Source organism: Rutidosis leptorrhynchoides, chromosome 2 (genome assembly GCF_046630445.1).
Source record: "Rutidosis leptorrhynchoides isolate AG116_Rl617_1_P2 chromosome 2, CSIRO_AGI_Rlap_v1, whole genome shotgun sequence".
NCBI classification, from domain to species: Eukaryota; Viridiplantae; Streptophyta; class Magnoliopsida; order Asterales; family Asteraceae; genus Rutidosis; species Rutidosis leptorrhynchoides.
In genome coordinates, this window is record NC_092334.1 from 56,540,821 (window position 1) to 56,612,909 (window position 72,089).

Consider the following 72,089-nt stretch of genomic DNA (forward strand, 5'->3'; position numbering starts at 1 on the left):
AATAAATTAACACAACCTAATATTTCTTTCATCATCACAACCCTTAGCTCTCAATAAGCTATGCCTCTAAATAAAGTTCAATGAAAACATAGGGAATTCTTATAACAAATGACATAAAGCAAGTAAATAACACAATGACGATTAGAACACACATAAAGTTTGAATTTGCTTTTAGAATATTCAATGAATATTTACCGATTATAATCACCCGTCCAATATTGTCACAATCTCCATTAATCATTTCACCTATATGATAGAGACCTACAACACAAATTATAGGAAAGAACAATATAAACATATACGATTTACAAAATAACATAAAACCGGTTATTGGAATGAGAAGTAAAACCTATAAATAAAGAGACCCAATTATAAAACATATTGAACACAATATAGTGATAATTCATATTGGAGTTAAATTGGGCACTACGCTTTTGCAATGAAAAAAATAAAACATGTGAAATCAAACATAAAACTATAATTATGATCATACCGTTCTCGAACTCTATCCATGTTCACATTACCAAGACATTCAACTTTCTACCACTTCTAATATCCCCACACACATTAAAGAAATCTCCTTTGAATTAAAAAAACGGTTCTCGGATTGTTTATATAAATTTTGGTTTGCAATGTTTGTTTATATAGTAATTAAGAAAATGCCTTCACAATTGAAATAATTTGTTAATCATATATGAAGTCGTTTAATTTGCTTATGAGTTTAATAGAGTTCATGTAAATGGTTATTTAATGCAATGATAATTGATATTAACATTTAAATTCACATTATTATCACGCTTAAAACTCATTTGCTTTAATATTGTAATTGAAAGGTAATAATGACTGTAAATCTCAAATCAGGTTATTATCTCACAATCATGAGAGTTTTCAATGTAAGATGGCTTGAACTTATATTTGCTATAAGTATCATTGAATGAATTTTAGATTTTTAACATAATGCCTATTTTTTTACCATTATTTACTATTTACCATCATTTAATATTGTGAAGCAAAACCTAATTAATGGTCTAGGAGTCAACTTTTAGATATAGTTAGAAGATTATTATTATTATTATTATTATTATTATTATTATTATTATTATTATTATTATTATTATTATTGTTATAATAATAAATATAATAATAAACTTAAAAGTATTAAAACTTACAAAAAATTAGTGGGAAGCCTAGAGACAATCTGGGCCCCCACACCTCTAGCAATAGCAAAACCTATCCTAGTAAAAATATGAGCAGCAGCACCGGCACCAATATCTTGCGCCATCGAACTCTTCTGAACCCGCTTTAGCAAAGAAACAGCATCCTTTTCTAATTCCCCAAGGGAAGAAAATGAGAAAGGAATGAAACCATAACCAATCGCCTGACAGCTAGATTTGTACTTGACCCGCTTCCGACGAGCCGCATCAACCACAGCACGTCCAGGGACATAGTCAGAAAGCCCAGACTGTGTCAAAGGAGAAGACCCTGTCAAGTCAACACAAACATCGCGACCACAATCCCAGGAATAAAGTAACACATCTGCAGGTCTGAGGGCCCTGTCGTTCCCTCCAGACAACCCAATGTCAACCTCCTTTCTCGCTGAAATCCCAGATCGATAACAAACATCAACAAGGGAATCCCGAACAACATTATTTCGATGCTTAATACCCACCATACCAGCACAAGACACCGCGTGATCCTCGAAAATATCCCCAGTAAAAACCCTTGAACAGGCCGAGCATGCCGTCGAGATAGAGAACAATGGAACACCCAACCGGTAGCACAACACACATCGGTAAGTCTTTGCGTTCATCGTCTGACCCAACCCCAAAATAGGGACTGCCCTTAGCCAAGCAGAGGTGTGATCACCCTGCTGCGATTTCCATAAGGCCGATTGTCGGGGAGATAATGAAAAAGTGGATACTGCAGAAGCGGTAACCTTTGTGAAATAAACATCTGCCAATTTCTTCATGAGTATGGGGGCAGCGACCTCACTCTGATTACCTAAAATATCAAACCCAACCGTTTTATTAAACAGACCCAATGCATCTTCAAAAGCACGACCAAGACCAACAATACCCACATGACGTAGGAGCTTGGTCTGCAACCCAGCAAACTGTAATCGAGAAGCCAGAAAAGCATAATGACGAACATCTCCCACAGAATAAACACCAAGCCCTCCAAATGCAAATGTCAAGGTGGCAAGCCGCCACTGCCAATCACCAAACCCAGGCCTTGAAGCAGTAACAATACGCTCCAAGGAAGATCGAAGGGCTCCATCGAAAGCGCGTTGAGCCACCTCAAATATACTAGGAGGACAAGTACGCAAGGTAAAGTAGAGTTTAGAAACTCCCGTACATGCCCTAAGCAACAACAACTCACACTGAGGATCATCAAGCTTAGAAACCTTATCCATAAGCGCAATGGACTTGGTCACCCTTTGCATCACCAGTTCACTACTAAAATCAAGATCGGAACTTGCGGGGGCCCCAAGCAACTTAACACCATTTAAAGGTCGAGCAATATTAGGAGGAAAGACACCTACTTGCCTGCTGCGAGGGTCCTCCGTAGGCCAGAAAATTTCTGTTTTTTCAACGTTGAGATGTAGCCCAAAACGAGGCCCATCCCCCATAATTAAATGCAAAACCTTCCCCACCACCAAAGTGTCCCCAATAATAGTGCCATCATCCAAATACCACGCCTGAAGACAAACCTCAAAATTATCTCTGATTTTAGAAACCAAGGGTTGTAAGACCAAAGCAAAAAGCAGCGGATCAAGGGGATCACCCTGTTGCACCCCCTTAGAAGACCATAAGGTGTGGTTCCCATAATACAATCTTGCTGGATTAGAGTAGCAAAATTCAACCCACTGAGAAATGCTCGGACAAAGGCGGCGAACTTCACGTAACATGAACGTACGATCAACAAGATTGAATGCATTTTGAAAATCAACTAATAACATAGAGAGGCCAACATCAGAGCCACGATCCTCAATCAACCGATTCACAGCATGAAGAATAGCCTCACCACCTGAAGAAACACCAACACCAAATTGAAGACCATCGAAGTAACTTCCCAAAGACTGGCCAACCATAGCAGCGCCAACCTTCGAAACAAGACGTCGCCAAACAGTACCCACAGCTATAGGACGAATACCACCGCCGGGCTTGACAAGCGGTGTGAGGGGAGCACTAGCTATATACTCTCCTAATTCCATAGGGCACCTTCCAGCTAGAAAGAGATTAACGACCCCGGTAATAGAGCCAACCAACTCATCCGAGACTGCCACAGCAGCACCACTCAAGCAATCCATAAGGTGTTGTGCACGTAAACCATCCCTACCACATGATGTGCCCCGAGAAAAACTTTTAATCTGGCCCAAAACAACAGCAGAAGTCGTAACGAGGTGTAGGTGATCAACCGGCATATCAGGCAAGGATGGAGCTATAGAAGAAGGATGCTTAGACAGCAAGTCCACCAGCGTGGCGTCATTATAAGGAGCAACGCCTGATGAAGAAAGAACACGAGCTGCAGCGGTGTAATGGCCATCACAAATCTTCCTACGACACTGCTTAAAAGGTATTATCATTAAAAATTATTATTTTTATTATTATTACTATCGTTATTATCGTTAAAGTTATAATTAGTCTTATCACTATTATTATCATTAAAATAGTTATTAGTATTATCATTAATATTATCATAATATTTATTATTATTAGTATTATTATAATTAAAACTAATATTAGTAACACCTAATTATTTTGATTACTATTATTATCATTAATATGAACGTGATATAAAAGATGATTAAAAGCTATTAACAAATTGATTAGGAAATAATGAGTATGAGTATCATGATAAAATAAAAATATGGTAAGATATAGATTTAGATAAAAATATCATTTTCATTATTTTTATCATCATTATTATTAAAAGTATTATTAATATTAAAACTATCATTTTTACAAAAATTATTATTTATAGGAATATCAATGTTAATATAAAATATCAATATCATTTTAGTATTATTATTAATAAAAAATTATCATTTTATCATAATATCATTTTTAGTAAAAATAAATATTGTTGTTATTACTAGTAGAATAATAATAATTATTATTACAAAATAATATAACTTTTACTTACTATTATTATAGATATTATCTTATCAAATAAATATATGATACAAACATATTTTACTACGTGTAATATAATTACATTAATAATATCTATCATATTATTTTTATGATATTAAATGAACTTTATAAATTTTATTACTTAAGATATATAAGAGTATATTTTAATATAAAATTTTAATTTATAAAAAAATGAATTATATTATTTACTCTAATAAACCTTTTAAAAAATATTTAAAAATATAAAACGACGATATTTAAACTATATAATAATCATGAATAAATTTTGGAAATCATTATTGAGTCAAATTGACTTTTGTTGACTTTTGCATATTAGTCTCGAGCATTAGGATTGTGGTACACTATGACTTGATCTAATTTGATAGACAAATATTGACCAACATATAAATATATATAATTAATTTAGGTTTGTGAATCTGGGGCCAACCTTGCACTTGTTCAATGACGTTACATGTATTTTTACTACGAAATACAGTATGGTGAGTTTCATTTGCTCCCTTTTTAAATGCTTTTGCAATATATTTTTGGAACTGAGAATACATGCGCTGCTTTTATAAATGTCTTACGAAATAGACACAAGTAATCGAAACTACATTCTATGATTGGATTATCAAATCGAATATGCCCCTTTTTAGCTTAGTAGCCTAAGAATTAGGTAACGGAAATGGCCCCTAATTGACGCGAATCCTAAAGATAGATCTATCGGGCCCAACGAGCCCCATCCAAAGTACCGGATGCTTTAGTACTTCGAATTTATCATGTCCGAAGGATGTCCCGGAATGATGGGGATATTCTATATGCATCTTGTTAAGGTCGGTTACCAGGTGTTCAATCCATATGAATGATTTTTATCTCTATGTATGGGATGTTTATTTATGAGAAATGAAAATGAAAATCTTGTGGTCTATAAAAATGATGAAAATGAATATTGATGATAAACTAATGAACTCACCAACCTTTTGATTGACACTTTTAAGCATGTTTATTCTCAGGTATTAAAGAAATCTTCCGCTGTGCATTTGCTCATTTTAAAGATAATACTTGGAGTCATTCATGACATATTTCAAAAGACATTGCATTCAAGTCGTTGAGTTCAATAGAGATTATTATTAAGTAAATGACAGATTATGTCATTTATAAGTTGGATATTATGAAATGGTATGCATGTCTGTCAACTTTCGATGTAATAAAAGATTGTCTTTTAAAAACGAATGCAATGTTTGTAAAATGTATCATACAGAGGTCAAATACCTCGCGATGTAATCATATGTTATTGTATTCGTCCTTATGGATTAGGACGGGTCTTCTCAAAATGTGAGTTCTCTTTACGAGATTAATTACATTATATATGTATACAAAAAACATGTTTCAATAGAAGATGTAGTGTATGCTTTTATGACAAGGAAAATAGTAATTGTGATAAAAATTGAAAGATGGTGGTGAGAGAATAAATGTAGTTCATTTATTCTAATCAATTTAAGTACGTCAATATGTTTGTAAAAACAACGACAACTTTCTTAGTCGGAATCCGTGATTTCACGGGTCATTAAACTGAATGACTTTAGCATTTACGTACACTTAATACCTAAAACATATATAATTAAACTGTTTCGTTTAGATAAACTCGTGATTCCACGGTTCATTTCACTAGTATATATATATATATATATATATATATATATATATATATATATATATATATATATATATATATATATACAAGAAAGTATGGCTGACGTGGCAATTTTTTAGTGTTCCATGATGACATGTAATTATTACTATTACTATATTATCTATTAGACAAAAGTTATGAATAGTATCGAGGGAGTTTTCGTCTTTTCACCTATTTTTTTATTTCTAACTAAATTCTATTTCACCAAAAAAGCTCTCACACTTTGTTCAAAAATTAAAATCGACCCCCAAAACAGGGGTGTAAAGTGTCAACTTAACATTTTCATAAAAAAAAATCTTAAATAAACTCTACCCAAATATTCAATGAGTCATATATTCTAGCTCGCAACGAGTTAAATTTTTCCGACACCATCGTTAATCTCGAAATAACTTTACGAATACAATGTCACTAACTATACGCAAAACGGAAACTTTTTAAAAAACGCTAAATATTTGTGGTACTTTTCATACATGTTGATTTTTCACTCGCAAGCTCCGTAACTATTTTCATCTATTAACAACAAAGACATATTGGTCTTATTATTATTTTCTGATTATTTCGTGACTTTTTGGATATATCTCGGTAAATCTTCTACTCTTAAATTATACAAAGTGTTAATATAAGATAACGACTTAATTGCGTTAAATTTTTAAAAGTCAACAATTCCATAGCGAAACGCGGAGATGCACATATATTGTTACTTTAAAATAACATTTAAATTTTTGACGGGTTATACCTTTTAGTTCGACTGGAGTTGCGCTTCAACGACATCATCGTTAGCCACGAAATAATTTTACAAACTAAACGCAATAAAATACATTGAAAACCGAACCTCCGACGCGAAGCGAGGGTTCGAAAACTAGTTATTACGGAGTATAATTAATCTCAAATTAATTACAATTATCAATTTTATGGAATCTCTTAAACAAATAGAAGATTTTATCTCCCAAAAAATTTACAAACTCATTACTTTCCACTATTGACTGAAATCATTAGAATGAAAAAAAAAAAAAAAAAAAAAAAAACTCAAATCACTAAAATATACTGTAGTAAAAAGTATTTGTATTAATCCTTAGAAACTCTCTGATCATCTACAATTATGTATACTTATATATTAAATACAAACAATTAATTATTATTTAAATTTAAATTCTCCTGAAAAATATGGAGTAGAAATTGTTAAGCCTCTTATGTTTAATTATTTAATGTATTATGTAATTATCATAACTTTTTATATATCGTATAAACTACCATGTACAAATTAATTAATTAGTATTATAATTCATTATGTTTAGACAATTACAAAGATATACACCGATATTTGGAGAGTGAATGAAACACCAATAAGAAAAAACCCATTCCAACGAAATAAATAATATCTTTCTACATCACATCACATCACATAAATATATATATAATATATAATTATAATAAATCGAGATAGATGGTTTACTTTCAAAAACATTTATCACATCATCCAATCGACTTACCTTTCGATTACCACAATTCATCTGGCTACAATTAATTGGTCAAGTTGTTTAGACCATTTTTAATTTTAATGGTGTGTGTGTGGTGGGGGATAGAGGGATGTGGTTTTTGGTGTGGAAGAGGTGATAGGGGTGATGGCGGGATAGAATTTGTAATGGTATGCATGATGGGGGTGTGATGAGGGTTGTTGGTCTCACATTTTTTATTTATTTTCATTTTTATTTGAGTTTTTATTATTATTATTATTATTATTATTATTATTATTATTATTATTATTATTATTATTATTATTATTATTATAGTAATAATAATAAACTTAAAAGTTTTAAAACTTACAAAAAATTAGTGGGAAGCCTAGAGACAATCTGGGCCCCCACACCTCTAGCAATAGCAAAACCTATCCTAGTAATTAATACTAATATTACTATTATTATTATAATTATTATTATTATTATTATTATTATTATTATTATTATTATTATTTCGTATAATTAATACAAAAAATTAATACTAATATTATTATTATTAATTCGTATTATTAATTTTAATAATTATCACATAGAACAATTATTTTTTTAACAGAACTTTTATTAAACACGGACAAATACGGTTACAAGTTTTTGATTTATAAAATTCAAAATGAGTAGGTAAAGGTTGAACATCATAATCAAATATATCATTAACGATGCGTAAGAATAATTCTTTACTCATTCTAAAACGTCTTTTAAAATGACGATCGAGATATTTAGGAGATTCTTGAAAATAGTGTTTGTGTAATATTTCACCCGCGATTTCACGATCCGTATGAATGTAAACTCGAGACCGTGGAACTCGTTCGTTGTTAGCAGCTTCAACAGCTTCGTCAGCATCTAATTCTTCTCCAATTGCTCTTAAAAATTCCAAATCTTGTTGATCATCGAATCCCACATATCAAAAGCTTTAAACAAATTTTGTGACATTTTTTTAGACAAGTTTAGATTTTATTTTGAAGTATAGAATTGAAAGTAGTGTGTGTAAAATGGTATAAGAAATGTGGTATTTATAAAAGAAAAAAAAAATAAATTTCAAACGGATATAAATATATCCGTTGAAGACACGTGCTGCAGTCCCATTGGCTTCCTCCTCCATCACCTCCTCCCCTCTGCAAGTGATGCAACCATCACGCCGGAACCTATTTTCTCCGATGGCGCCGCGTTGGGGCGCGGTGGGGGCGTGATGTACCCAAAAAAAGGCCGATCGCGCTGGGTTAAATATGGTCTTTAGTCTTTTTGGTTGTCTGTTCTTACTTTTATATTTTATTTTCATTTCAATGATAATGTTAATGTTAATTGAGCCTCACATTATATTGGTGTTAGAGAAATTCTCTTTTAACCGGTTAGTTATAAATAATTGTGCAACACACGAAGTCATTTGATTCAGGTTGAATGGATTATGATTTACGTCATCTGTAATTATAGTGCATAGTTATGAACGTTAAGACAATGTAAGATTTACATCGTCTATAATAATATTTTTGGTTCGCATATGAACTAATCATTTTTTTTTAATAAGTACTCATTTATTTGGAGTTCTTAGAAATTGATTATATATTTATAAATATTTATTTTTAACGTTGCGTTTTCAATGGACGAGCTCACAAAACTAGCTATAGCACACAACAATAATTGTTTGATAATTAATTTTGCATGGATTTTACTCACCCGTTAAACGCACGGGCTCTAAAGCCTAATAGGAAAAAGAGATTAAAGAAGATTTGAAGATATGTAAAAACTCTTAGTTCACGTACTCGAAACGCGAAAAGAAAGAAAGTGTAACAGAGGTGGCGGCCGACCATTACTCGGTGATAGCGACGGACCGATTTTTGGTGGCGACAGCAGAATGAAAAGGAATATTGTTAGGAACCCTAAGGCCTCATAACATGTAAAATAAAAGAAATCCCGTGAGACGATGAATAGTGTTTTAGCTCCTTTTTATAGATTATTATGTTCTTAATATTTAAGAATTCACAGTACGTCCATGTTCTAGTGTCATGAATAATACTAAATCCATCCATCAAGAAGATATTAAAATTAATATTACCATATTAATTTTGAAAATATACTTCATATGATAAATAATTGAAAAATAATACTAAGGAACGGTGATGTGATGCATAATCTTAAATTCACTCAATACAAATAATAACTATAACTATTAACAAATAGGTAATAAAAGAAAAGCCTGTTGCCCCTTGATCATTCATGTACATCACTAGCATGTAACATTGTAACCGGTTTTGTCCCATCGATCAACATCCATCCATGTATTATTTATAGGAATAGTTTTGTTCAATGGAGAATACCTAGCTACCAGTTTAGTTTAAACACAGCAGTATAACCATACGGATCACACCTTAATACCTCAATAAAACTTATTGGACCATTGCTATCGTTTTTTATTTCAACATCTTTAAGGTCGCTCCGGCCTCTTGTCCATTTAATCATTGCTTCCACGACTAGCTTCCAGTTTAGTTTAAACACACCACTAAAATAAGTATAGAGATCACAACTTAATCCATATCCCTCAACAGAACTACTACTTATTGGAGCATTTTTCAGAGTTTCCCATCTTCCATTTCTATCGTTTTTCATTTCAACATCTTTAAGGTCGCTTCGGCTTCTTGCCCATTTGATCATCGCTTCTTCGACTAGCTTCAAGGAGTGATTGTCTTGAATGGACGACACTTTGACATACTTGGGATGACAAATCGAAATAAACGCATCAAAGGGTGATGATGAGTGATCCCATAGATCCTTACTTGAAAATTTTTTAAATGTTATCTCCTCGACATTAGTAGCCGGTTTAAGATTAAGGCTTATGTTACAAGGCACTACATAATCATCAGGCATGTTTATAACTTCAATCTTAACCTTGCTCGATATATTGAATGCTTCCCAGATCCGGGTAAAGAAGGACGACGTAGAGTATGTGCAGCTCAGCCTCAGCTTCAGTATTATTTTAATTTCCTTGAGAGCACTGTTTGGAAACGAGAGAATAGGCATTTTAAAACCCTCGTACCGGAAAAATAGTAACCTTGAAGGGCAAATGAACTTTAATGAAGCGTAATCACGATTGACATCACTGTCTTCCGTCCATACGAGGTTGAGTCTTTTCAAAGAAGTACAAGTGATTTCCATACAAGTCAACCAACAACATTCCATGTCAATGGTTAAACTTTCGAGAAAAGGAAATACTGAGTTGATGGTGTCAAGAAGTGTGCGGTTCATTATCACCTTGCTTAAACATAGGTGTCTCACACTTGCAAAAGATTCCGAATTAGCAGCTAATCCATACTCTAGCCCCCTACAGCGTTCACCGTACCCCGCACTCACCCATGGCTTTGACATGTAAGCAAACGAGCAAAGACTTGGGACGTCATCAATTTCCAACTTGATATCTTCTCGTAGTGGAACTATTTTTAAATCTCGAAGACAGCGGAGTCTCCTAACCTTGATTGTATCCACAATATTGAGAAATCTAATGTTTATCACCTCAAGTAAAGTACAGGTAGAGAATAGGTTATCAAGTACATCTTGACTTATGCACACCTTAACCAACTCCAATACTCGTAAAGACACACAATTGGTAACAGCGGGAGGAACCCAAAGTTTGAAATGAGGAACCCAAACACTAAGCGTCCTAAGGTAATTATGACGTGAGATCAACATGGCTTCCAGCCATTTAGTCCTTATATAAGACCGAATGGTCGTATCACATGAGATCCTAAGGCTAGGGCTGGTAGACCAAGCATACAGCCATAACTTAGATAACACCATGGTACGGGCAGCTTCTCTTGCAGGTAAAAAAGATTGTACCATCTGGATTAACTCCACCACTTCTAACGCCGCCATTACCAACCAATCCAATAGTTGTTTCTCTTAAATCAAAAATTTATTCAAATCTTTACCTTTAAGATTAATTAACAGAAGATTAATTAACAAAAGATTAATTAATTAAGAGTTCATGTAAGCAATTTTACCTTTAAACTTCTTACTGCACGTACAACTTCTGTCCTTGACTACCGAATTGAATGACATGAAGCCTTATATATACAATAATACATGTATAATTAGCACAGGTTCAGATTTAGTCAACCACAAGATATAATTTATTAGAGATATTATTTATAAGATACAAACGTAATAAGCATGAATCGTAATCAATCCTAATCGTAATCGTATTCGTATTTATCATAATCTTATTCATTTTTATCTAATTATTCAGTTGAGATTAATGAATCGGTCAAACGTGTCTAAAATATTAATTAATATAATATAATAAATATCTATCTATACATCTATACATATACATGTATACTTTAACATTCAATAATGTTAGTATTGATATTTGTATAATAAAATTAAAATGAAAACCTATTAATTCAAACTTTTATAATAATAATGTATAAATAGATACATAAAAAAATAAAAATTACGCTGACTAAGAGATTGAAAAAATCAACCTATTAATTAGGGGATTGCTAAAATTGGATTTATTCAATAAAACAAAAAAAATACAATCACTCACTTGAATAAAAAACTAAAAACAAGTAGTATTAGTTAAGGAGATTAGTTTTTTTTTTTTTTTTCCTGAAAGGCAAGGTAAAATATTATAAATAGAAAAAGGATACAAACGAAGCCACAACCTTGCAACAACTAGGTCGAGCCATAAAAATTAGTTAAGGAGATTATAAAAAGTACAATAACAAAAATAGGGTAGCTGACTTGGAAAAAATTAGGAAACTACTCCATTAAAATAGGGGGATTATTATTAGTTTATCCAACAAAAAATAAAATACAATAACAATTGTAATGAAGTTTATGTGTGGAGATTTATTTATTATTAATATATTTTTTAAACATATATAGTTACTAAATTTAACTCTAATTTTTTTTTTTTTTTTTTACAAATCTAATCCATAAGTACGGATCAGACCGGCCATGTTATACGGATCGGAGTGTTGGCCAATGACGATTAACTCTAATTTTTTTTTTTTTTTTTACAAATCTAATCCATAAGTACGGATCAGACCGGCCATGTTATACGGATCGGAGTGTTGGCCAATGACGAAAGCCCAGGAGAGAATGATGGAGGTGGCAGAAATGAGGATGCTTAGGTGAACGTGTGGTAAGACAATGCTAGATTTGATACCAAATGGAGTTTTTAGGGAGAACTTGGAAGTTGGGAACATAACCAACAAGCTAAGGGAAGGACGACTTAGATGGTTTGGACATGTTTTGAGGCGCCCACTTTTAGCCCCGGTTAGGAGAGTCGAGACCCTTGTTGTTGGGGGCGTAAGGAGAAGGGGTAGACCCAGACGTAGGTTGGAGGATAGATTGAAGCTTGACATGAAGGAGCTCTTATTGACTGAGGACATAACTTCTGATAGGAATTTGTGGAGGAGTAGAATTAGAATAGATGACTAGGCTCTACATTTTGTTTATTTTTTATTTTTATTTTTTTATTTTATTTTATTTTTTATTTTATTTTTTATTTATTTATATTATATTTCCTGCCTACTTGCTTCTGTGCACATCACTTATATCTTTTTTTTTTTTTTTTTTTTTTTTTGACTTATCGTATTGGTTGTACCTGTTTTATCGTTATATTATATATCTATACTTGTTGTAGCATTTTCACAGGATTTTTTGCACTATATGGTTACATGTTTGTATTACATTATATTGCAATTAAATTATACATACTTACATATCACATGCTTTTATGCTAACATTGTATGCCTATTTGTCTATGTTTACATTGTATACCATCTATTTTATACTGCATATTATACCTACATGCTTCTTACCAACATGTTTTCGTATACTTATTGTACTTACATGACTAGTTATACTTGCATATTTGACACGCACATTTTTTAATTATATGTTTTATTACATTATTTTGTTACATGCTTTATTTACCTATACATATCGTATTGGTATATACTTTATTCATGGTAAAGTTTCTTTTTTATCTACTTTACTTGTATACTTTTACTGCACTTATCGGAATTCATGGTTCTTTATGGACGGAGGTCCCTAGGAAGCAGCCTCTCTGCTCTACAGAATAGGGAGGGACGACTTCCTCTACCTGGGGACCGATAGGTATCCGTGGGTGGAGGAATGACTTCCTTTTTACTTTAGGGTAGAGGAAAGGACTGTCTACATCTAAACCCCCCCATACTCCACTCTAGTGGAATTGGGTATTGTTGTTGTTGTTGTAATCCATAAGTAATTTCGGGGATGTCTACCGTAAAGGTGCATGAGTGATGTTTGGCCTGTTACGGGTGGTTGGCTCTTGCTTGCGCAACAACTTCCACCTAGCATGCCTTTTCAGCTTTCGTCCCAATGCTTGTAATTACAGTGTCTGGCTCTATTAATTGAGGCAACAGCAAGCGTCGATTTATTGGCGACTTCGCAGCCGCTTAGAGCCTAAATCGAATTCCAGGCAGCCTCTATGACCCATGGAAATCTGATTATACCATTTTCATGGCGTCGTGTTTTATCTTTCTCCGTTTTCTCGCGTCGGTTATTTTTTTTTTTTTTTTTTTTTTTGCCGGAAGTCCCACGGAAGCAATCTCTCTATCCTGAAGTAGAGAGAGTGATGACTTTCTCTTTCTGCGGGTGGAGAATTTTTTTTCTCGACTTGTGGTTAGAGGAACGACTTCTCTTCTACTCTAGGGTTGAGGAAGGATTGTCTACATCTCACCTGCCCCATACCTCGCATATGCGGGATTGGGTATTGTTGTTGGTGTAATCCATAAGTAAAACTGTTTTCCTTATAATTTGCCAACTTTTTAATACAAAAAATCAAAACATAATTAAAAGAATAACTCCATAAAAGTTTTATGTTTTGTAATCTTGTATATGACATAATTTCATTCCTCGTCCTTGAATTTTACATCAAATTTGACTCCTCGTCCTTTTTCTTTTTTTTGTGCATCCCTCGTCCCTATTGTATCACAATTCTACACCCCTCATCCTTTTTCTTGATTCCTCGTCCTTTTTCTTTCTGTCAATTCTACATCTCTCGTCCCTAAAAAGGACGAGGGATGTAGAATTGTGATACATTAGGGACGAGGGATGCATAAAAAAAAAGAAAAAGGACGAGGAGTCAAATTTGATGTAAAGTTCAGGGACGAGTGAAATTTTGTCCTTGTATATACACGTAACTACGTAAGAAACTGTCTTTCCGAAACAATCAAACAATTTTACAAGAATATGTCATAATATACATATACTTCTTCTAAATCTAGATCGCTCTGAAAATGATTATTTCTTATAATTATTTTTATTTCTAGATCAATTGCAATAATATAAAATATACTCAAATCATGAACTCCTAAAATGATTATTTATTATAATTAATTATTTCTTTACTTTTTCTGTGTAACGTACGGGCTCATAAAACCAATAACAAAAGGTTTTTATTTTAATTGTATTATACATTATACATTTGATAAATATCAATATTAACGTTATCAAAATACTACTTTATAGAACTGTCGTGCAACGTATAGAGTCGTAAAAATAGTTTATATATATATAATTAAGATAGAATTTAAGTAGGGAGAGAATCTATAGAACCCCACATACTAAATTACTGAATTTTTTTTTTTTAAATAAAAGATTTCACGTGGCCACCACTGACTTCGGTTTCACAATCCTGAGATTTATATTAACACCTCAAAAAGCTTGTAATATCAAGTGTAAGTAAGTAAAACATGAGAGGAGAGAGAGGGTAATCAACGGCGGCTGCTTTTTCAAAGGGAAGATACGGTGGCACTAGGAGGGAATGGGCGGAACAACGGCGGGAACTTGGTGGAAACAGCTACAAGAACTGATTTTTTTTTTAGAGGGGGGGGGGGGGGGGGGGGTTAATAGGAACCGATACACAACCATGTTCTTCAACTTTCCGGAAACGTGGGGGGTGACTGATCTTTGGATGATGTTCAAGAAGTTAGGTTTGGTTCGGGACGTGTATTTGGATCGAAATAGACTGAAAAATGGTCATCGTTTTGTTTTCGTGAGATATGATGAAGTAAAAAACATTGATTACCTCCTGGCTCAACTTAATAAGGTTCAAATACTTGGGTGGGGGTTGAAGGCATTCAAAGCCCATGATAGAAAGGAGTACTTGAGCAATAGCAGTGAGAACAAAACGAACATCGTTGGCGATAAGGAGAAGGCAAAAGTTGATGAGGTAGTATGGAGAATGAACGTATCAAAGATTGCTAACAGAGATGACAGGAACTTCTCGGAGGTGGTTAATAAGGTGGAGAAAAAGGTGGAGACTAATCATGTGGAAGATAAGCAGGTGGAGAATAATCATCCTTCTAATCAAAAAAACCAGGGTTGTTCATATCGAAACTAATAGCGAGAATGTGAAGGCTCTGGAGGGAGCCATCATGGGTGAGATTGCTAGCATCAATTTGCTGGACCAACTCAAGAATCTTTGTAAAGCGGAGGGCTTATTTGATTTTCACCTGAAATATATTGGGGGCCTAGACGTGTTACAACAACAACAATACCCAATTCCACTAAAGTGGAGTATGGGGAGGTTAGATGTAGACAGTCTTTCCTCTACCCTAGAGTAAAAGGGAAGTCATTCCTCCCCCACGAATACCTATCGGTCCGCGGATAAAAGAAGTCGTCCCTCCCTATACTATAGGGCAGAGAGGCTGCTTCCCAAGGACCTCCGGCCAGAAGTCGTCCCTCCCTAGACGTGTTAATCATTCCTAAATCTAATCAATGGTCCAAAACGTCTTAGAAAATGAGCACCATGGTGTCAAACGTTGGATAAAAAATTTGAGAAAATGGGATAACAGCCATGTGATTTCGGGTAGAATTACCTGGATCAACATCTTTAGTGTGCCGGTCAAATGTTGGAATGAAGGTACATTCAAAAAGATCGGAAGCTGGTGGGGTACGTTGATTGATATGTAAAATTGCAAGTTAGAAGGGGATCAAAACCTTATTTCTGGACGTGTGCTAGTGAAGGCATTAGGGATAGAGTTTATTAATGAAACGTTGATGGTGAAATACGATAACAGCAGTTTTTATGTCAAAGTAATTGAAGACTTTAAGGATATAATTCATATTGATCTTAAAGATGACGACTCGGACTCTAATTTTACAGAAGTCGCGGAGGGTCAAGATGATCAAGAAGATGATGAGTTTGAGGATTCCGGCGAGTCCTCTGACGAAGATGATGAGCAGAAACCGGTTCCGATGGAATCTTCGGGAAGCAAATAGAGCTCCAAAAAATTGGAAACTGAAGAGTCCTTCTCTCACTTTCCTAGGGATTGCGTTGGTTCCAAAAAATGTCACGGCGATTTTAATGATGGATTTGGGGGTTCAAGTATCTTTAATTACAAACGTGCAAGTAACATAGACATTGAAAAAGAAAACAATCCTAGGGATATGGGAACAAGCAATGAGGTCGGGGATCCAGTAACTTCGTTGGGTCATAAGATTGGCCAAGAGGTGGGTATTGGGCTGAAGAGCCCAAATGGCGATATTGGCCCAAATTGTGAGTCAAATGAGTTGAATGATTTTGAGACTACGGAACCAAATTTAGGGGACTGAGAAGGTGGGCCTTGATCAAAATGATTTAGGCCCAAAAAATCTTAGTGTTAGTGGACTCATGCCCCTTGATCAAATTAACGATGCTGTTAACAGCTTCACATGCTCATTCGACGGAAAAACAAATAGAAGGACTAGGGTTTCTGATAAGAGGTATGACTCGATCCGTAGTCACAAATCGATCACGACTTGGGAGAAAATTCGCAATTGGAGATACTCCTCACGTATTATCAAGGCCAAAAAGGTTGCAGGAGGGAACTTGTGGGCATAGCCCAACGGTTCTCCCCATGTACTTTGTGTCATGGGATAGGGAGGGGTCATGGGTTCGATCCTTAGGGATGACATGATTTTCTTTGAACCAATTGAACACCAATAATGGTGGTATATATTGACCCTATAGGGAGGTTTTACCGGATTCGTTCACGGAGCCCTACCCGGAACCACTACCCGAATGGATGTGTTCCCGGGTACCGTCGATCGGGTTCGGGTTTCCGCCCGAACGTGTGTGTTACGTGCAAATGATGAGGGTCGTTGAAAGAAATGATCTACTGATGCCAAAAAAAATCGCCGTTCAAAAAAAAAAAAGATTGCAAGAGGTAAGCTCAATACCAAATTAATACCAAATTCGCAGGGTCTAAACGTCCTCGTCTAGCTACTGTTGATGACATCGTTAGCAGTAAATCAAGATGCACTATTCGGAAGGTCAACACCTCAGATGGCAATTAGGAGGGTAGTATAAACCTGTGTGATTATGCGCAACTACTAGGGTTGATTGGCGAACAAGATCTTTAATCCTATTGCATTCGTCTCCTCGTCGGTAAGTAATTGTATCATTATGAAGATCCTTTCCATTAACATTCGTGGTTTTAAAGTAGAGGGTAAAGAGGGCTGGTTTAGGGGCATCATATCTAGTTCAAGACCTGTTGTTGCTGCGATACAAGAAACCAGATGTCATGGTGTTAATGAAAGTTGGGTAGAGAGTTTGTGGGGTTCTGTGGACGTCGGTTATGTAGAAAAGCATGTTGTAGGCAGGTCCGGAGGTTTATTACTCTTATGGGATTTTAGTGTATTTATAGTCGAGCAAGCTGTTGAGGGCGAATTTTTTATCGCAATTAAAGGGAAACTCACGGGATATGATACATAGATAGTGGTAGTCAACGTATATGGTCCTCATAGTGATGTTAAAAAGAGAAGGTTCTGAGAGAGTCTTGATAAATTACTCAGATTCAATAATGTGGCATGGGTTTTGTGCGGAGATTTCAACGAGGTGAGATATGAGCATGAAAGGAAAAAAGAAAGAAGAGCGTCTCGTTTCAATGATTTCATTGAGGAGAATGGCCTTTTGGAAGTTCCACTAGTAGGCAAAAAGTTTATCTGGATTAGTGACGATGGTGTGAAGTTCAGCAAGCTAGATCGGCTTCTCGTTTCTGATAATTTTGCACAATTATGGAACGACTTAGCTGCTTATTCGCTCGATAGGAAACTCACGGATCATTCACCTATTTTGTTAAAAAATGGGAGTACTGACGTTGGTCCGAAACCCTTTAGGGTATTTGATGCTTGGCTCGAGGAAGCAGGTGTAGGGGATGTTATCGAAGTGGCCTGGAATGAAAATGACACAACTCACAGACCGGACACGGTATTTAGGCTGAAACTTAAGAGAGTGAAAGATCGTCTGAAGGAATGGAGCACTAATACTTATGGAAGGCTTGACACCGAGATTAAGGAATTAATTGATAAAAGCAGCTTGTGGGAGATTGAGGCTGAAAACAGAATTCTTTCAGACAACGAGAGAGAAGGTAATGGTTGGAAACTAGAGGCAATTGGCTCAAAAAAGACATGGATAAACGCAACATGTTGAGACAAAAAGCGAGAATCAAATGGGCTATTGGAGGTGATGAGAACTCTAAGTTCTTCCACTCGGTCATCAAGCGTAGAAATGTCAAAACCAATATTCGTGGTCTGCATATAAACGGTGTTTGGCAGGAGGGGTCCAAAGGAGGTAAAAGAAGAAGTTTTCGAGCATTTCAAAAAAAATCTATGTAGACCGTGATACTAGAGGTTTCAGATTATCGGGTTTTGAAACTCCCAAAATTTCAGCTGATGACGCATTCGAGCTAGAACTGCCTTTCAGAGCGATAAAAGATTGTGGACCGTCCAAGGCACCCGGTCCGGATGGTTTTAACTTCAAATTCTATAAAAAAAAATTGGTGGCTCATTAAGGATGATCTAATGAAGGCGATTCGGTGGTTTTGGGAATGTGGTGAGATATCTCCAGGTTGCAATGCTTCATTTATCACTTTGATCCCTAAGAAAAAAGACCCAATATGTCTTCGTGATTATCGACCTATAAGTCTTTTAGGGAGCTATTACAAGATTATTGCAAAAGTGTTATCGTGTCGGCTTCGGACGGTTATTTGCAAACTCGTTAGCATAGAGCAATCTGCGTATATCAAAGGTAGATCTATTCTGGATAGTATTCTGGTTGCTAACGAATTGGTTGATGAGGAGAAGAAAATCTAAATGTTTCATTTTCAAAGCGGACTTCGAGAAGGCGTTTGATAGTGTGAGATGGAAGTATTTGTTTGATATCATGGCCAATATGGGGTTTGGATCTAAGCGGATTAGCTGGATCGAAACTTGTTTTCGCTCGGCTTCCATTTCGGTGCTAGTTAATGGCTCACCCACTAAGGAATTTATGCTTGAAAGAGGTATCAGGCAAGGAGATCATCTTTCACCCTATCTTTTTATCATTGCAGGTGAAGGATTAAATATCTTAGCCAACATTGCGGTTAGAAATGCGCTGATCTTGGGGGCTGAGGTGGGGCTAGATAAAGTGGGTATATCTCATCTACAATTTGCTGACAACGCTATATTTTTTGGTAAGTGGAGTAAGAGAAACGTGTCGAACGTGCAGAAAACTCTGATATGTTTTGAGAAAGTTTCTGGACATAAAATAAACATGACCAAAAGCTGTTTACGTAGGGTGGGGGTTGCTCAGTCTGATATTGAACATCTTGCTTTAAGGATTGGCCGTGGGGTGGGCAAACTACCTGTTAATTATCTAGGCATGCCTATTGGTAAACATATGTGTAAGTTGAGTGCTTGGAAGACGGTGGTTGAGAAATTCACGAAGAGGTTATCGGAATGGAAGGCGCGTACGATGTCATATGGGGGGCGATTAACCCTTATAAAATCGGTTCTTAGTAGCCTTCCACTTTATTTCTTCTCGTTATTCTGTGCTCCCGCAGGTGTTATTAATCTTCTCGAGAAATTGAATAGCAAGTTTTTTTGGGGCGGGACGAGTAGTGACTCAAAATTGTCGTGGGTTAAATGGGAATCGATCCTTGTTTCATATGGGGCGGGCGGGTTAAATATTGGGTCCCTCAAGGATAAAAATTGGGCTTTAGTGGGAAAATGGTGGTGGCGCTTTCGTACCGAAAGTACCACACTATGGGTTAAGGTCATCAAAAGCATTTATGGGCGGAACGAAGGGTTGGGGTCCACTAATTCTACTACTACGTGCAGATCTAATTCGGTTTAAAGCAACATTATCAAACTTGGGAAAGATGTACTCAACATTGGACTAGACTTTAACTTGTTGTTCGAGAAAAAGCTTGGCTATGGTGGGGACACATTCTTCTGAGAAGACGTCTGGGTTGGTGGTACGCGTTTAAAAGAAAGATTTCCTCGACTATATCGGTTGGAAGACAATCAAAATGCGATGGTGAAGGATAGAGTAATAGTTGATAATGGTTCTTGGTCTTTTTCGTGGCATTGGATGAGGAGCATTAGAGGTAGATTAGTCGGTGAGCTAGAGGAACTAACCTCACTGATCCAAGGGGTTACGGGCTTCGACAATAGGGCTGGGTCGTGGGTGTGCAAGCTGGACAACAGTGGGGTGTATGGGACGAAGGTAATGGCCTACACAATCGACGATCTTATCTTGGCAGGTTATGTTTCCAACTCTGGTACACTACGCAACAATTTAATACCGCAAAAGGTAGGCATATTCATATGGCGGGTTCTCAAGGGACGTATAGCGGTAAGAACGGAATTAGACAAACGTGGTGTAGATCTTGGGTCCGTTTTGTGCCCTCATGCAGCGAGGTACCTGAATCTGTCGAGCACGCCTTACTTTCTTGCAAATGTGTTCAAGAAATCTGGAATGGGGTGTATAAATGGTGGGGCCGGAGTGCTCCTAGTGTCGTGAATATTCTTAATATGTTCTCGGGGGATAAAGGTGGCGGGTTTGCGGGTGTGGAAGCGATTTGGTAGGCGGTCGAGTGGGTCACGGGTATTATATTTGGAATAATAGAAACCAAAAAACTTTTCACAAAGATTCATGGGCTACTCCAAAAATCGTTAGTAAAATCCAAGTAAAGACGTTTTGAATGGGTTAATAACCGGTTAAAGCACAAATTGCTAGATTGGCAAAGGTGGTTGTCAGACCTGATGAGTAATTTCGATCCTGGATAGGGTGGCAGCGTAGTTTTGACGGATGCTATCATAAGACTTCGAGTTCCTTAAATCATACTTGTATATATTCTCATGTTTGGGCTGTTTTTTTTATATATTAGGCCTACTGTTATCGATCAAAAGTGGGAATGTATAGTGTGAGTTATGTGTAGAATGTGGGGGTTACGTGCAGACTCTTTGTGCAGCCCTTGCATTCCTTCTTTGTAATTCTTTCATGCAATGTTATATATCACTTGTTTGCCTTTCAAAAAAAAAAGCTTGTAATATCCATCAAGATATTACAAGAGAAGAGATTGACCCTCTTAACCACCCACGGTCAATTATAATCCTGAACGCATTTGAACGTTAAATGGGATCGATCGCTTATACATTCTTAACTATGCACTCAAGATTAAAAAGACTTGATCAAATTGCGTTATCCGTGAGACTTATCCAATTAACGTACCAGTTTCGACCCATTTAGTACTTATCAAAACACTTCACATTTGAATATTTGATTTTACAAGTATTATGGGAACGTTTATACACTTACGTCAGATTCTGTAACATTAGATACACCAATTAATATTATTTCTTTATTTAAGGGATTCTTCAACCCGGTTGGTCACTTTCGATTCAAGTGGTAACTTCAACCCACTTTCATATTTTGTTCCATCCCATCACTGTAATACAAATCTAATAATGTATACTGTGTTGTTGCATAATCCCTAGTTCTACGTTTATCATTTGTATACACTCAGTCATGTAATAACATTTTATATTGTGACTATTGAATCTTTATGTGTCGCGTTTATATTAAATCAATAGTTAAATTGCAAACACAGTCGACCGAGTGAGTTCACTCACTCGACCGACTAAGTCCACACAGTCGACCGACTGTGTCTGATGGCAGTATATATACGGGTTTAGACCTCCATTGTGAGGTTACTCATTCTATCAACCCTAATCCGTGTGTTTTCGTTCCAGTCGATTCCCAAGTCCAATACCACCAAATGTTAGGAGTCGTTCAAATCTAGATTTTCATTCTAGGTTTGACCTATTCGACACCGATACGACCCGTTATTCGATTAAACCTTGTTTTAGAGTTTTCCGCCTCTAGATCGAGTTACAAACGATTCAAGATCATTAATCTATTCGTCTACATACTGTATTAGAGTTATAAAGCTCAAACAATGGACTTTTGACCAATTCTAGTCTTCTTATCATTTCAACACTTTAATCAACTTATAACAAGGTCTTATCAATCAATTTCATTATATTTTAACTCCTAATAACTTACCAAGTATTAACAGATGTTGGTAAAGGGTAATACGATTGACCCATTTTACAACGTTACCAAGATAAATTTTAACCAAATACAGGCATTCATCATAATATTAGTTTAAATTATGCTGAATCACACACGATGGTTTCTAATTGAATATATGATGCTTAAATTTCAATAGATAATTACATCAACATACCCATTTAGCAAAATCCCAAATTCAATATTAACATAAACCCTAACATCGTATAGAAATTAAGAATTTACCTTAATTACATTGAGATCCTTGACAGTCACAAGTATCCATCATGAATTCACGATACGCCTTGAAACGTGTCCTCAATTTGGTCGCTGTTCCGTTTATAAGAAAATCAAATGAAGCAAAAATCATAGTAATTTCCTTGATTTAATTTGCTGGCCAAACTTTTTGGTAATGAGCAGAAAAGGTCCCTTTGCTTTCTTTTTACCCCTTTAGACTTTTTAACACTGACCTTTCAACCAATTATATATTATATTATATAATTATATATATATATTAATATTATATTATATTATATTATATTATATTATATATTATATATTATATTTATATTTATATTTTATATATAATATAATATAATAGGAGTAATACATACATAGTACAGTAATGTTTGTTTGTTACTTTTGTTTTTGGGTCTAATGGTTTGTTTATGTGTGTTAGTTATTGTATGTCAAATTGTCAACCCAGCTTTTTCCATGTTGTAAGTTCCAATTTTCACTTTTTTTATTAATATATTTTCCTGTTTTTTTTCAAAAAATAAAATAAAATTAGTATGAGTTATTATGAGTAGTACAATATGTATCATGTTCAAATTTTTGGAGATTCTCACCAATGGTTACTCGCCATCAATTGTTTCTAGCGTTTACAATTTTCGGGTGCTTCTTTGGGCTCAAGTTGTGTATTGTCGTCGGGTCGACTAGTCTCACTTGTTATTGTTAGTAGTTTGTTTGTGTATTGTTGTTGGTATTGTTGCAAGTTTTAGCCTCAAGCTTGTTAATCTACGGTTGTTCACCTAGATCGTTAGATCTATTCACGCAGGTCGGTAGGATATGTCAACTGTAACTTTGGTTTGATCCTTGATGTAGTATCAATTTAAATTTATGTTTTTAGCCTGAAAAAAATGTTCAAACTTTTGGTGGATCTACTCACAGGTTTGTTTGGATTTCCAAAGATGTTTGGTTACGGGAGTTTCTATTTTGTTTGGAATTCTATTTTGTTTGGAGTTTCTTCATATCTTTAAATAATTGAAAAATAATACTAATACTAAATACTAATACTAAGAAACGGTAATGTGATACATAATGTTAAATCACTTGATCACTTGATACAAATAATAACAAAACGCAATAAAAGATGAGAATGTCACTTGTGTGCCCCTTTATCATTCATGTATCATTAATATTGAAAGAGCTTTTGACTTGCTACGTAGTAAAAAAAAAAAAAAAATGGTAACATCACTAGCATGTAACCGGTTTTGCCCCTTCGATCACCATCCATATATTCATGTATTATTTATAGGAATAGTTTTGTTGTACGGAGAATGCCTAGCCAGGGGCGGCCCAATAGGGTAACAAAGTGGACATTTGTTCAGGGCCCAATTTTTTAAGGGGCCCAAATATATCATGCCTTGAATACTAGCCTATATAATTTTGGGGCTTTTTTTTTTCCTTCTCTTTTCAAGCATTTCAAGCCCAGTTGCTGAAAGGAATAAGGGATATAATATCAGTGACCGATCGATCGCTTCCAATTTCCAAATTTCACTCGACAAAAAAAAGAAAAAAAAGAAAAAAAGGGTTCGTAAGTTGTCGCCTGAGACAGGTAAATTCTTTTTGTTCTTTTTATCTTCTATGTTCTTTGACTTCTATCCATTATATATTTATATAAATTATTAATTATACTCTGTAATTATAGGAATCAATGTATTGTGTTTCAGTGTTTGAATTAAGTATTAGTTTATTACTCCGGTCTCCGAATATAGTGATCACAACAGTTTGTTTCATTGTTTGAATTGATTCACATATTGTATTTGAATTAAATATTACTCCGAAGTGGCAAAGTATCTGAATAATAATTGAATTAATATGTGGAGATTAGAGATTTAAAGTATCTTTTTTGGACTTTACTCTTTAGAGTACCAATGGTACATGACCCATGTGATATTTTGACATATTGTGCAACAGAATGTAATTTTTTTTTTATTTATTAACAAATTCAATTGAGTAATATTAATAATCATAATGTATGATCTTTGCCTTAACTATTGTTTTATGGTTATTGTCTTATACTCTTATAGATTTGGTGAATAGGATTAAAGATGGCTCCTAAACAATTATCCGGTTGTGAAAAACGTAAGAGAAAAAGACTAGATGAAAAAAATGAAAAAGTCTCAAGCTGGTGCACTAGAAAAGTATTTGAATAAACCGACTCTTGAAAGGCACGAGCATGTACAAGTAAATCTAGAAGAAACAGAAGGCCAAGAGCATATTGATGAACAAGAGGCGAAAAAAGATGAACACGTTCAGACAAATATAAATGAAGAAGATGTGATACATAACATTGTTGATATATTTGACCCGAGAAGTTGGGAAGGACTTAATTCTGATGAGATTAAACTTTTGGTTGAAAAGGGTCCTAAAAGAGATAATAACATAGTTACTGGTCCGTATACCAAAAAGAGAAGGTTTTGTGCAACTTTAGAATATTATTGACTATTCCAGTTACAGTGGCATCTGCGGAAAGGAGCTTTTCAAAGCTGAAGTTATTGAAAAATTACCTACGATCCACAATGTCCCAACAAAGACTGAGTGGATTGGCGATGATAACTATTAAGAATGAAATCTTAGAGAATATAAATTGTGAAGAGGTAATTAAACAATTTGCTACCAAGAATGCGAGGAGAGCTTCAAAAATCATTGGTTAACTATTACGGTATGTAATTCTAATGTTAAACTCTTTATGTTTATTGATATGAAGTTAATTGTCATGTTTTTTTAATTATTTTATATTTATATTATTTTTTCGAGTCTTGGGGCCTTTTTTCTTCGCATCGTTCGGGGCACTTAAATTCTCGGGACCGGCCCTGTGCCTAGCTACCAGTTTAGTTTAAACACAGCAGTATAACCATACGGATCACAACTTAATCCCTCAAGAGAACTTATTGGACCATCTTTCATAGTTTCCAATCGTCTATCGCTATCGTTTTTCATTTCAACATCTTTAAGGTCGCTCCGGCTTCTTGTCCATTTAATCATTGCTTCTACGACTAGCTTCCAGTTTAGTTTAAACATACCACTGAAATAAGTATAGAGATCACAACTTAATCCATATCCCTCAACAGAACTACTACTTATTGGAGCATTTTTCAGAGTTTCCCATCTTCCATTTCTATCGTTTTTCATTTCAACATCTTTAAGGTCGCTCATGCTTCTTGCCCATTTGATCATCGCTTCTATGACTAGCTTCAAGGAGTGATTGTTTTGAATGGACGACACATTGACATACTTAGGATGACAAATCGAAATAAACGCATCAAAGAGTGATGAGTGATCCCATAGATCCTTACTTGAAAATTTTACAAATGTTATCTCCTCGACATTAGTAGCTGTAGCCGGTTTGAGATTAAGGTTTATGTTACATGGCACTACATAACCATCATGCGTGCTTATAACTTTAATCTTAACCTTGCTCGATATATTGAATGCTTCCCAGATGCGGGTAAAGAATGACGACGTAGAATATGTGTAGCTCAGCCTCAGCTTCAGTATTATTTCAATTTCCTTGAGAGCACTCGTATCGGAAAAATAGTAACCTTGAAGGGCAAATGAACTTTAATGAAGCGTAATCACGATTGACATAACTGTCTTCCGTCCATACGAGGTTGAGTCTTTTCAAAGAAGTACAAGTGATTTCCATACAAGTCAACCAACAACATTCCATGTCAATGGTTAAACTTTCGAGAAAAGGAAATACTGAGTTGATGGTGTCAAGAAGTGTGCGGTTCATTATCACCTTGCTTAAACATAGGTGTCTCACACTTGCAAAAGATTCCGAATTAGCAGCTAATCCATACTCTAGTCCCCTAGAGCGTTCACTGAAACCGAACCCCGCACTCACCCATGGCTTTGACATGTAAGCAAACGAGCAAAGACTTGGGACGTCATCAATTTCCAACTTGATATCTTCTCGTAGTGGAACTATTATTAAATCTCGAAGACAGCGGAGTCTTCTAATCTTGATTGTATCTAAAATATTGAGAAATCTAACGTTTATCACCTCAAGTAAGGTACATGTAGAGAATAGGTTATCAAGTACATCTTGACTTATGTACACCTTAACCAACTCCAATACTCGTAAAGACACACAATTGGTAACAGCTGGAGGAACCCATAATGTGAAATGAGGAACCCAAAGGATGCAAAAGTTGGGATCCACCTTTACACTAAGCGTCCTAAGGTAATTATGACGGGAGATCAACATGGCTTCCAACCATTTAGTCCTTATAAATGACCGACTGGTCGTATCACATGAGATCCTAAGGCTAGGGCTGGTGGTAGACCAAGCATACAGCCATAACTTAGATAACACCATGGTACGGGCAGCTTCTCTTGCAGGTAAAAAAGATTGTACCATCTGGATTAACTCCACCACTTCTAACGGCACCATTACCAACCAATCCAATAGTTGTTTCTCTTAAATCAAAAATTTATTCAAATCCTTTACCTTTAAGATTAATTAACAGAAGATTAATTAACAAAAGATTAATTAATTAAGAGTTCATGTAAGCAATTTTACCTTTAAACTTCTTACTGCACGTACAACTTCTGTCCTTGACTACCGAATTGAATGACATGAAGCCTTATATATACAATAATACATGTATAATTAGCACAGGTTCAGATTTAGTCAACCACAAGATATAATTTATTAGAGATATTATTTATAAGATACAAACGTAATAAGCATGAATCGTAATCAATCCTAATCGTAATCGTATTCGTATTTATCATAATCTTATTCATTTTTATCTAATTATTCAGTTGAGATTAATGAATCGGTCAAACGTGTCTAAAATATTAATTAATATAATATAATAAACTAGCTTAAAACCCGCGAATTCGCGGGATTTTTTTAGGGACGAATCAAGGTTTAAATCGTCAGAATAATTATTTTTTATATAGGATTTGTTAGGCTGTTACGAAAACAAAACAATTTCAGTAGTAATGTTCAATTACTCGTAATAAAACAAACAAGTTATAACCTTTAAAAAAACAAATAACACAAAGTTGAAAACATTAAACTTGAAAAAAAAAAAAAAAAAAGATTAAGAACAGTCCAGAGTTGAATGAGAATATTGTTAAAAATTATCTTTAACACAAAGTTGAATGAGAATAATTATCGGACAGTGTTTATAGTTTGTCATTACAAATGATTACTCCGTAGCGCTATTTATTTACATTAGCAAAATGAATACGACATTTAGATAGCGTTTATAGTTTTTCATTACAGATGATTACTCCGTAGCACTATTTATTTACATTAGCAAAAAGAATATGACATTTAGATACGATTACTTTGTAGCAATACTGCAGAGATTCTTCTTTGATATTGCTTAGTCCCTTTTTATGTTGTGTTTTCTTCGTCTTTAGGGAAGAGGGTTATTATCGACATCCTCAGGTTCATATGACCTCACAGCTAGTTGAACTCATAATAATGTTTGACAATGAAGAAGACATCTTTTCTGAAATTCAATTGATATAACAATACAATACAATTCAAAAGAGAAAAAAATAGTTGGTATAAGTTAGTATACAGATATTTTAATCGAAAGAACAATCACAGTAATCAATACTGTGTTGGAACAATAACTCATTAGTATCCGGTAAAAACAGAAGATATTCATGTAACACCAGAATAACTACTAAGCATTAGAAACAGCAGAATGATAAGATGGACTACATATGATAAATATAAAAATAATTTTCGTTTAAAGCAAAAACTTGATGTCCAGATGCCAAGTCTGCAACAAATGGGTCTGGCTATTTGTGTTTAGGTGCAAGTGTGATAATGTTGATAACATATGCAAATGGGAATATCAAATGATTGTAAAATATAAGCTAAAAGAAAGTCACACATATAATGTTAAGATATCAGACACTGAAATATAAATTTAATGATACAAAGTAAAAACCTGCTTTATAAGGTTCGAAAAGTTCTTCTTCTTTTACGACCGCTATAAATTGTTGAACCTTCATATGAAAAACTCGAGCCACAATATCCACATGATGACTTGTTTAACATATATTTTCGTTCTTTTTGAAAAAGTCGAACATACATCACCACTTACACCATCAATAGCAGATGAAGAATAGGTTCCCACATACTTGTGCTTGTGTTTAATATGAATCGATGTTTTTTTCTTACTGTGCAAATTGAGGGTCTTATGAGAGCAGGAATGCAATTGCTTGCAACTGTTTTCATGTTTATGTACTTTTCTTTTTCGAGAATTGTGAACCTGGTCCAGTTTTAACTGAAGTGATGAGTTCAATGCATATTTTCCCTGCACTTGTTTTTGAAAATGAAGATGTGTAGAATTAATGATCGGTACTTACTACGCGCAGATTGATTCATGTACTTGCCTGCATAAATGTTGACCTTAAGAGACAATTAAAGACAGGATAAATAGGTGCATAGTAGAGTTCATTACCTTCTGGATTTTTCACCCAGCAGGAGCTGACTGCCATAATAAATGGTTTTGGCAATGATTCATAATAAACCTTGTCGAAATTAGTTGCAAATTCATTCCATAGCATCAGTTAGACGATGTTGTCACTGTTTACATTTGTTGTATTATATGTTGTTAATATTCGAATGTATAATATTTGGATGTGAATTTATTGGAAAAGTTGGTTTATGGTTTTGTTACCTTAGATTCTTGATGTTGATTGTGTGACATTTCCTTTGTGTAGTGTTTGCCTTTCTGGTAGGTCTAATATTGCCAACTTCATGTACAAATCCTATATAATATGTTTTGTTTTGTGTAATAATGTTAGATACAGGTATGTATCCAAGTATAAAATGAGCAGTGAGTTTCGTTACCTGTGAGGACCGGAGTATCATGTCTCACTATAGCATGAAACTACCTGCAGCAAATAAGGAAGAAAATGAGAAAACGTACTTGTCGCAGAAACTTTAGCTTGGAGCTTGATGATATTAGCTTGCTCATCGTTTGGTGCCACATTTCTTTTTTCCTTTTTGGAGGATTTTAAGAAAAGCTACTCTTGACCATGTAATTATGTCGTGGCAACGGAACCCAATTTCATCTACATCAATATTTGCGAGCATAAAAAATTAGCATATTCAGAGGCTAAAATTGCCACGGTAGTGACATATAGGACTGCCCGGGGTCTTATTTCAAAAGTGAAGATCTAGGAAAGAAAGCTTTTTTTTATATAAAACAGTCACTTTTCAACTGATTTTAGGTCCCACACAATCCGATATAATGTCTTACATCATGACCACTGGAAAGTATACTCTCTTACCTTTCTATAGACAGCTTATTCGATATAGACGGAGCTACGGTTTGAAAGTTATGGCTTTACGAAAACAGCCAAGAGTTTGACTGTTGCTGTTACATATAGCCCTTACAGCAGGTTCAGCATGCCAGTCCCATTTTAACATCAAATTAAAACCTTTTATACTCGACAAACCTAAACATATCGTATATCATTTTGAAGCTTTTTGGGTCTACTTTATAATCCACTTATTAGTTTTTACTAAAACCATACTCTTTTCAACTTATAAGCTCGCAAAGTAAGTCCGAGAGTCATTTTTGACACTTAACAAAATAGTAAAAAGTTCCCGTTGATAACCCAGAATTTAAACTAACGTATCTGGGCTGACCCGATTAATACTATAAGTCTATAATGATATTCCTAAAATTTTAGGGGCTTTTGTTTTCTTAAAATTACGCATACGGGTCAAAATAGGAGCATATGACCCAAATTGATTATATATTCCCATTTCAACCAAAATATGCCAAGAATCAATTTTTCTAAAACACTAAAACTTGCAAACTTACATAACTTGATATAGTGGACATGCCCAAGCTGACCATCACCCATTTTGACACTTTTTAGCCCAAACGTATCAAGTGTTCAAATAGTCATCAAAATGATTTTTCATCATTTTGATTATAGTTATACCATCACTTTACTTCCGAAAGTCTCGTAAAACCATAAAATACTCATATCTAAACATATGACTCAAAAGTTACAGTTATATATCTTCAATTTCATATTTGCATATTATATATCTTTGGTGAGAAGAACTGTTTCGATTTGAAGACTATTCAAATATGATATTGCAGTAAGTTTACGATTTTATCAATTTATATCAAGGCTGTTTATTTTTAGAAAATTTGTTTGCTTTCTTTCGATTTTAAATTGTTACTGTTAATTGTTATTTATATGGTTTTTGATGTAGTACATGTATATTAAGTTAGAAATCTAAGTTAAGTAACTATTGATGGTTGTATTAAGTTAGACTTTTGCACGCTTCATTCAAAAAAACCCTTGACAAAAAACACGCCTCCTCTTCCTCTTCACCTTAATGCTGACGTGTAATCTTCTCCTTAATGCTCACGTGTAATCTTCTCATTAAAACTGTCACGCGTCATTTTGTTGATTCTTCTAATATGTAGTATTGATTTTTTTAATTAAGGAAAGTATTAATATTTTAAATACAATAATTTAGTTAAATATTATTTTAAATAAAATAAATATTATAAATATAAAAGCTATGTACGTTCAAAGTTTCTATATTGAGTTAAAAAAAAGTAGTAATCATGTGTGCGATTAAATTATGTAAGGTATACATAATCTTTACCAAAAACAAATTACAATTCACAACGAAAGGCATAAAATGTTTCTTTTGATTATTTATAATAAAATATAAAATAATAAAAAAAAAAAATGTATCAAACGAACTCATAAAACTTGTATATATATCTACTACATGTCACAAGCATATTAAATTTACTAAATGTAACCCCTTTATATATTTATGTCACGTGTCACTATATTGTTTTTGTTCCGATTTTTTTTAAAAATATTTAGTAATAAAATATATAATAATCATAATAATATAAATAACCAAAAAAAGCATCAGACGGGCTCATAAACTTGTGCATATATGTCACATGTTATCACCATATTAAATATGTCACATGTCAGTTAATTTTTAATGTTTTATTCAACTACCGTGCAACGCACGGGCTTATAAAACTAATATATATATATATATATATATATATATATATATATATATATATATATATATATATATATATATATATATATACTAGTTAAAGACCCGCGGTTTCGCGGGTTTGATGGAATGATGATATTTTAAGACAATCTTCAACCGTGATAACACAAATAAACAATATAACATTCCGGAAGTTAAAATGTGTAAAAATATAAATAAACAAATTTTGTTGAAAATAAAGTAACAGACTTAATTCAAAAATAATAGTAATCGACGGTTCGTATCTGTAAATAAGTTCGACGTATATAGTTTAATGCGTTGATAATGTAACTTTTTGATTTTTTTTTTTCTCAATTTCAGTGTAGTTTCCCACAAATTCGTTAATGTCATTAATCTTTTGAGATGATCGTTAATTGTGAATAATGTCATAACTTTTTGTCTTATGGTGATTATCTTGTGGATCTCTGACAAAACCTTTCACGTTATTGGTCGGCCTATAGGAATCAAAACATTATATTTTGTTAGAAACATGTATATTATTAAAAAAAATATTCAAAGTTGTAGTTTGTCTAACTCTTCCTTCGGTCGTTTAAACTTCCGACAGTTAGCCTAACCTTCACTAATTGTTTATTAAACCAAAAAACATCGTTCGAGAAATATCAAATGTGAAACGTATTGATACACTTCTTTGTATACTACATTCTTTTTGGTGGTATAACGTAGCAAGGCAGGAAAAGGAAATATGACTACTTCTTATAACCATAACTCGAACATAGTATTACTTATAGAGAGTTTGCGACTAACCTGAATTGGCAACAAACAAGAAAGCTAACACAAAGAGCCACACCAACATTCAGTTTTATTAAATTGCTGAAACTACGAATGAGAAAATATAAATAAAGAAAAGTAGTTAACTTACATTTCCACCATCAGATAGAGTATTGATAGAAGGTTGCGCATTAGTTGAAACGCACACTTCAAACCCTTTGAGAACGCCTCAGGGATTTAAGTAGTGTTTCCTTTAAGTCAGTCATGTACTTCTACTCATACTCAAATCAATTACACAAAATGTTGTCTCTACGGTGTAGAATTTTAAATGTCTAATGGTTAAGAAAGAAATGCATAAGTCGTTGCCCTTTAACTTAGGTCACTTGAGGATCAAAACTTATTTGAGAAGCAAAGGCAACATAACCTCCAAGACATGAATCGTATGCTAGATTAAGGACAATGGACAACAAAGCAAACAAACGTCCCAAACATGAAGGTGCTATCATATAGGTGGCAATTTTGACTCATTTACTTATAAATGGGTCAATCTTGGTTGTGTTTTATCCTGGATGAACACAGTTGTTCCTCACATAGTAAGAAAATAAAAAACGTACACGTTAAACCCGTAACCAGATTTATATGAGTCGTGATCTAAAGGCTTGGACCGTAGTATATCATCTCCACAATGGAAAACGTAACACCCTACAAATATAGATTTCAATATTATTAACGAAAATACAATATAAATGGTTCAAAAGATCTAGTCAAATATTCAATATTAAATGCAAAAAAGGATTTAATACTCATTACTATGACATCTAGGAGATCCATTATTCGTTGAGCTAGAAAAGTTAGTACTATATCTAATTATAGTTGTTCTAATAACTATATAAAACCCGCCCAATTCACCAACTTTGATGTTCACAAGTTTAAAGTTACATTTTTCATTTGATAATAACAAGCATGTGCACGATGCGGCGGCCGATCTAGTCTTTCGTTTGATGTTTGCAAAAGTAGTTACAAACTTATTTACATTTCAGATATGTTTATGTTTACAAAAGCGGATAGCGTTTACAGCTTACAAACGCCAAACGGAGTTACATAGATGGCAGCATACCCGACAAAAAAGTATGGCAGTAGTCCCCTTCTTTTGAAACTCAATAGTATAGAGAACTGCAAAAACAAAAACAAATACAGTATTAGATATATGAAAGATCATGAGTTGCAGGTAATCACAACTACTAAACAGTATTTTCACTTGTAGTACAGTACTACAGTTAACTGTAATAAAATAATAGAAATGAAATTTTCATGTAAAGTTAACTATATCATCATAGTTAGAGCTATTCATAATGCAATATGTTACGGGATGTAACACATTCATGTTTGACTAATCAAAGTAAAAGTTGTAAATCCAATACTGAGCTCCACATTCAGTTGCAAGTCATTCTGTCCAGAAACAATTCACAACTACCAAAATATGTATTTTAGAGCCTTCACATTAGATGATACGAATAAGAGTGGATCACACTACAATTCCATTTCTCACATTTCCAAAAAAATGTCATTTTGACAATTTTGGTCAAAAGCTAAACTAATATTCAATCTCATAACTTTGAAAAAACTAAAACACTAAGTTATACATAACAGTCCTCTAAGTGCTATTCATGGAAACTTACATTTGTTTTCTTTTACCCAGCAGGCGCTTGTGGCGATGATTATAGGTTATTGTTGCGCATTGTAAGCTTCCAAGTCGAAGTAAGTAGCTTGCTCGTTCCACAAAGTTAGTTGTACGGTGTTGTCACTGGAATTGGAAAGAAAAAAGTTGGTTGTTATTGTATTCAAGTGTTGATACACTGTATTTTTGTTAGTGCAATTGTAGGTAATTCGTGAACTTACTTTGAATTAATGATGTAAATTGATCGCCGTTCTTTTAGGTCTTCATTTGGAGTACCGCTCTGCTTAACACCTACAACATTTTGGACGCAGCCGATGTAGTCTTCATTTGGAGTACCACTCTGTTCAACAACCTCAACACTTTGGTCGGGTTATTAGTAAATTATATCTACTTAATCAAAAAGGCAACATCGAAATAAAGAAATAGTAACTTTTAAATAGTTGTAGCTTATGAGTTGGCTTATATGTAATATTACTTACGTGTATGTGGAGGAGACTTTTCCCAAAGTGAGAAACCACTCCCAGTACAAGAACTGTCATTTGAATTTTTATCACGACCAGTAGATTGTGCAGCAGTGATTACGACCCCCTCCGCCTTTGGCATCCTTTGAATTTGACCAATACAAGAAACTTGACTAATACTATAAGTCCCAGTCCCATTAGGAAGAATGTGTTTGATTGCAGTAGCTGGTTCTTCGAGTTTATTTCATTCGTTAGCAACGCTTTTACTGACGCGTTCAAGTGGTTGCAAGAAGTCATGAGTTTCAAGATACGGTATTTGAAAAGTATATAAACTTACTGCTACCATGTCAAGTTCCCCTTGTTTTTATATTCTTTGAAGTATTGAACCACCTCCAAAGCTTTAGCTCTTTCGTGATACGAAAATTGCATCCACTGAAATATATCAAGTTGTGGTCAAATATGATCACGGGGGCGGTAAAAGAAGCCCGTGAAAAGGGACCAAATCATCATGCATATTGACATTAAAAAGAGATAATTCGTGATCTTTCAAGATATAGTTTTGAACTTGTAATCATTCTAATTCAAAGAAAAAACAAAAAACCTAAATTAAACAAAATTATAGATAAACATATTAGACAAAATTACTTAAATTTAGTCAAAAAGTTTGATACGTGGGATAGTTTTTCATGTCTAAATATAGGGATAGTTAAAGATAGTTTTTCATAAGAATCCACTTAATTATAGTAGTCTTTATACTCATGCTTCCACTATCTATCACCCAACCCATTTAGACCAACACCGTCTATAAAATCTGACCCGTTCGACCCATGTCCCGTTTCAACCCAAGCTATCTTTTGGTCTTGACCCAACATCTCCCACCCTTCCCGGTATACACATTTGTTCGACCAAACCCAAAAGCATTTGACAAGGCTGCTATAATCTCCATTTCCTTTACAGCAGTCACAGGGATAAAACCTTCACCAAAAATAGGATATGGGTTGCTCAAGTTGAGCAAACATGAAAAAACAAACTACACTTCTTATATGTTTACTGACCATACAACAATAAATCACGAAACAACAATATCGCATGGAGTCTATAAAACATAAGTCACAAAGTAAACATCAACAAATAATGAAACCAAAATTGCACATACTCTTTACAAAACATAGATCATCTATGAACATCAAAACCCAATTATATTTACAAATAAGCGAATGCAGTAAATTAGAAGGCGAAGGAAACAACAACCTGAAGAGTTAAAGGAGCAGAGAAAGTACATGTTGATGCAATTGGCCTGGGAATTGACGAAGTAGTCACTCTAACAAAAATCAAAGCCACATAAACCAACATCATTATGACGAAGTAAAATCAAAGCCACATAAACCAGATCAATGCTAGAAAACAATACTAATAATTTTCTAAGATCATACTAAAAACCATAAGCATATTCACATATTAACACAAACCCTACTAACAAAAACATAAATCAATATAGTAAAACACCTAAACCAACATCAATCTAACAAAAATCATATTAAAAAAACTACCTTAATCAAGATCGTATCGCCACGAAATAGCTGTAGAGAGCAATTACACATACTTTGAAACTAAAATAAGAAAGTTGAATGTGAATGAACAAACCTGGTCGAATTATGGATGGATGCTCTTCACGTTTACTGAATTTTTTTTTCTTTTTCTGATGGCAATTCTGTTGAAGAATTGTATAATTAGGGTTCACGATCCCAGGCTACGTCTCTAATTGACTACGGGTTTTAATTTGGTGAAGGTTAGTTTAGGTAGTTACAGAATTTTTTTCGATTTATTAGCTAATCGTAATCGTAGTAGATGATGAATGTGGACATGTCTTTTTTGATCTAAGGGTTATAAAGAAGGTTGTTTTGAAAATAATTATTAGCTAATAAAAACTCTATTTAAGGTACAGAGTGATATATATATATATATATATATATATATATATATATATATATATATATATATATATATATATATATATACCAGATTTATGAGTCCGTGCGTTGCACGTGAACTCATTCACGAACATTATTGGTATTTAAACTTAAATATGAAGTAACGATATTATAGGAAAAGTGTCAAAAATACTATTGTAGTTGAATTAGTAAAATATGTTTTTTGTAAACAACACACATTAGTAAAACTTTGTGTTTTTTGTACAACATCATTTAACGTAGCAACAAAGCGAGTGACCATCTTTATTGTTTTGTCTAAATATAAAGTGATGAATAAAAATAGAGAAAAATAAAGGGTTGGATACGAAATATCATAGAGACGGAAATTATATTCTCTGGATAAAAGTTGCACTTTACCATTAATTAAAATGTGAAATGCTAGGGTTAAAGAGTATGAGTAAATTGTGATGTTAGACAAAAGTTTCAACCTTGTAGAGATGGAACTTGACAAACAGCACATGCAAACGTAGAATTAACAAAAATTCAAATATGAATGAGCATTATCTAAAATAATCTAATACGTGAAACATGTCACAAATCAGTCTTTAGAATGAATCTGGAAATAGAATTTGTAGAAACAGCATCTACTCTTATTTAATTGTACCAATAACCAAACACAAAGTTCCCCATTTGAAGAACCTACTTACTACGACTGCCAAAACACTCTGCAAGCTTTGACTAACCAACTGCCAATCAAGTACCTGCATGATACAAAATTTTCAAACATGTTTCAAGTTTACAGCAGCACACTAATATCGTTAACATGATCGTCAAAATTTCATAACGTTTTAATCAGTAAAAGAAAAAGAAAAACACTTGATCATTAAACAGTCTATTTACTGAAACAACATGTTTTAGCCTTTTAATACACATTGGGCAATTTTCGACCCATTTGACATGTTCAACCTATAGTTAAAGTTTAAAGTTAAATTAGAAGTTCGAACTAATATGAATTAACAATATGTTACTGATTGGGAAAAGTAGCTTCCATACTTCCATGTTCGTAGAGTTGAAAATGAATTAATAATACATTTTGGAAACTTTTGACCCGTTTGGCTTGTCCAACCCATTTGACCAAACTCTTATATGACCCGTTTCCTTTTTATCCAAATTAAACACGTGACCAAATTAAGAACATATATATAAGCCAAATCAGTACATTAGACAATACGTGGCGCATAAACGAAAGGGGTTACCTGCATATTAGACAATATGTGGCGCATAAACAATGGGTACAACACAAGCCCAATTTTAATGTTGATTTGGATTTGGATAGACATTAATATTTCAGTGACACACCATAAGCCGTTAGTTAAAACATATTGTTTTGTGATTTGTCACTCATTAACTATCTCAACAAATCCATCACGTTCAAACCTCTATCAAATTAAGACATGTTTAGACCATCCCTGTTTAAATTTGTTACCTAAGCACCTCACCCAAGCGACCCACCCATGTTGCAACCTTTAATATTGATGTTAACTATGTAAACAGAGCAAGTCTGAGTATTGATCCCTAAAGTCAACATCATGTAAGATATAATAAAAGTGACAATAAAATTATCAAGTTCGAACAAACATACCTTGAACAAACATACCTTATACGATTAAATATTTAACATTTTAAATGCCCCTTTAAGATCACCAATTATAAATTAATCTGCAACCAAGTCAATAACAAACATATCGACATTGATGACTAAATTTATAATCACATAAGAGTATAAGACTAATATAAAAGGAAAACTTCAAATTTTTATACTATAATTCATTACATCCATTAATCCATTAATACTAATATAAAATTCTCATAGCTTAAACTAAATCCATCGGTCCCAAATCTCTAATAATCTATTTAAACGGTTTATATGTTTTCCTACTGAATCACTCATTAAAGTACCAAGTGTGTATACATGCAAGTTATCAACTCGAAACAAACGTTGCCTTTGTGGTCAGTATTCGGTCAGCATATCCAGAAATCAACGTACCTGAAGAAACCTCGCTATTCGAATCTGATTTTGGATCCTATAATCAACATCGCTAGTATGCATTACAATTATACAAAATAAGCTAAAAAAGTGATGGCCATAAAATGAACAACATACCATCATGAAAGATCGATAATGGGCAGGAGGATAAGTTACATTAAGTAGCAGATCATCACTCATTGTAGAAACATGAACTTAATAAGAAATTAAAAAAACGAAAATTAGGCTCAGACATATGTATAAAATCAGGGAAGAATACATGATTCGCACTGGTTGCAACTTTCAAGTTGCCATGCCAAGATACGACCTCATGTTTCCTCCTTCATTGACTTAGTTCCCAAATGTTAATCGTCATAGCCGCAAGACAAAGTAAAGAGTAAAATAGGGGCAACTGAGATTTGATATAAGGAGTAATATTCTACATTTAGCGACAAAAAAGGGACTCGGAAATATGTATAAAATTAAGCAAGAAAGTACTGGCCGCCATGGCTGCAACTTTAAAGTTGCCTTGCCAAGATACGGACCGATTTACTCTCATCGCTCAACCCAGACCCCAAATTTCCATCATCACACACCCTGCTTTTCAAACCTTCTTTTATGAACCTCGTTGATCTTCATCGAGAGCTGTCAAGAGCATCATTTTTCGCTTTGATCGACTACAAACATAGATGGTAGCATGCGGAAGGACGGTAGCCAAAGTCGCTGGACTGGCAGCCAAGTCCGAAATCAGCACATAACCTAGTTGACACGAAACATAACAGGTAAATTATAACTTAAGTAAATGTGGGGTAAATTATGACTTATTCACAAAAGTACCGTGTCGTTGTTGTACAATATTACTTTTAATTACGACATGCTAAAGGGATATTATAATATGTTGCTTTTTACCTCAAATTAGAATGCCTCAATTATGATAAACACATATTGGCAGACCTGAATAAGCATTCAACAATAAATTAGAATGCTACTTAACATAGATTACAAACAAAGAAATACGGAGTAGGTGACAAACAACCAAGTCATATTAAAAGAGCAAAAAATGGGCACACACAAAGAATCCTAAATACACATTAAACAATCAATTTAGAGCCCATATAGCATACAACATCAACCAAAATAATCAATTAAAAAAACAGGTGAAACAAAACGAACAAAAAATGAGACAAAACTTCTTCCAAAAAGTATTTACCTTAAAGAGAAGTAAAAATAAGTTGCAGATGTTAACTTCAAACAAAAACCTGCCAAAAAACATATAAAAAAACCGATTACGACAACCTAACTTCAGTCCACAAACATCAGTTGCATACTTCTTAACCTAAATTGATGCAGTTTAATCCTTGATAAACTGAACCGTTTAAAGTTGAAATATTTCTGGCCAGTTTTTACCCAACCCGCTTTTGACCCGTTACTCAACTGAACATAGAGAAAACAAAAAGAATGAAGACGTACACTCTCTGTGCGCTGATCCTTTATTATCGAAAAAGTTCCACTTTTTTTTTCGTGAAGATATGATGCGTGAATTCCTACTCACCAAAATTCTAGCTAAACCTATGCCGTTTTCAACAATGTTTCAACTGGACACCAATATCTTTATAATTGTGAAGCTTAATCATATACAAAAATAGCAACAATTAACATTTTATGCATAAATTGGTATCAAGTCATAACGCTTATCAAATCACCATATGTGAAAAATTGGGTATTACAAAATAAGAATGATACACAGACGACCACAAGCATATAAAAAAAGTAAAATAAAGGTAATAAGCAACTTACGTTTTCTGACTGGTGTGTGGTTTTTTGTCACCTACAAAAAATGATCACAGTTCTCGTGTTCACTTTCCATCTCTTGTTTCACAATTTTCGACCGCAACTAAGAAACAAAAAACAGGTATTGTTCAAATTAATCAATCCTAACATTCACTATAGAAAACAAAGAAAGTGTTGAAATTCTATTTGCAAAAAAATTAATCAATCCAACATTCACTATAGAATAAAGGAGTGCGATAGCCACACCTTGCCACATAGTCAAAAATACAACTCACACAAACAATTAATCAAACACCATATATTCATATTCATAAACATAAACCAAAAAACGAAATCAATAATAATTTATCAAAACGTGAAAACCAATAATAGATGATAAAATGTTGTAATGAATACTCTTAAAACTCAAAACAGAAACTCAAAACGAAAACATAACAATGGCATGCTTAATGAGCAATCAACCAATCTGGAATTGTATATATGAGGCTTAAGTGACAAAACAATTGATATACGTTTAACAACAACTCGATGATAACGGTAACTGATTCTTAAAATAAAAATAGAATCAAGAAAATATATGAGTAATTGAAATTGAATAGAAAAATTTGATATGCCGTTTACTTTATTCACTAAACACATAGTGATTGTAGTTTCAAAATACAAATACGAATTTTTTGTAATCCAATAAATCCCTAACTGATTGAAATCTGCAAAATAGAAGCACTAACGTTTATGTAAGTCGACCAATAACTGAATTAACCATGTGGATGAGGTAGAAAAGATTACTTAAATTCGGTCTAGATGACGCTGAAACCGACATATGTAGAAAAAGAATTGTAATATGATGATGTTCAGTTATAAATCCTTCACTGAATAAAGATTACCTGAAAATCGGGTTCAATCGGGAATAATTAAACAGTATCATAAAACCCTTGATAATCAAACAATTAAAACATTGATAAACGATTGGAACTAACCATAGCAGATTATGTTTATGTAGACTGGAAATCGTGTTTCCAATTTTAAAGATTATAGATCGTTCGACATCTGAGTTGTAGAAGAAATCATCTTGGAAGAATTGAAGTAACTATCGAACCCTAATTTTGATTCAATGAAAGAGGAGATGAATGGATGATTTGATGAAAATTAACTTCTCCGTGAAATATTGAGAGAATGAATCCGGTAGAGCTGTTAACCCTGATTCACGTATGATTGACGGACACGTGTCAGTTGAAGAAAATTAGTGAGTTTTTTAATTCAAAACTCTGACAAAATTCAATTTGGTGAGGATGAATACCATGCTGACACGAATTATGTATCAGATTTATAAAGATAAAAAAGATATATATATATATATATATATATATATATATATATATATATATATATATATATATATATATATTGGTAGGATCAAGAGGGAAGTAACCATTCGGGGGAAGCGGGTGGAAGCAAAAACTTTTTTTTTCTTTTCGTTTTTTGAAAAAACTTTGTTCACGAATGATGCTATAGCTAAGGGGTATAAAATACTATTAAATTTTACTAGGAATTACTATTAAATACGATACAATTTTATACAAGATATTTATTTATTTATAGAATGAATATACTTAAACCTTGCTACAACACTTATAGGCAGTGTACCTAATCGTACAGTAGTGTAGTTTTTAGTAAGTCCGGTTCGTTCCACAGGGAATCTTTTAAACAAAGCTTAACGCTATATTAGATTTATTTTATAAAAATACAAATATATATATAAGTAATATTATTATTATAAAGGGGGGTTTTTACCGTTTAATGACCGGTTTGTCGATTTTAAAACTTTAGTCGCAGTTAAAACCAAATGTAAAATATTAAAAATAAATACAAGACTTAATTTAAAGCGTAAAGTAAATAACGAAAATGAAATTGCGATAAATAAAAGTGCGATAAAATAAACTTGCGATAATTAAAAAGTACGATAATTAAAAGTGCAATTAAATACAAAAACAATAAATAAAAGTGCAATAATTAGAAGTGCAATTAAATATAAAATAAAGGAAATTAAATATGAGATAAAAGAATTATGCTTATTTAAACTTCCGTAATCATGATGTTTGACGTGTTGATTTTAGTTTTATGCCCATGGGTTAATTGTCCTTTGTCCTGGGTTATTTAATATGTCCATCTGGTTTTTGTCCATAACAGTCCATCAGTCATAAATATAAAGTGCGAGTGTCCTCGTCAAATTATCCTTATACCCGAAGTTAAATATTCCAACTAATTGGGGACTTAAACTGTAACAAGGTTTTAATACTTTGTTTAATAATTACACCAGGATGTCGACTGAGTGTAACCCAAGGTTTTAATACTTTGTTATCAATTATGCCAAGTGTCCTTGTACATAATTTCACCCCTATTTTAATAATTCTAGTGACTATTAATCCATTCCCGTGTCCGGTTAAATGAACGATTATTCGTACATATAAATACCCCGCCCATCGTGTCCGATCGAGTGTATATGGTTATTTATAGCGACGTCCAAATGTAAATCTTTATATTAAAATTAACAAACTATCATTTAGTTAAACAAATATAAAGCCCATTAATAGCCCATAGTCTAATTTCCACAAGTGTCGTTCTTTTGTCCAAACCTCAATTATGGTACAAAGCCCAATTACCCAATTTTAGTAATTAGCCCAACATCATGATTACTTCGTTTTAAATAAGCATAATAATAACTTAGCTACGAGACATTAAATTAAAAAGGTTGAACATAACTTACAATGATTAAAAATAGCGTAGCGTTACACGGACAGAATTTCGACTTACACCCTTACAATATTCGCTAACATACCCTTATTATTAGAAATTAAAATTAAAATTAAAATATAAATTATATATATATATATATATATATATATATATATATATATATATATATATATATATATATATATATATATATATATATATGTTTACATATATTGAGAGATAGATGGATGGATATATGGTGCACCAAACACTCGTTTTTATAGGGCATGTGAACTGAAAAAGTTGGCCATGCGATCGCATGGCTTTTGTGCCTCCAGGCCATGCGATCGCATGGTGGTAGGTGACAGCTCAAAATCCTTGTTTTCTTGTTTGTCGACGTTTTAATTAAATAAATATAATATATAAATAATTATAAGAATTATTTAAATATTATAGTATATTTATATGCATAGTTGACTTGTAATTTTTAGTCCGTTGCGTCGAGCGTTGAGAGTTGACTCTGGTCCCGGTTCCGGATTTTCGAACGTCCTTGCGTATAATTTAATATCTTGTACTTTGCGTTTTGAATCTTGTACTCTTGTAATTTTTGAGACGTTTCTCATCAATAATTGGAACCTCTTTGATTGTATTTTGTACTTTTGAGCTTTTTGGTCGTTTGCGTCTTCAATTCGTCGAATCTGTCTTTTGTCTTCACCTTTTATTATTTAAACGAATATCACTTGTAAATAGAACAATTGCAACTAAAAGCTTGTCTTTCTTGAGGAATAATGCTATGAAATATATGTTCGTTTTTAGCATTATCAAATATTCCCACACTTGAGCGTTGCTTGTCCTCAAGCAATATAGTCTTGAAATACTAGAATCACTTCTTTATTCTTCACACTTTGTACATCAGTGTTTTCTTTACGGCGGTATAAACAATGGTAGTAACGATGTGGTTTACAGTCCCACATGACTATAAAAATTTAGATCCTTTAAGAAATTGGATCTTTATGAAAACATTTGATCTTTTTGAAAATTCAATCTAGCTTTTACCCTAGATAAGTTTTCCAGAATAACCCTTCACCGGTGTTTGCAAAATATTTTTGTGGGTTTGGTGGGTTTCAGATTTGAAAATTTTAGCTCAAAACTTGTGGTTTTGTGTCACCCACTTGCTAACCTTGTATTGGGAAAGCAACACGTCCAGTATACTTGCTCCGAATATTACCTTTCGATAAACTACCGTCCGGTTGTAAAGGAAAGCGTTGAACAAGTAACTGTTAAGGCAATGTCCCCTGACATGCTTTTAATTATGGTCTATAACGTGTCGGACGCAATTACTACCCTTGGTAGGAGCAATAGTAAAGCTCACCCTTATTATTTTTCGGTCTGGCACAAGGTCCTGTCTTTGACCATGCTATGCAACCACCGTTCTTACGGTTGACACCCGATTTGGTTCAGGTGACCTAATGAATTCCAGGTGAATTCCTAGGATTTTACGTTCAAAGGTAATGAACGCATTGAAAATAGGTTTTCAGAAAACAAATCGGTTTTAATTTTGATCAAAATATTTTATCGTTCAAGCTCGAGTTTAGATATCATCGAATTCCATGAGTTTGTAATTCTCAATCTTTAAAGTCAATCTCTTTGATTGAGTAATATCAGGCTTAAAAGCTGATTTTTAATCTTTAAAGGAGATTATCCTTTCTGGAGATCTGATTCATTAGTCTTATCAAGCTAATTTGCACGGTGCGCCCCCATTGTACGAGATAAATCCTTCTCATGGTTAGGATAAATCTGACCACTTGGCGACCTTGTTTGTGCTGAGGTCCGTGGATTTCCTGCTGATTTTAGTGATGACTTTTCTAGGTTTTTCGTCAACCTACAGCTGGTCTGGACGACAACTTCCTGACCTAAATCAAGAAGCGCGTGTCTTTTTCGGAAGACTTTACTTCCTTTTAATGATGGAATTGATTCATCGTGTAGATCCATCTCTTCTTTTCTTTCATCGGGTAAAACAGTTAATTATCGTTCAAAACAAAAGTATTTTCAATTATTTGTTACAGAAATATGTGACATTTGTTTAAAATAACTTGGTAAATTTTCCACACTTGGCTTTTATTTTCTTTTATTTGCCTTTTTGTTCTCCTCTATTCCATTCTTAAATGAATTCTAACATTTTGGTTTGTTTCTCAATTTATGTCCTTTCCGAGGTAACAATAATTTCGGTGTTAACACCTAGTTTTATCGTTCATAAACATGTATAAACATGATTTTGAATTCATTTAATTGAAAATTTTGAAAATTTTTACTAGAATTGGGTAGTCAGTATATAAGACTAGGGCTGTTCTTTATTATCAGAGAGCACTAGATTCTAATGCAACTACTGCTTTACTAGTATTTCTAATGGTAACCAAGTGTATAAAGTAAAAATTTTAAAATCGTAAAGAATTTAATCCCTTCCCACACTTAAGATCTTGCAATGCCCTCATTTGTAAGAAATCAGTAACAATTTAAATTATTGAGGGTGATTAGCGTAGAAATGATTAAATTTTACCAAAGTTTCCAAACATATTGGCGTTTGTTTGCTGAATGATAAATGGTGCATATCATTTGTTCATTCCGTCTGTTGTTACATCACATTTATTTTTCATCTTGTTGTTAAAATTAGTAGCTTTTGCTGAACTTAATGTCAGTCTTTGAAAATGCGCTGTTTTACCCTGTTATGTACAATTTACAATATACATACATACAAATATAAACATGCATGGCAATTTGAAATGGGACTTAATATCCCACTTTCAAATCTTAAAGGTAAAATATTAGTACACAATAATAATAAAAATGATAAAGATTACATAAGTATATTCAATAGCATAAGTTTAAACATGGATAAGTAAAAAGATAAAAATATAAAAATCATATAAATAACCAAATGGAACCAAATCAGTCTGGATAGGGGTTCTAGTTCATCTTGTCAGGTGGATTCCATTGTTGGTTATAGGTGTCCTGATAGGCTTGGTTATAGTCATACCGATTAAAGGGTGGTCGGATCTCGGGGCTGTGTGGCGGAAAATAGGCAGGTCGAGTAGGCACGTAATTATTTGGTACCTGATATGATAGCTGGCTCATGATTTGGTGCTGATGAACTAACCAGCTATCGTGTTGGCGTTGCCTATAATCCTCGTATACTCGCTCGGAGTTCCACTGCTCGTACATACTATGTCTGGCCACGCTCGTCATTGATTCATCATCTATACGAACGTGCACGTTAAGAATAGCATCTCGAATGACATCCCTGATGTCTTTCGCTTCCTCCATTTCTTCGTCTGAACCCCTTTCTACTTGTGGATGATTACCTTCATAGGGTACTGCCTGGTTGCGTCTACTTTTCAATACCTTAGCACCCACATAAACTTTCAATCCTAAAGGCTCAACTTGTTCTCTACAAACCTGTAATGGACCCCCTCGGTTCCTATCAACACCTAAATACTCTCCAATGAGAGTAACAAAAATACCTCCTCCTATTATACTCCCTTCCTGCATTCCTTCTACCATTTTAGATAAATAAAAACCAACACAGTAAGGGATATTAACAAAGCTTCTCGGATCCCGAATACACTTTAGGTAGAATAAATCATGTAAGGTCAGTTTCTCCTTATTGTGACCTCTTTGTGTAATCGAGTTAGCCAAAAATCTATGAATCACACGAAGCTCGGCTTTGTTAATATGTAAGTAGGAGTGTTTCCCTCCTAGTGTAAAAACATTATAGTTTGACATACGCCTCCAAACGGCGTCAGCGTCAAAGTTCCTATCTACCCTTTCCCCCCGATAAATCAAACTCATACAATCGGGTAGTAGCAACTCACTAGGAGTGTAAATCTGTAATGCCCTGACCATGTCCATCATGGACATTCTGTACATCCTACCGCCAAGGATAAATCTAAGAAAACTTCTATCATCTAACCTATCTACATCTACGTTTAACGCTATAGTACTCATTAACTCTACACACCATTCCTTATATACAGGTCTACGAATGGTGAAAAGACGTTTCCAATCTGTAAAAGAAGAACTGCCATACCTTTGTACCAAATGCTGTCTAACACGGTCAGCTAGATGGACCGTTTCCAAAGGATTCCAATCAATTACCCTTGGCACCTCTACCTCTTTTGTTACTAATTTGAACTTATTACTTTGATATGATGGATAATCTCTCCATCGTCTATCGAATCTCAAATTAGGATGCAATGTGTGTTCCGGAATTATTGGGTATTTAACAGGCGGATGCGGGGGAAATACTGTGAATTCATTAGGTAACTGTAGCGGATCATAATAGGGTACATGCTGATCAGGCTGTTGTTGTGGTTCCTGTTGTGGTTGTTGTTTAGGTTCATATTGCATTTCTGGTTCTGGAGCTGGAGCAGGCTGTCTAGATGATTGATGTCAAAGCTAAGGGGTATAAAATACTATTGAAGTTTACAAGGAAACACTATTAAATACGATAAAATTTTACACAAGATATTTATTTATTTATAGAATGGATATACTTAAACCTTGCTACAACACTTATAGGCAGTGTACCTAATCGTACAGTAGTGTAGTTTTTAGTAAGTCCGGTTCGTTCCACAGGGAATCTTTTTTTAACAAAGCTCAACGCTATATTAGTTTACTTTTATAAAAATACAAACATATATATAAGTAATATTATTATTATAAAGGGGGGTTTTTACCGTTTAATGACCGGTTTGTCGATTTTAAAACTTTAGTCGCAGTTAAAACCAAATGTAAAATAATAAATAAATACAAGACTTAATTTTAAGCGTAAAGTAAATAACGATAATAAAATTGCGAATAATAAAAGTGCGATAAAATAAACTTGCGATAATTAAAAAGTACGATAATTAAAAGTGCAATTAAATACAATAACAATAAAAATGCGATAATTAGAAGTGCAATTAAATATAAAATAAAGGAAATTAAATATGAAATAAAAGAATTATGCTTATTTAAACTTCCGTAATCATGATGTTTGACGTGTTGATTTTAGTTTTATGCCCATGGGTTAATTGTCCTTTGTCCTGGATTATTTAATATGTCCGTCTGGTTTTTGTCCATAACAGTCCATCAGTCATAAATATAAAGTGCGAGTGTCCTCGTCAAATTATTCTTATACCCGAAGTTAAATATTCCAACTAATTGGGGATTCGAATTGTAACAAGGTTTTAATACTTTGTTTAATGAATACACCAGGTTGTCAACTGCGTGTAAACCAAGGTTTTACTACTTTGTTAGCAATTACACCAATTACCCTTGAATGTAATTTCACCCCTGTTTTAATTATTCTAGTGGCTATTAATCCATTCCCATGTCCGGTTAAATGAACGATTATTCGTAGATATAAATACCCCGCCCATCGTGTCCGATCGAGTGTATATGGTAATTTATAAGGACGCCCAATTGTAAATCTTTATATTAACATTAACAAACTATCATTTAGTTAAACAAATATAAAGCCCATTAATAGCCCATAGTCTAATTTCCACAAGTGTCGTTCTTTTGTCCAAACCCCAATTATGGTACAAAGCCCAATTACCCAATTTTAGTAATTAGCCCAACATCATTATTACTTCGTTTTAAATAAGCATAATAATAACTTAGCTACGAGACATTAATATAAAAAGGTTGAACATAACTTACAATGATTAAAAATAGCGTAGCGTTACACGGACAGAATTTCGACTTACACCCTTACAACATTCGCTAACATACCCTTATTATTAGAATTATAATTAAAATTAAAATATAAATTATAAATATATATATATATTTTACGTATGAGAAGAAGAAGAAAAAGATTGATGAAAATGATCAGATTTCGGTTTGCTTTATAGGGAGTTTTTCATTTTGGGGCTCCGCGACTCGCGGTGAAATCCTCTTCAAACTCCGCGAGTCGCGGAGAATGAATTTACAGCTCACACCCTTGGAGTCTTTCTCTGCCGACGGTTTTTATTTATAAATATAATATATATATATATAATTAATATAATTAATTATATATTATATTATATTTATATACCTAGTTAACTTGTAATTTTTAGTCCGTTGCGTCGAGCGTTGAGAGTTGACTCTGGTCCCGGTTCCGGATTTTCGAACGTCCTTGCGTACAATTTAATATCTTGTACTTTGCGTTTTGAATCTTGTACTCTTGTAATTTCGAGACGTTTCTTATCAATAATTGGAACCTTTTTGATTGTCTTTTGTACTTTTGAGCTTTTTGGTCGTTTGCGTCTTCAATTCGTCGAATCTGTCTTTTGTCTTCACCTTTTATTATTTAAACGAATATCACTTGTAAATAGAACAATTGCAACTAAAAGCTTGTCTTTCTTGAGAAATAATGCTATGAAATATATGTTCGTTTTTAGCATTATCAAATATTCCCACACTTGAGCGTTGCTTGTCCTCAAGCAATATCGTCTTGAAATACTAGAATCACTTCTTTATTCTTCACACTTTGTACATCAGTGATTTCTATACGGCGGTATAAACAATGGTAGTAACGATATGGTTTACAGTCCCACATGACTATAAAAATTTAGATCCATTAAGGAAATTGGATCTTTATGAAAACATTTGATCTTTTGAAAATTAAATCTAGTTATTACCCTAGATAAGTTTTCCGGGATAACCCTTTACCGGTGTTTGCAAAATATTTTTGTGGGTTTGGTGGGTTTCAGATTTGAAAATTTTAGCTCAAAACTTGCGGTTTTGTGTCACCCACTTGCTAACCTTGTATTTGGAAAGCAACACGTCCAGTTTACTTGTCCCGTATATTACCTTTCGGTAAACTACCGTCCGGTTGTAAAGGAAAGCGTTGAACAAGCAACTGTTAAGGCAATGTCTCCTGACATGCTTTTAATTATGGTCTATAACGTGTCGAACGCAATTACTATCCTTGGTAGGAGCAATAGTAAAGCTCACCCTTATAATTTTTCGGTATGGCACAAGGTCCTGTCTTTGACCATGCTATGCAACCGCCGTTCTTACGGTTGACACCCGATTTAGTTCAGGTGACCTAATGAATTCCAGGTGAATTCCTAGGATTTTACGTTCAATGGTAATGAACGTATTGAAAATAGGGTTTTCAGAAAACAAATCGGTTTGTAATTTTGATCAAAATATTTTCTCGTTCAAGCTCGAGTTTAGATATCATTGAATTCCATGAGTTTGAATTCTCAATCTTTAAGGTCAATCTCTAGGATTGAGTAATATCAGTCTTAAAATCTGATTTTTAATCTTTAAGGAGATTATCCTTTCTGGGGATCTGATTCATTAGTCTTATCCAGCTAATTTGCATGGTACCCCCCCATTGTACGAGATAAATCCTTCTCATGAGTGGGATAAATCTGACCACTTGGCGACCCTGTTTAATGCTGAGGTCCGTGGATTTCCTGCTGATTTTAGTGATGACTTTTCTAGATTTTTCGTCAACCTACAGCTGGTCTGGACGACAACTTCATGACCTAAATCAAGAAGCGCGTGTCTTTTTCGGAAGACTTTACTTCCTTTTAATGATGGAATTGATTCATCGTATAGATCCATCTCTTCTTTTCTTTCATCGGGTAAAACAGTTTAGTTTAGCCCAAAGCAAAAGTATTTTCAGTTATTTGTTACAGAAATATGTGACATATGTTTAAGATAACTTGGTAAATTTTCTCACACTTGGCTTTTATTTTCCTTTTTATCGTCCTCTATTCCATTTTAAATGAATTTTAACATTTTAGTTTGTTTCTCAATTTATGTCCTTTTTGAGGTAACAATAATTTCGGTGTTAAAACCTAGTTTTATCGTTCATAAATATGTATAAACATGATTTTTAGTTCATTTAATTGAAAATTTTGAAAAATTTTACTAGAATTGGGTAGTCAGTATATAAGACTAGGGCTGTTCTTTTTTATCAGAGAGCACTAGATTCTAATACAACTACTGCTTTACTAGTATTTTTAATGGTAACCAAGTGTTTAAGATAAAAAATTTAAAATCCGAAAGAATTTAACCCCTTCCCACACTTAAGATCTTGCAATGCCCTCATTTGCAAGAAATCAGTAACAATTTAAATTATTGAGGGTGATTAGTGTGATAATGATTAAATTTTTACCAAAGTTTCCAAATATATTGGCGTTTGTTTGCTGAATGATAAATGGTGCACATCATTTGTTCATTCCGTCTTGTTGTTATTTCACATATATTTTGCATCTTGTCGTCAAAATTAGTTGCTTTTGCTGAACTTAATGCCAGTCTTTGAAAATGCGTTGTTTTACCCTGTTGTGTACATAAGATAAACTGCAAATATATATACATATTTTTGAAGTTTGGTATATTACCCCACATTCAAAAATTATTAAAATCTAAGAATAAAAGTTAGACAATTATAAAAATGATTACAATATTAACAAAAGTATTAAACGTATCAATAATTACAAATTACAAAATAAATAAAACTAAGTATACTAGGGATGATACTGGTACCAATAGGGGTTCCAGGCATAACCGTAGGTGCTATAGAATGCTTCGGCAGGGTCATACGTAGGATACGGTGGCTGCATCTCTATAGACCAGGGAGGGAAGATGGGTTTCGGTGTAGGAATATAGTTTCTACCTATATGTTAGAAATGAGCTATGATTTGGTTCTGATGAACTTGCCAATCTTCAAATGCTCTCTGTCTAGCATTTTCGTATTCCTGAGAAGCTATAAACCTTTGCATTTCTTGCATCTCATTCCCCCCTCCTACATTACCTTGCTGTTGGTTTCTCTCCACCTGTGGATGTCTACCATGGTATCGTACTGCGGCGTTATTTTGCCTCTTCAAAACTTTCGCACCATGGTATACATTTAAACCTATAGTATCGCGGGGTTCTAGTTCTTCTACTAATAATCCCCCCCGACTTATATCCACACCGAGATATTCACCAATCAAAGTAATAAAAATACCACCTCCTATTATGCTATGCGGTCGCATCCCCCGAACCATAGCTGATAAATAATAACCCACACAATACGGTATACTTACAGCGCTTTGTGGGTCTCGAATACACATATGGTAAAACAAATCCTGTTCATTTACTTTTTCCTTGTTCTTACCCCTTTGTGTAATCGAATTAGCTAAAAACCTATGTATCACTCTTAATTCGGCTCTATCTATATCCAAATAAGAGTAATTTCTCCCTTTGAAACGGTGATGGCTTGTCATTTGACTCCACACACCGTGTGTATCAAAAATTTCATCTATCTTTCTACCGTTTAGTATCAATCCTCTACAATCGGCGGATGCTAACTCCTCAGGCGTATATATACGTAAAGCCTGAGCCATGTCCAGTAAAGACATGTGGCGCATTGAACCGCCTAACAAAAATCTAATAAAAGAACGATCAGTTAAACTAGCTACCCGATCATTCAACTCTATACTACATAACAATTCTTCACACCATACTTTATATACAGGTCTACGTATGGTGAATAAACGTACCCAGTCATTAAAAGAAGAATTACCATACCTCTGTACAAGTAATTCCCTAATTGGCCCGGCCAATTCTACAGCTTCTAAGGGTCCCCATTCTATGACCCTCGGTACCTCAACAACCTTAGAATGAAGAGTATGCAAACCCCTTTGATATTTTGGATAATCTATCCAAAGTCTGTCAAATCTCAGGTTCGGGTGCAACTCTTCCAAGTGCATATCAGAAAAGGTCATGACTGGATGAGGTATATCCTGCTTGTAGTAGTTATCCACCTCCTGTTGTTCCAAATTCTCAGCAGGAGCATTGCGGGCTTGGGATGAAGATTCACCCCTTTCATTCTGCAAAACACATCAAACACAATTTTTGTGCATCCAAATATGCATTAGTGTCAGCAAAATCATCAATCAAAATAATTACAATGACATTATCAATTTATATCAAACTTAAGCTCATTTTCACATTTTTATCAAATCTACACTTTTTCAAATAAGCATATACGAAAATGTTCGCCAAGTTCATAAGCATTCAACTCAAATAACATGTCAAAATAATCATTACTAGCAATTAAACAAGTCTCAAATGGCATTATCTTTCAAAAATCAAGTTCATGAATTTTAGACTTGAAAAAGTCCACTTTAATTCTCAAAATCATGTTTAGGCTCAAAGTTTGGATCATTTAACTACCTAGACATGTTACACTACTCAATTTAGCAACAATTCATGACAAAAATCGGCCATAACCTGTTTATATCAAAAAGCCCCAAATTTGCTCAAGAACACAAACCCTAGATTACTCAAAATTTGAAGTTTAAGGCTTCTAATCATGTTAAACAGCATCAAAATCCTAGATTACTCAAAATTTGAAGTTATACAAGCATAATACATAAACAATTTAAGCCTAATTACACTAAAAAGCATCAAAATCAAATTGGGAAAAAAATGACTCAAGAACACCAAATTTCGGATTAAATGGTGTTTAGGTGTAGAAATTTACCGTTTTTCTTGAGTAATTCTTAGATAGCATCCTTCTCAACATGATTTTAGCAAAAGATTTGGTGATTAACGGTTAAAAATTGTGATTTTGGGGTGTATTTTTCGGGTTTTTCGCGTGCAGTTTTTCGCAGGTTTTTATTGTTTTGGGGTTGGGACTGATCTGTTCCAGCTCTTTATTTTTTTTCTGATTTTTCATCCCTCCGCGACTGGCGGTGAATAACCCTTCAAACTCCGCGAGTCGCGGAGTTTGATATATATATATATATTTTTTTTTAATAATCAATAACTTATAAAACAATTAAGTACTTAATTTTAAAATTTTGTTTCCCTTGTTATTTAGGATGAGGTCGTTTCGGATCGATGTCCCAGTCCGTCCCTCGACAAAATTTTAAAATTTGTCTTTTTGTAGCGATTGTTTTAAAAGCTAAGATTTTTGAGTTTTTTTCAATGTTTTTGGCATACTTTAATTCAATAAGATTAATAATAATGATAATAAAAGTTCTCGTCCCTCCCTCGGGTAAAGCAATTTCGGTTCAAAGACCTAGTCTTCAACTTACGACGAATTTTAAAAATCATATTTTTAACTTAATGAGATAAAGTAAATTTTTGTTTTTAAATTCACACAACTTAAATATGAAATTCAAAATTAATATTAAAAATTCACACCAAACTTAAAATTTGAAATGCATAAAATTAAAAATTTATATTTTAAAAATTAAAAATTCATACCAAACTTAATTTAAAAATTCATATTATAAATTCATACCAAACTTATATTAATTTTTCAAATATTTACAATTTTAAAAATATTGTTTTTACAAAGTTTACAATATTAATTTAAGATTTAAATATTAATTTTAAAAACATGGTAAAAATAAAATTAATAATCTTTTTGTCTTTTTATCCCACTTTAATCAATCAAATATTATCAAAAATATGCGCCCCTCTTTTCGGTAAAGTAATTTCGGTTCCAAGACCTAATTTAACTCATGACGAATTTTTGAAATATTTTGGGTTGATTGTTTAAAGTTATTTATACCTTAAGAATAAACGTTAAATTTCGCAGTGATGTAATAAATTTTTGAATGATATCAATAATTTCGGTCGCCAAACCTAATTTTATTCAATACCAATTTAATACTTTTTAGCGAACAAATTAGCGTTTATTATCAAAAGGTTAAAAATAAAAATAAAAATAAAAACTGTACAGACATACCTGTGAAATAGATTTCTTAGTTATATGATCTATTCCATTCATAAGATAGTCGGTTTAATTGGTTTTCCATGGCTACATAGGCGTAACCTCGATCATTCAGTGTCTTTTCTTCTAAACATATGAACGGTCCGTCTCTGCATAAAGTAACAAATTCGGTATTTGAATAGGTTTGATTATTTGAACATTTACCTCCATGTGACCATTTTCCGCATTTGTGACATCGTTCTAGGTGTCGTGCTCTTCTTTTCGCTGCGGATTTTGATTTTCCTTTACCAAATTGTAACTTATTATCTTCGCATCTGGATTCTTTTCTAACTCCGTCCATTCTTTCTCTGATTACTGATACTAGTTCACTCGGTAGTATGTCATTATTTCTTTTAGTGATCAAAGCGTGTAGCATTAGACCATGGTTTAGTTCACAGGCAGTCTTCATTTCGTAAAAACCTAAAAAAAATAAAAATTCAGAATGGGGGGAGAAGACTAGTTCTTTAGGGTCTGCTAGGGAAAGACCATTCGGGTTCCATTTTCGAGAACTACACGAAAACAGACAATCTAACTCTAACAGAAATACATATTATCCTTTAAAGACTTGATTCTCCCCACACTTAGTTAGCTGTGGTGTCGAAATTGTGATTAACTTCGTTGTCGACTTCCATCGGACCATGTATGTAATGTTTAACTCTGTGACCATTAACTTTAAATTCAATCCCATTTGAATTTATTAATTCTATCGTTCCGTATGGGAAAACTCTTTTGACTATGAATGGTCCAGACCATCTTGATTTCAATTTTCCAGGAAATAGCTTGAATCGTGAATTGAAAAGAAGAACTCTGTCTCCTTCTTTAAATTCTTTTGAACTTTTGATTCTTTTATCATGCCATTTCTTCGTTCTTTCTTTATAGATTAACGAATTTTCGTATGCTTCATGTCTTAATTCTTCTAATTCGTTTAGTAGACTTAATCGTAGACGTCCAGCTTCATGTAAATCAAGATTACATGTCTTCAAAGCCCAAAATGCTTTGTGTTCAATTTCTACTGGAAGATGACATGCTTTTCCATAAACAAGTCTAAAAGGTGTGGTTCCAATTGGAGTTTTGTAGGCTGTTCTAAAAGCCCAGAGTGCATCCTCCAATTTGATGGACCATTCCTTCGGATTTGATCCTACGGTTTTCTCTAGAATACGTTTTAAAGCTCGGTTGGTATTTTCAACTTGTCCACTTGTTTGTGGATGATATGCGGTGGAGATTTTATGAGTTACTCCATATCTTTTAAGAACTTTCTCAAGTTGATTATTACAGAAATGAGTACCCCGATCACTTATTAAAGCTTTCGGTGTTCCAAACCTTGCAAAAAGACGTTTTAAAAAGTTGACTACAACTCGTGCATCGTTAGTTGGGAGAGCTTGTGCTTCCGCCCATTTAGATACATAATCAATGGCTACGAGTATATATAGATTATTATGAGATTTTGGAAATGGACCCATAAAGTCAATACCCCAAATGTCAAATACTTCACATACTTGGATGACATTTTGTGGCATTTCATCACGTTGACTTATTTTTCCGGCCCTTTGACATGCATCACAGGATTTGCAAAGAAGGTGTGCGTCTTTGTAAATTGTAGGCCAATAGAATCCAGCATCATAAACTTTTCTTGCTGTTAGTTGAGGCCCATAATGCCCTCCTGTTGGTCCTGTGTGACAATGGTTTAAAATTTTACTAGCTTCATCTCCAAATACACATCGGCGTATTATTCCATCGGGACAACTTTTAAACAGATGTGGATCTTCCCAGAAATAGTGTTTTATATCACTGAAGAATTTCTTTCGTCTTTGGTATGATAATCCTTTTTCAAGGAATCCACAAACTAAGTAGTTTGCATAGTCTGCAAACCATGGGATTTCATTATAATCTATCTTCAATAGATATTCATCAGGAAAGTTATCTTGTATGGCCAATTCATTTAGAACTTCTAATTCGGGATTTTCAAGACGAGAAAGATGATCAGCGGCGAGATTTTCTGCTCCTCTTTTATCTCGGATTTCAATATCAAACTCTTGTAAGAGTAAGATCCAACGGATTAATCTTGGTTTAGCATCTTGTTTTGAAAATAGGTATCTAAGAGCAGAATGGTCGGTATAGACCACCGTTTTTGCTAGAACGAGATATGATCGAAATTTGTCAAAAGCAAAGACAATAGCAAATAGTTCTTTTTCAGTAGTTGTATAGTTTGTTTGTGCTCCTTGTAACATCTTACTAGCATAATATATAGGTTGAAATCGTTTTTCAATCCTTTGTCCTAAAACGGCTCCCATTGCAAAATCACTTGCATCGCACATTAGTTCAAATGGTAGATTCCAATTTGGTGTTATCATGATCGGTGCATTAGTGAGTTTCTCTTTAAGAATATTAAAAGATTTGATACACTCATCTGAAAAGATGAATGGAGCATCCTTTTCTAGGAGTTTATTCATAGGAGTGGCAATTTTAGAAAAATCTTTTATGAAACGTCGGTAAAAACCGGCATGCCCTAGAAAACTCCTAACTCCTCTAACATTGGTGGGATGTGGAAGTTTAGAAATTACATCTACTTTAGCTCTATCCACTTCAATTCCTTCTTTTGAAATTTTATGACCAAGAACGATGCCTTCTTTAACCATGAAATGGCATTTCTCCCAATTAAGAACTAGATTTGATTGTTCGCATCTAATTAGCATTCGTTCCAGATTAACTAGACATGATTCAAATGTATCACCGAAGACTGAAAAGTCATCCATGAATACTTCCATGCATTCTTCTATCATGTCGTGAAAAATCGCCATCATACACCTTTGAAAGGTTGCAGGGGCGTTGCAAAGTCTAAATGGCATGCGTTTGTAAGCAAAAGTACCATAAGGGCACGTAAATGTGGTTTTCTCTTGATCTTCGGGTGCTATTGGAATTTGAAAATATCCGGAAAATCCATCTAGAAAACAATAGTAACTATTTCCGGCTAATCTTTCCAACATTTGATCTATGAAAGGTAAGGGAAAGTGATCTTTTCTGGTGGCGTCATTTAATTTTCTATAATCAATACATACACGCCATCCTGTTACAGTCCTAGTAGGAATAAGCTCATTTTTCTCATTTGTGATGACAGTCATGCCACCCTTCTTAGGTACACATTGAACTGGGCTTACCCATGGACTATCAGAGATTGGATAAATTAAACCTGCATCTAGCAGTTTAATAATCTCTTTCTTAACTACATCTTGCATATTAGGATTTAGTCTTCGTTGGCGTTGCACATACGTTTTATGACCTTCTTCCATAAGGATTTTATGTGTGCAATACGAAGGACTTATTCCTTTAATATCATGAATCTTCCATGCAATGGCTGGTTTATGAGCTTTCAACACAGAAATGAGTTGTGATTTCTCATTTTCAGTAAGAGAAGACGATATTATTACAGGTAATTCAGATTCACCATGTAAATAAGCGTATTCCAAATGGTTTGGAAGTGGCTTTAACTCTAATTTCGGAGGTTCTTCTATCGATGATTTGTATCGATATCTGTCTTCTTCTTTTAGCATTTGAATTTCTTCTGTTATTGGTTCATATCCATTAGCTATTAGTGTAGCTAACATTTCAGCTTCATCAATTGGTTCATTACCTTCTCCTAAAGAACATTCTCCTGTTCCTTGTAATTCTGGAAATTCTTTTAATAATTCTGCATGTGCATCTATAGTTTGAATATAATAACATTTATCATCTGCAGATTGTGGTTGTTGCATTGCTCTATCAACTGAAAAGGTAACACTCTCATCCTCTATACTTAGGGTCAGTTTCTTACCGAACACGTCTATCATTGCTTTAGCCGTGTTTAAGAATGGTCTTCCTAATATGAGAGGAACTTGAGAATCTTCTTCCATGTCCAGAACAACAAAATCTACTGGAAATACTAAAGTACCAACTTTAACTAGCATGTTCTCCATTATCCCTCTAGGATATTTTATTGATCTATCGGCTAATTGTATGCTTATTCTGGTTGGTTTCAATTCTCCAAGGTCTAGTTTAGTGTATAGTGAATACGGCATTAGATTTATACTAGCACCTAAGTCTGCCAATGCTTCTATTGAACTAAGACTACCCAGAAAACATGGAATTGTGAAACTTCCTGGATCAGATAGTTTTTCTGGTATCTTATTCAACAGCACTGCTGAACAATTAGCATTCATAGTAACAGCCGAGAGTTCTTCCATTTTCTTTCTATTTGAGATTAGATCTTTCAAGAATTTAGCATATCTAGGCATTCCTGAAATCACATCAATGAAAGGAAGATTTATATTTATCTGTTTAAACATATCCAAGAATTTGGATTGCTCGGCTTCAAGTTTTTCTTTCTTCATTTTACTTGGGTAAGGAAGTGGTGGTTGATATGGTTTAACATAAGGTTTATCCTTAACTGTGTTATCTTCATTAACCTTTTCAACTACCGGTTCTTTTTCCTTATCTTGATCAGGTTGTGGTTCTTGTGGAGTAGGAATAGCTTCATCAGAAGTTACAGGTATTTCAGGTGATTTAAGTGTTGTACCACTTCTTGTGGTAATAGCTTTAGCTGTTTCATTCCGGGGGTTAGCATTTGTATCACTAGGTAGACTTCCCGGTTTTCTTTCACCTATTAACCTTGCTAGGTTACTTACTTCTTGTTCCAGATTTTGAATAGAAGCTTGTTGATTTCTAAATGCTTGAGCATTTTGTTCATTGGTTTGTTTCTGAGAGGTGAAAAACTGCGTTTGAGTTTCAACTAGCTTCGTCATCATATCTTCTAAATTCGGCTTTTTATCATCGGTTTGTTGTGGTGGTTTGTTTTGAAAATTAGGTCTTTGCTGATTATAAGTATTATTGGATACTTGTTGATTGCTAGGACCTTGTTGGTTGTTGTATGGAATATTTCTGTTATAATTCTGGTTTTGATTGTAAATCGGTCTTGGCGGTTGATAATTATTCTGATAATTATTTCCAGGCCTTTGGTTTATGTATGAAATATTCTCTCTTTGTTCCATTGTTAATTCAATACTGAGACAATCTTTTGTCAAATGTGGTCCTCCACACTGCTCACAACTAATTCGTATTGAGTGAATATCTTTAGTCATCTTTTCCATTCGTCTCTCCACAGCATCTATCTTTGCGGAAATGGAATCTAAGTCATGGCTAGAATCGGCTCTAGCTGCTTTAGATGATCTAATGATATCTTTTTCTTGGTGCCACTCATGTGAGTGGGAAGCAGTGTTATCAATAATTTTGTAAGCATCAGTTTCGGTTTTCTTCATAATAGAACCACCAGCTGCTATATCTATGTCTTTTCTTGTAGTGATGTCGCATCCTTGGTAGAATATTTGTACTATTTGACAGGTGTCTAAACCATGTTGCGGACATCCTCTTAACAACTTTCCATATCTAGTCCACGCCTCATATAGAGTTTCATTTGGCTTCTGTGTGAACGTAACAATTTCTGCTTGAAGTCTTACGGCTTTAGATGCAGGAAAGAATTGTTTAAGAAATTTGTCAACTAAAACATCCCATGTATCGATCGCCCCTTCAGGTAATGATTCCAACCAATCTTTGGCTTCTCCCTTTAAAGTCCAGGGAAATAACATGAGATATATCTGTTCATCCTCCACTTCTCGTATTTTAAATAGTGTGCAGATCCTATTAAAGGTACGTAGATGTTCATTTGGATCTTCCTTCGGCGCACCACTAAATTGGCATTGATTAGTCACCATGTGTAGAATTTGTCCTTTGATTTCATAATCTGGCGCATTAATGTCTGGATGAGTAATTGCGTGACCTTGGCCAGTGCGTTTAGCTCTCATTCGGTCTTCCATACTTAAAGGTTCCAGATTCTCCATAATTGAATTTGTTGAATCGGTATCACTAGATGATTCTGATTTAATGGTTCGTTCCTCAACAATCTCTGTTTGAATGATTGGTGGCTCCGGAGGAAAGTTTAGTGGTTCAGGATCTACGAACCGTTCCTGAATATTTTCCGGATTCTCAATTGTGAGGTCGGGTTCAAAAAATGGATTATCGGAAATTTGAACTGAAGTACTTGGTTGACTGGATGACGATTCTAAAGAAAAATCAACGGCGGTTATATTTGCTAAATGTCTTGATCTAGTTACAGGTGGTGAACGTACAAAAGGTGATGAACGTCTTGCTCGGTGCATTCACTGAATATCCTATTAGTTTTTAAAAGGAAAGAAAAATTATAATAAGTTATCCAATCAATAGACTTTTCTGATTTTGCCCACGTTTCGAATAGCCAAAAGATGCAGCAGAGTGGCAGGATTCGTTTGGTCTCAATATAATTGAGGACTGTTTGGCTCCAATAACCCGGTCCACGTACAAATCCAACTATTACTACGAACCAGAAAATTTTGATGTCTATTAATTTAACCACTTAAAATAAATTTTCGTAATTTTAAGAAATTTAGATAAGAAGTAGAATAAAAATCTATGTCCTAAAAACTAGAATAGCGAGAAATAAGAAAGAAAAAGAGTTCGTCGCAAAAGGTCGAAAAAGAAAAATGGTTGAAAAATAAAAGGTGACGAAAAAAAAAAAACTTATAAAAAAATTAAAAATACTTGACTAACCTAACCTTATTACTACAACTAACTTAAAATTATAATCGCAAATTGAAATTACTAATTGGAATGATAATTGATACATAGGTAAAAGTCGTCTAAAAATATTAAAGCTTACGGGAAAAACTAAATCCTAAATGGAAATAACTTAAAAAGAAACTAAAACTTAAAAAGGCGTCGCAAAATTCTAAAGCACCTAAATCTTAGTCTAAAGAAAAAGCACTTAAGGAATTCTACGGCAAAGCCTAAAAATCTAGGAGTAAAAATGACTATGGCAAAAACTAAGTTTAAAATTAAATATGAGCGAAAAATATAAATATTACGCTACAATGATTAAAAAGGGACAAAATATAAAAATATACAAAAAGTTGTAAAAATTACAATTTTTATAAAAATATTATTTTTATATTATTTATTTAATAAAACTACTAATTTTACAATTTAATAAAACTAATTTAACTAAAATATAAATTAAATAAAACTTAAATTAAAAATAAACTTAATTATAATAATAATAATAATTAGGGTTAATAATAATAATAATTAATAATAATCCGTAATAAATGCTGAATTAGGGCTTCTGTCGGTGTGTCAGGTTATCTCCGCGAGTCGCGGTAATTAATGCAGAAAACCCCGCGAGTCGCGGGGTTCCAAAATTCAACTCTGGCACAGTTTGAATCGACGCGTTTTTTTTATTTATTTTTTTTATTTTCTGTTTTCTGTTTTTATATAAATAAAAGATATTTAAATAAAACTTATATTTTTTTATAAACTAAAATAAAAATAAAGAAACTTAATTAACTTAAATATTTAACAAAATCTTAAAAATACTTATATTTTTGTTTTTCTTTTTATATTTTCGAATATTTAAAACGTATTTTTACAAAAGCGACTTTTAATAGAAGTAAACTTAAAATCTTTTTTTTTTTTTTTTTTATATTAGCGTTGCGCTTCCGGCTTTTAAGAGTGTCCCCGGCAGCGGCGCCAAAAATACTTGATGTCAAAGCTAAGGGGTATAAAATACTATTGAAGTTTACAATGAAACACTATTAAATACGATAAAATTTTACACAAGATATTTATTTATTTATAGAATGGATATACTTAAACCTTGCTACAACACTTATAGGCAGTGTACCTAATCGTACAGTAGTGTAGTTTTTAGTAAGTCCGGTTCGTTCCACAGGGAATCTTTTTTTAACAAAGCTCAACGCTATATTAGTTTACTTTTATAAAAATACAAACATATATATAAGTAATATTATTATTATAAAGGGGGTTTTTACCGTTTAATGACCGGTTTGTCGATTTTAAAACTTTAGTCGCAGTTAAAACCAAATGTAAAATAATAAATAAATACAAGACTTAATTTTAAGCGTAAAGTAAATAACGATAATGAAATTGCGAATAATAAAAGTGCGATAAAATAAACTTGCGATAATTAAAAAGTACGATAATTAAAAGTGCAATTAAATACAATAACAATAAAAATGCGATAATTAGAAGTGCAATTAAATATAAAATAAATTAAATTAAATATGAAATAAAAGAATTATGCTTATTTAAACTTCCGTAATCATGATGTTTGACGTGTTGATTTTAGTTTTATGCCCATGGGTTAATTGTCCTTTGTCCTGGATTATTTAATATGTCCGTCTGGTTTTTGTCCATAACAGTCCATCAGTCATAAATATAAAGTGCGAGTGTCCTCGTCAAATTATTCTTATACCCGAAGTTAAATATTCCAACTAATTGGGGATTCGAATTGTAACAAGGTTTTAATACTTTGTTTAATGAATACACCAGGTTATCAACTGCGTATAAACCAAGGTTTTACTACTTTGTTAGCAATTACACCAATTACCCTTGAATGTAATTTCACCCCTGTTTTAATTATTCTAGTGGCTATTAATCCATTCCCGTGTCCGGTTAAATGAACGATTATTCGTAGATATAAATACCCCGCCCATCGTGTCCGATCGAGTGTATATGGTAATTTATAAGGACGCCCAATTGTAAATCTTTATATTAACATTAACAAACTATCATTTAGTTAAACAAATATAAAGCCCATTAATAGCCCATAGTCTAATTTCCACAAGTGTCGTTCTTTTGTCCAAACTCCAATTATGGTACAAAGCCCAATTACCCAATTTTAGTAATTAGCCCAACATCATGATTACTTCGTTTTAAATAAGCATAATAATAACTTAGCTACGAGACATTAATGTAAAAAGGTTGAACATAACTTACAATGATTAAAAATAGCGTAGCGTTATACGGACAGAATTTCGACTTACACCCTTACAACATTCGCTAACATACCCTTATTATTAGAATTATAATTAAAATTAAAATATAAATTATAAATATATATATATATATTTTACGTATGAGAAGAAGAAGAAAAAGATTGATGAAAATGATCAGATTTCGGTTTGCTTTATAGGGAGTTTTTCATTTTGGGGCTCCGCGACTCGCGGTGAAATCCTCTTCAAACTCCGCGAGTCGCGGAGAATGAATTTACAGCTCACACCCTTGGAGTCTTTCTCTGCCGACGGTTTTTATTTATAAATATAATATATATATATAATTAATATAATTAATTATATATTATATTATATTTATATACCTAGTTAACTTGTAATTTTTAGTCCGTTGCGTCGAGCGTTGAGAGTTGACTCTGGTCCCGGTTCCGGATTTTCGAACGTCCTTGCGTACAATTTAATATCTTGTACTTTGCGTTTTGAATCTTGTACTCTTGTAATTTCGAGACGTTTCTTATCAATAATTGGAACCTTTTTGATTGTCTTTTGTACTTTTGAGCTTTTTGGTCGTTTGCGTCTTCAATTCGTCGAATCTGTCTTTTGTCTTCACCTTTTATTATTTAAACGAATATCACTTGTAAATAGAACAATTGCAACTAAAAGCTTGTCTTTCTTGAGAAATAATGCTATGAAATATATGTTCGTTTTTAGCATTATCAATGATGATGCTCCTGAACCTCCAGTATCGGCTTTCTGCAAAACACATTAAACACAAAGTTTGTGCATCCAAATATGCATTAGTGTTAGCAAAATAACAACTTAAAACAATCACAAAAACATGTTAAATCAAAATTAAACTTATACACATTTTCACAATTTTTCACAATTCTACACTTTTCCAAATAAGTACATATGAAAATGTAGACAAAGTTCATAAGCATTTAACTCAAATAACATGTCAAAATAGTCATTACTAATAATTAAACAAGTCTCAATTGGCAATTATATCAAATTAATCAAGTTCATGAATTTTGGACTTAAAAAGTCCACTTTAATCTCTAAAAATCATGTTTAGGATCAATGCTTGGATCATTTAACTACCTAAACATGTTACACTACTCAATTTAGCAATAATTCATGACAAAAATCGGTCATAACCTGTTTATATCAAAAAGCCCCAAATTGCTCAAGAACACAAACCCTAGATTTCTAAAAATTTTGAAGTTTTTGGCTTCAACTCATGTTAAATAGCATCAATCTAGGTTATACATGCATAAAATACTAACAATTTAACACTAATTAGACTAGAAATTAACAAAATTGCATTAGGTAAAATATTGGTAATTATCACAAAAAGTAGGAATTTATAGAGTTTAGGGGTGTAATTTTTACCTTTTTGCTGAAGAATGAGAATCTAGGCATGATTAGAGCAAGAAAAATGACGAATTACGGTGGATTTTGGTGAATTTTGATGAAGATTTGAGAGTATTTTCGTGTTTGTGTGTGTGTTTTATGAAAAGAGCAGAGCAGCGAGCTGTATGTATCAGGCCTGGAATCCAGCTTCATGCGATCGCATGGAGTTGGAGTACAATACCCATGCGATCGCATGGGTATCCGGCTACAGTACTTTTTGCTTTTTTTTTTTTTTAAATCTTACACTTTATAAAACATAAAATTAATAAAATTTTAAAAATTTGTTTCTTTTTAGGATGAGGGCGTTTCGGATCGATGTTCTAGTCCGTCCCTCGACAAAATTTTAAAATTTGTCAAATTAAAGCGCGATTTTAAAAGCAAAGATTTTTTTTTTGGGTTTTTTTAATGTTTTTGGCATACTTTAATTCAATAAGATTAAAAATAATGATAATAAAAGTTCTCGTCCCTCCCTCGGGTAAAGCAATTTCGGTTCAACGACCTAGTCTTCAACTCACGACGAATTTTAAAAATCATATTTTTAACTTAGCGAAATAAAGTAAATTTTTTGTTTTTAAATTCACACCAAACTTAAATTTAAAATGCATAAAATTAAAAATTCACACCAAACTTAATTAAAAATTCATATTATAAATTCACACCAAACTTAAATTATATTTTTGTTTTAATACATACAAACTTATATTAAAAATATTAATTTTTCAATATTTACAATTTTAAATAAGTTTACAATATTAATTTAATATTTATATATTAATTTTAAAAACATGGTAAAAATAAAATTAAAATTCTTTTTGGCTTTTATCCCACTTTAATCAATCAAATATTATCAAAAATATACGCCCCTCTTTTCGGTAAAGTAATTTCAGTTCCATGACCTAATTTAACTCATGACGAATTTTTGAAATATTTTGGGTTGATTGATTAAAGATATTTATACCTTAAGAATAAACGTTAAATTTCGCAGTGATGTAATAAATTTTTGAATGATATCAATAATTTCGGTCACCAAACCTAATTTCATCGAATACCAATTTAATACTTTATAGCGAACAAATTAGCGTTTATTATCAAAAGGTTAAAAATAAAAATAAAAATAAAAACTATACAAACTTACCTGTGAAATAGATTTCTTAGTGATATGATCTAGCCCACTCATAAGATAGTCGGTTTAATTGATTTTCCATGGCTACATAAGCGTAACCTCGAGCATTTAATGTTTTTTCTTCTAAACATTTGAACGGTCCATCTCTGCATAAAGTAACAAATTCGGTGTTTGAATAAGTTTGATTATTTGAACATTTACCTTCATGTGACCATTTTCCGCATTTGTGACATCTTTCTAGGTGTCGTGCTCTTCTTTTCGCTGCGGATTTTGATTTTCCTTTACCAAATTGTAACTTATTATCTTCGCACCTAGATTCTTTTCTTACTCCATCCAATCTTTCTCTGATTACTGATACTAGTTCACTCGATAGTGTGTCATTATTACGTTTAGTAATCAAAGCGTGTAGCATTAGACCATGGTTTAGTTCACAGGAAGTCTTCATTTCATAAAAATCTAAAAAAATAAAAATTCAGAATGGGGGGAGAAGACTAGTTCTTTAGGGTCTGCTAGGGAAAGTAGGGGTGTTCATCTAACCGTTTAAACCGGCCAAACCGACCGAACCGGGGTATCTGGTTTGGTTTGGCCGGGTTGAGTACGGTTCGACAGTTTAAGTTTTTGTCAAACCGGGTTTCTTGGTCCGACTACGGTTTGAGAAAAATTCTAACCGTCAAAACCGGACCGGACCGTTGACATATATATATATATATATATATATATATATATATATATATATATATATATATATATATGTATATGTATATGTATATGTATATGTATATGTATATGTATATGTATATGTATATGTATATGTATATGTATACATATACATATACATATACATATACATATACCTATACATATACATATACATATACATATATATTAATCACCACATCTTCTTTGAATAGAAAAATTGATTGATTTTATTGAGGAACTAAAATTAAAAAACCACACTGTGACATGTAAAACCTAACATGATCTATTTATAATCACATATAATTAATCCACATGAATTTACACCATCTACGAACTCTTACTGTACGTAATTTCAAGTCAATACAAGTTTGCTCAGGGCTAGTAATTTGATGCCAAAACAACAATTTGAAACCAAATCACCATTTTAGCTTCCACTAGCATATGTTCAGATTATTTATTTTTCAAATCTAAGGGATACAGAAACCAATTTTTGAAATCATGTTGTAGTTAATTTCAGATTTTTGTTTTGTCCCCAATCCATAAAAAAAGAACTCAAAATCGTTAAACCGACCAAACCGGACCGGACCAAACTGGACCAAACCGGGCATCAAAACAACTTTCTTGGTCTGGTCTGGTTTCATATATGTTGAAACCGTGGATGCCGGTTTGGTTCGAGATTTAGTCGAAACCGGACCAAACCGGACCATGAACACCCCTAAGGGAAAGACCATTCGGGTTCCATTTTCGAGAACTACACAAAAATAGAAAATTTAACTCTAACAGAAATACATATTATCCTTTAAAGACTTGATTCTCCCCACACTTAGTTAGCTGTGGTATCGAAATTATGATTAACTTCGTTGTCAACTTCCATCGGACTATCTATGTACTGTTTAACTCTGTGACCATTAACCTTAAATTCAATCCCATTTGAATTTATTAATTCTACTGTTCCGTATGGGAAAACTCTTTTGACTATGAATGGTCCAGACCATCTTGACTTCAATTTTCCAGGAAATAGCTTGAATCGTGAATTGAAAAGAAGAACTCTGTCTCCTTCTTTAAATTCTTTTGAACTTCTGATTCTTTTATCATGCTATTTCTTCGTTCTTTCTTTATAGATCAACGAATTTTCGTATGCTTCTTGTCTTAATTCTTCTAATTCGTTTAATTGACTTAACCGTAGACGTCCAGCTTCATGTAAATCAAGATTACATGTCTTCAAAGCCCAAAATACTTTGTGTTCAATTTCTACTGGAAGATGACATGCTTTTCCGTAAACGAGTCTAAAAGGTGTGGTTCCAATTGGAGTTTTGTAGGCTGTTCTAAAAGCCCAGAGTGCATCCTCCAATTTAATGGACCATTCCTTCGGATTTGATCCTACGGTTTTCTCTAGAATACGTTTTAAAGCTCGGTTGGTATTTTCAACTTGTCCGCTTGTCTGTGGATGATATGCAGTGGAGATTTTATGAGTTACTCCATATCTTTTAAGAACTTTCTCAAGTTGATTATTACAGAAATGAGTTCCCCGATCACTTATTAAAGCTTTCGGTGTTCCAAACCTTGCAAAAAGACGTTTTAAAAAGTTGAATACAACTCGTGCATCGTTAGTTGGGAGAGCTTGTGCTTCCGCCCATTTAGATACATAATCAATGGCTACGAGAATATAGAGATTATTATGAGATTTTGGAAATGGACCCATAAAGTCAATACCCCAAATGTCAAATACTTCACATACTTGAATGACATTTTGTGGCATTTCATCACGTTGACTTATTTTTCCGGCCCTTTGACAAGCATCACAGGATTTGCAAAGAAGGTGTGCGTCTTTGTAAATTGTAGGCCAATAGAATCCAGCATCATAAACTTTTCTGGCTGTTAGTTGAGGCCCATAATGCCCTCCTGTTGGTCCTGTGTGACAATGGTTTAAGATTTTACTAGCTTCATCTCCGAATACACATCGGCGTATTATTCCATCGGGACAACTTTTAAACAAATGTGGATCTTCCCAGAAATAGTGTTTTATATCACTAAAGAATTTCTTTCGTTTTTGGTACGATAATCCTTTTTCAAGAAATCCACATACTAAGTAGTTTGCATAGTCTGCAAACCATGGAATTTCATTATAATCTATCTTCAATAGATATTCATCAGGAAAGTTGTCTTGTATGGCCGATTCATTTAAAACTTCTAATTCGGGATTTTCAAGACGAGAAAGATGATCAGCTGCGAGATTTTCTGCTCCTCTTTTATCTCGGATTTCAATATCGAATTCTTGTAAGAGTAAGATCCAACGGATTAATCTTGGTTTAGCACCTTGTTTCGAAAATAGGTATCTAAGAGCAGAATGGTCGGTATAGACCACCGTTTTAGCTAGAACGAGATATGATCGGAATTTGTCAAAAGCAAAGACAATAGCAAGGAGTTCTTTTTCAGTAGTTGTATAATTTGTTTGTGCTCCTTGTAACGTCTTACTAGCATAATATATAGGTTGAAATCGTTTTTCAATCCTTTGTCCTAAAACGGCTCCCATTGCAAAATCACTTGCATCGCACATTAGTTCAAACGGTAGATTCCAATTTGGTGTTATCATGATCGGCGCATTAGTGGGTTTCTCTTTAAGAATATTAAAAGATTTGATGCATTCATCTGAAAAGATGAATGGAGCATCCTTTTCTAGGAGTTTATTCATAGGAGTGGCAATTTTAGAAAAATCTTTTATGAAACGTCGGTAAAAACCGGCATGCCCTAGAAAACTCCTAACTCCTCTAACATTGGTGGGATGTGGAAGTTTAGCAATTACATCTACTTTAGCTCTATCCACTTCAATTTCTTCCTTTGAAATTTTATGACCAAGAACGATGCCTTCTTTAACCATGAAATGGCATTTCTCCCAATTAAGAACTAGATTTGATTGTTCCATCTAATAAGCATTCGTTCCAGATTAACTAAACATGATTCAAATGTATCACCGAAGACTAAAAAGTCATCCATGAAAACTTCCATGCATTCTTCTATCATGTCGTGAAAAATCGCCATCATGCACCTTTGAAAGGTTGCAGGGGCGTTGCAAAGTCCAAATGGCATGCGTTTGTAAGCAAAAGTACCATAAGGGCACGTGAACGTGGTTTTCTCTTGATCTTCGGGTGCTATTGGAATTTGAAAATATCCGGAAAATCCATCAAGAAAACAATAGTAACTATTTCCGGCTAATCTTTCCAACATTTGATCAATAAAAGGTAAGGGAAAGTGATCTTTTCTGGTGGCGTCATTTAATTTTCTATAATCAATAGATACACGCCATCCTGTTACAATCCTAGTAGGAATAAACTCATTTTTTCATTTGTGATGACAGTCATGCCACCTTTCTTAGGCACGCATTGAACTGGGCTTACCCATGGACTATCAGAAATTGGGTAAATTAAACCTGCATCTAGCATTTTAATAATTTCTTTCTTAACTACATCTTGCATATTAGGATTTAATATCATGAATCTTCCATGCAATGGCTGGTTTATGAGCTTTTAATACAGAAATGAGTTGTGATTTCTCATTTTCAGTAAGAGAAGGCGATATTATTACAGGTAATTCAGATTCACCATGTAAATAAGCGTATTCCAAATGGTTTGGAAGTGGCTTTAACTCTAATTTCGGAGGTTCTTCTATCGATGATTTATATCGATATCTGTCTTCTTCTTTTAGCATTTGAATTTCTTCTGTTGTTGGTTCATATCCATTAGCCATTAGTGTAGCTAACATTCAGCTTCATCAATTGGTTCATTACCTTCTCCTAAAGAACATTCTCCTGTTCCTTGTAATTCTGGAAATTCTTCTAACAATTCTGCATGTGATTCTATAGTTTGAATATAATAGCATGTATCATCTGCAGATTGCGGTTGTTGCATTGCTCTATCAACTGAAAAGGTAACACTCTCGTCCTCTATGCTTAGGGTCAATTTCTTACCAAACACGTCTATCATTTCTTTAGCCGTGTTTAAGAATGGTCTTCCTAAAATAAGAGGAACTTGAGAATCTTCTTCCATATCCAGAACAACAAAATCTACTGGAAATACTAAAGTACCAACTTTAACTAGCATGTTTTCCATTATCCCTCTAGGATATTTTATTGATCAATCGGCTAGTTGTATGCTTATTCGTGTTGGTTTCAATTCTCCAAGGTCTAGTTTAGCGTATAGTGAATACGGCATTAAATTTATACTAGCACCTAAGTCTGTCAATGCTTCTATTGAACTAAGACTACCCAGAAAATATGGAATTGTGAAACTTCCTGGATCAGATAATTTTTCTGGTATCTTATTCAACAGCACTGCTGAACAATTAGCATTCATAGTAACGGCCGAGAGTTCTTCCATTTTCTTTCTATTTGTGATTAGATCTTTCAGAAATTTAGCATATCTAGGCATTCCTGAAATTACATCAATGAAAGGAAGATTTACATTTATCTGTTTAAACATATCCAAGAATTTGGATTGCTCGGCTTCAAGTTTCTCTTTTTTCAATTTACTTGTGTAAGGAAGTGGTGGTTGGTATGGTTTTACATAAGGTTTAACCTTAACTGTGTTATCTTCATTAACCTTTTCAACTACCGGTTCTTTTTCCTTATCTTGTTCAGGTTGTGGTTCTTGTGGAGTAGGAATAGATTCATCAGAAATTACAGGTATTTCAGGTGGTTTAAGTGTTGTACCACTTCTTGTGGTAAATGGCTTTAGCTGTTTCATTCCGGGGGTTAGCATTTGTATCACTAGGTAAACTTTCCGGTTTTCTTTCACCTATCAACCTTGCTAGGTTACTCACTTCTTATTCCAAATTTTGAATAGAAGCTTGTTGATTTCT

General features: G+C 33.6%; 1 protein-coding gene and 2 long non-coding RNA genes across 5 annotated transcripts; 1 reads left to right on the top strand and 2 right to left on the bottom strand.

Annotated features, from left to right (window-relative positions):
* The first annotated feature begins 17,778 nt into the window (after positions 1-17,778).
* Positions 17,779-18,804, top strand: LOC139887889 (uncharacterized). The gene is made up of 2 exons (XM_071870937.1): positions 17,779-17,975; positions 18,168-18,804. Exons 1-2 carry the CDS (start codon positions 17,779-17,781, stop codon positions 18,802-18,804), a joined length of 834 nt encoding a protein of 277 aa, XP_071727038.1.
* A 10,109-nt stretch (positions 18,805-28,913) lies between these two features.
* LOC139890886 (uncharacterized) lies at positions 28,914-30,921 on the bottom strand. 3 transcript variants are annotated; one of them, XR_011773466.1, is made up of 3 exons: positions 29,901-30,921; positions 29,649-29,739; positions 28,914-29,554 (listed from the first exon to the last, which is right to left on the bottom strand). It is a non-coding gene; the product is annotated as an uncharacterized lncRNA (long non-coding RNA). The 3 variants fall into 3 exon arrangements; XR_011773465.1 differs by having other exon boundaries at positions 29,822-30,921; XR_011773464.1 differs by having other exon boundaries at positions 29,649-30,921.
* A 4,253-nt stretch (positions 30,922-35,174) lies between these two features.
* Positions 35,175-36,651, bottom strand: LOC139891627 (uncharacterized). Its single transcript, XR_011773742.1, has 3 exons — positions 36,542-36,651; positions 36,149-36,218; positions 35,175-35,329 (listed from the first exon to the last, which is right to left on the bottom strand). It is a non-coding gene; the product is annotated as an uncharacterized lncRNA (long non-coding RNA).
* Between the last annotated feature and the right edge of the window lie 35,438 nt (positions 36,652-72,089).

Excerpts from the sequence above, each read along its gene's own strand:
- LOC139887889 (XM_071870937.1), top strand. The coding sequence starts at position 17,779 with ATGAAGATCCTTTCCATTAACATTCGTGGTTTTAAAGTAGAGGGTAAA. Across the intron at positions 17,976-18,167 it reads GAAAAGCATGTTGTAGGCAG|ATTCAATAATGTGGCATGGG; the intron begins GTCCGGAGGTTT and ends TAAATTACTCAG.